This window comes from Triticum aestivum, chromosome 5D (genome assembly GCF_018294505.1).
Source record: "Triticum aestivum cultivar Chinese Spring chromosome 5D, IWGSC CS RefSeq v2.1, whole genome shotgun sequence".
Classification (NCBI taxonomy): domain Eukaryota; kingdom Viridiplantae; phylum Streptophyta; class Magnoliopsida; order Poales; family Poaceae; genus Triticum; species Triticum aestivum.
This window is the reverse complement of record NC_057808.1, coordinates 46251593-46323681: the sequence shown is the minus strand read 5'-3', so window position 1 is coordinate 46323681 and position 72089 is coordinate 46251593. Positions and strand designations below refer to the sequence as shown.

Sequence of the window (72089 nt, the reverse complement as noted above, 5' to 3'; positions counted from 1 at the left end):
TTCAGGTAGCTACCTTGCATTTCTCTGGGAACGCTGCTAGATGGTTGCAGTTGCATGAGTCGAGGGGAACGACCATGACTTGGGGAGAGTTGTGTACAACACTGTGTGGGAAATTCGCTCGGGAACAGTATCAGGTTCATCTTCGTCAGTTTCGCACTCTGAAACAGATGACCACAGTGCATGCATACATGCTGCAGTTCGAGGAACATATGCATCAACTTCTAGCACACAATCCTGCATTTGATCATGTCTTCTTTACCACGCAATTCCTTGAAGGGCTCAAGCAAGAGATTAGAGTAGGTGTTCTGTTACATCAACCCAAGGACTTGGACTCCGCATTTTCCTTGGCATCTTTGCAGGAAGAATTGGTGGAAGCTCTCCCTCACCGTGAGGTCAGACGGCAAGAGGTACAGCAGCCACGTCCCGTCCGGCCCTTGCTGGCGCTCGGGGCCCCGCTGGTGCGACCCCCTCTTCCTGGGCCACCTGCGGCTGCAGAAGATCGCCGCGGCATCGACGCGGCACACGCACAGGAACACGGCGTTCATGGAGACGACCGGGTAGCAGCACTACGAAACTACAGGCGTGCTCGCGGTTTGTGCTTCAAGTGCGGTGAGCGTTGGGGGCAAGGCCATCAATGTGCCCCAACAGTTCAGCTACACATCGTCGAAGAGCTGCTTGACTTATTGCAAGCAGACTATCCGGATCCTGCTGATCCAGAAGCTGTAGAGGAGGAAGAGGTTCTCATGTCTATTTCCAAAGTCGCAACTATGGGGCAGACAACACCACACACTGTCAGGCTATTGGGCAGGATTGCTGGCAAGGAAATACTTATTCTGGTTGATTCTGGTAATTCACACAGTTTCATCAGCGAGGAAGTGGCGAGTCGTCTGTCTGATAAGGTGCAACCGATGACCCAGATCTCTGTAAAAATTGCCAATGGAGGTCTACTCTCTTGTTCAGCCATGATACCAGCCTGTACTTGGCAGACACAAGGGTTTGAGTTCAAGACTGACATGAGGGTTCTGCAACTGGGATGTTACGATATGGTGGTCGGCATGGATTGGCTCCAGCAATGTGGGCCGATGTGGGTGGACTGGAAGCAGAAAATCTTGCAGTTCTGGCACAACAACGAATTGATAGAGCTGCGGGGGGTAGTCCCTACAACAACCAAGGTAGCTCAAGTGTCAGCCGAGCAACTGAGTGCTATGGAAGAAGGAGAGGAAATTGCACACATCATCCTCCTGCGCACAGTCGAGCAAGCTACAACGGGGGACAGTCAGGAGCAGGCACCGGCTCCAATAATGGAGTTAATAGAAGAGTTCTCTCAAGTATTTGCAGAACCAACTGGATTGCCACAACACAAGCCGTGGGATCACGGCATTCCCCTGATTCCGGGAGCCAAGCCAGTGAACATCCGAGCGTACCGCTACACTCCAGAACAGAAAACGGAGATTGAAGCGCAAGTCCAAGAGATGCTGAAGGCAGGACTGATTGTGCCAAGTGTCAGCCCCTTCTCGTCGCCAGTGCTGTTAGTCAAGAAGAAAGATCAGACTTGGAGGTTCTGCGTGGACTTTCGACACTTGAACGCAATCACCCTCAAGCGTGCCTACCCCCTGCCCATTATCGAGGAGCTTCTAGATGAACTTGCCGGCTCGGCTTGGTTCTCCAAATTGGACCTTCGAGCAGGATACCACCAGATCAGGTTGCTGGAGGAAGATGAGATGAAGACAGCATTTACAACACACCAGGGACATTTCCAGTTTCGGGTCTTGCCATACGGGGTAACAGGAGGCCCGCCGACATTCCAGGGAGCGATGAACATTTTGATGCATCCACTCCTAAGGCACGGGGTGCTCGTATTCATGGATGATATCCTAGTGCATACCAAAACCATGTCGGAACATTTGGTATTGCTGAGACAAGTGCTCCAGCGCCTGCAAGAGCACGACTTAAGAGTCAAGCTTTCCAAATGCGCGTTTGCGCAACAAGAAATCAGCTACTTAGGGCACAAGATCAATAAGGATGGTGTGGCAACATTGGATGAGCACATCCAGGCTGTTCGGACATGGGAGCAACCAACCACAGTCAAGCAATTGCGTGGGTTCTTGGGCTTAGCCGGGTACTACAGAAAATTTGTCCGCAACTTTGGTATTCTCGCAAGGCCTCTCAACGACCTCCTCCGGAAGAATACCCTATTTGTCTGGACACCTACAACTGAAGCAACATTTCAAGCCCTCAAATGTGCGCTGATCGAGGCCCCCGTACTGGCTCTTCCGGATTTCAGCAAGCAATTCGTGATCGAGACAGATGCCAGTGCTACACGGATCGGCGCGGTGTTAATGCAAAACTGGCACCCGGTCGCCTACCTCAGCAGGGCTCTAGCTCCCCGGAACTTGGGTTTGTCGGCGTATGAGAAGGAGTGCCTCGCGCTACTAATGGCAGTGAATCACTGGCGACCGTACTTGCAACATTCCGAGTTTCTGATTGAGACAGATCAGCGCAGTCTCCTGAACCTGACGGATCAGAGATTGAACATGCCTATTCAGCAGCGAGCGTTCACCAAGCTTGTCGGGCACCAATTTCGAATCCAGTATAAGGCAGGCACATCGAACAGAGCGGCTGATGCGCTGTCTCGACGTGTGGCAGACCCATAGGCAGAACTTGCGGCCATCTCGGTGTGCCGACCAGTGTGGCTGGACACGATCCTTCAGAGCTACAAGGATGACCGAACAGTGCAGCAGCGACTCGCCCGGTTGGCTCTAGATCCGCTGGCTGATGAAGGGTTTTCTCTACAGGAAGGAGTTCTCCGGTTCCAGGGAAGAATTTGGATCGGGCAAGCCCCTGAAATTCAAGAGGCCTTGGTAAGAGCTCTCCATGACAGTGCCACAGGAGGTCATTCGGGGTTCCACGTCACGTACCACCATGTGCGTCGCTTGTTTGCTTGGAAAGGACTGAAAGACACAGTCAAGAGTTTTGTTCGTTCCTGTTTGACATGCCAGCAAGCCAAGACAGAACGGGTGTCTCCGGCAGGACTCCTACAACCACTTCCAATTCCCAAGAGGCCATGGGCAGTCATTTCTCTGGACTTCATCGAAGGGCTGCCCCGTTCAGGAGGGTATAACGTCATCCTGGTTGTCGTCGATAAATACTCCAAGTATGCTCACTTTGTTCCGCTAAAGCACCTGTATACTGCCTTCTCGGTTGCCACAACATTCATGCAACACATCTTTTGCCTCCACGGCCTACCACTGGCGATCATAGCCGACCGAGACCGGATCTTCACCAGTGCGCTATCGCAAGAATTGTTCAAACTGTCCAAAGCAGAGTTGAGGCTGAGCTCTTCTTATCACCCTCAGACGGATGGCCAAACGGAGAGAGTGAACCAATGTTTGGAAACATATCTCCGATGCTCAGTTCACTCCTGCCCGAAAAACTGGTACAAGTGGCTCTTTCTCGCTGAATACTAGTACAACACGACATTCCATTCAGCCTTGGGACGCACACCATTTGAGGTCATCTATGGGACGCATCCGAGGGAATCAGGTGTAACTCAAGTGGACAAATGCACGGTGCCAGACCTTGCTGCATGGCTCCGCGAGCGGGAGGTGATGCAAGACCTGTTACAGCAACACCTCAAGCACGCCCAAGACCGCATGAAGCGTCAGGCGGACAAGCACCGCACGGATCGGGAATTCCAAGTGGGCGACTGGGTATTTCTCAAGTTGCAACCATTTATCCAGACCTCGGTGGCGCAGTGACCTTACCAGAAATTGGCATTCAGATACTACGGGCCTTACAAGATTGAAGCACGAGTGGGAAAGGTGGCGTACAGGCTTCTTCTTCCAGAAACCAGCAGAATACACCCCGTGGTCCACGTATCGCAGCTCAAGAAGGCAGTTGGAGTGGATGTGCCAGTATCAAGTGAGTTACCTCCTCCTGATGATGTTTTGCAGGCAGCGCAAGAACCTCTCCGCGTCCTCGACAGTAGGGAGGTGAGCAGCAACGGCGTCCGCACTCAGCACGTCCGTGTCCAGTGGAGGGACTGGCCGCCCTCACTCGCGACCTGGGAGAACCTGGAGGCGCTGCAGCGGCGTTTTCCAACGTCACTGGCTTGGGGACAAGCCGGATTCCAAGGGGGGAGAATGTCACGACTGACGGTGGCCCCAAGAGCATGAGATCCAAGGAGGCCCACCTGGCAGAGGCAGGGCCTGATGAAGACCCAAGTGCAGTCGAGTAGGTGTGCGTGTGGTGGTTGGGTTGGCGTGTTTAGGTACAGCCGCGTGTGGCTGGTGTGGGTATCGTGTATTACTTGGCTGAAATGAATCGGAGCAGAGCTGCCCTCTCTCCAAGTTATCTCCTCCTTCCACTTTCCCCTTTCTTCCTCCTACCAACTCCGATCCCCTCCTTCTCGATCTCCTCTGCCGATCAGGCACGTTACAGTGGCGACTGCCAACCTGCGGTCGCTCGTTGAACCAGTTCAATTCAGACACCTTGGACCAAGCAAACAATTACGAAGATGTCCAGAGTTATATGAGAGGTCATCAAACTTTAAGCGATTGCATTAAGGTATTGCAGAGCTAAACACTGCACATAATGGTGCGCCAAGAAACAACGCGCATCCCAGTATATTCAGATTACAGAACTTAGACCGTTCAAACACATGATAAATCAATGATAAACATTGCAGAGTTGAACATCACGGCGAAGGCTGCGTGCAAGGCTCCACCACATCTAGCTGAACTGTAGAGGGAACTTTCCCCCTGATGTATCTTTCGATTAGCAAGGCTGCTTTATGGGCTTCCATGGGTCTGATCAAGCAGGAGCATTTAGCAGATCGATCATCAGAACACCTGAAACTGTCATTGGTGGTGCTCAATGTAAGGCACTCGAGTGATGCTGAATTTTCCAGAATATGGGACGTCAACTCAACCACGCTCTTTGAACAGGGGAACCTACAGATGCTCACTCTCCGGAGCTTGTCATGGCGGTATCCTGGGATCTGCCTTAGATGAGAGGGGTCTTCAGAAAGCAATTCTTCTATGGATTGTTGTAGCTGTATCGGTACCTGGAGATAAAAATAATGTTTTAAATACTTGAATTAATGATTTGGCCACCAAAACTTGTTATATTTGTAGAATGGGTGCATCCAAAAATAGATTTGCATGGTGAACAGTGACTTACGCGCAGTTTGAATGTCTCCAAGGACGGAGCAGCACCAAGAAAATAAACCAGAGAAAGACAATCGCAAGACCCATTAATATAAATGCTCAAGTATTTCAGATAGAGGAACTTGGAAGGCGAGAGCGTCAGTGTTGTATTGACCACCTGCATAAAGATACCACATGTTAATAACACTCCAAATTATCACTACTGCTCTATGCATAATAATCAGTCACAAAAGGTTTTGGAATATACCTCACCCATGAATATATGCTAAGAGTTTCAAGATTCGGCGCAATGGACGGAAGCTCATCAAGTGCATATCTGAGGAAGGGGTAACATAGCACGTCTAATTTCTTCAATCGCAATGACTCGCCAAGTAAGAACTCAACACGGTCACCTATAAAGTGAAAACTGTTAATATTTGGAGCTTTGTTCTCTATCGTCTGCAGTCTGTGGCATTCTAACACCTGCAGGTAGCTGAGTCGCTGCAGCCGGGAAGGTATCTTTAGGTAGGTTATCTGGTAGCATCTCCTGAGTTTCAACTGCTCCAACACAACACAGCTGGGAAGAAGGCACCCTAAATGGAGCCCTGTAATTCGCACACAGTCAAGATGCAACACTGTCAGATTTCCCAAACAACCAAGGCTAACTGTAGGATGGAAGACACAGTTAACAAGGTGAAGATACCAGATCGAGCTTCCATTCCCATTGGATAGAACTGGGCATGGGAAGTTGACTGGCTCATTCTCAGGCATCACAAGGGTGAGTTTTTCAATGCCCGGTGTAACCACTTTTTGAAGCCACCTATGGAGATATTCATAGCCCTTGAGCTTGTCGCAACAGGAGCAATCAATCTCGAATGTCTTCACGCCAATGCCTGAGTGTTTTTCCAAAACCTGATCAACTTTGCGGGTGAAATACATGCCATCCCGTGATAGGCCTATTGTTTTACTATTAAATATGAGGTTGGGATAGTAGCATCTCCAGGAACGTCGAAAGGCACGAGACACACAGGCAGCACGGGCAGCATCTCGCGGTGTCATTAGTGAATGTATATGACACCAAATGTCCTGCACGCACAAGAATGGGAGAAGAGTTAACACATTAGAATTGTAAAATCAAATGTTTAGCCTCATCGGTGCGAAGGGCGGTGTGTAGCAGCATTCTACAAAACTTTCTCCCTAGGAGTGTTATAATTCACTAGGACATATGCCCGTGCGTTGCAACGGGAATGATAAATTGGCGTGCATCTGCAAGCACAACACCTCGTGCTTCGGTCTGAAGAAACAGCTAATTGCCCCATACTTAAAAACTCCCACCGACGCAGTACAACATCCGGACGGTGCCACCGCCAGCAGGCAGGCGCACGAATCGAGGTTTATAAAAATTGTGGGGGTCATGTTACTCTCTTTGCAAGGTATTATTAGACTGGTGGACCACTTGGTCTCAGCCGCACAATGATCACAAAATGAGTCTTAGTGCCAATGGTAAGGACATCTCCAATGCGAGGTAAAGATAACACATATTTTGCCCTTATATAGTTTTGGACCATAACGCAATCGTTCGGACCGAAATGCCTCAGACATTTTTAGGACTCCCATACTATCCCTTGTTTGTCCGCTCGGCCGACCATGTTTTATCGTCTCGGTATTCCACTATCTTTTCATCAACATGGTCTCTTGACGTGGTGGTAAGGCATGTGCTATCTCCTGGTCTCATCTCGTCTCGGTATTCTAGTCTTTTCATCAACATGGTCTCTTGGCGTTCATCAACATGGTCTCTTGGTGTGGTGGTAAGGCATGTGCTATCTCCTGTGCTGGCCGTGTGGATTCGATTGCCTGATCTTTTCTTTTTCTGCCGGACACTTTTTGACGTACCAAAAAACGATCAGAGGATGACCGTTTGACGTACGAAAAACGATTTGATGGTGGACGAAAATCACAGACGAAAATTAAAGGAGGAAGAAGCAATAGCCCTTTATTATTAATTAGGTAAAGAATAATATCAGTTGATATGCATTTGTGTAAATCAAGATGCAGGGAGGATATTTTATCGCAGAACAACATGCTATCATGCATCAATGTAACAGAGAAACGCATCAAAACACAGAAATTATGCATAGGTCCCCTTCTTCCTATGGAGATATTTGGAAAATTGGAATGCTTGTTGATTTGAAAAGTATCGAGGAAGAACCTTAATAAAATACAAATGCGACTTGCGACTGCTGGTAAGGTAACAAGATAGAATAACAAGGGGGTAGACTAGTGAGCAGTGACAGACAGATTTAGTTTACTGGAACAGTTTTAGTTGGGATAGAACAGAACTAGTAATGCAGCAGGGCTGCAGGAGATTGCAGCAGAAAAATTAGTTAAATATCAGTTAGCTACCAATAGGTTGTAACCCAATTTGTGCAGCATATGTCTATTATCCAAAGGAATCCATGATGTACCTCTGGAAGTACGGTCCCTGAATACTCCCTTATCTTGCCATCGTGATAATTATCATCATCTTCTTGGCAAGGTGGCCCGTTTCTTATGGCCAATGAAGAAGTCGACCCACCTGCAACAGAAAATTGTTATGGTAATAAGTATATAAAGGCAATAATGGTGTTGTTCCTCATCTGTAGCGCATTCGCCCTAAATTCCAAACCAAATCACACACACATATATGTTTTTAATAACAAATGTGATCTTTGGGGGCTAAAAAAGATGCGACATGTGAGTAAAAGTGAGCCTTTTATTCCAGCTTATACATACATACATACATACATACATCGATCTAAAAGGGCACCAATTTACCATCTTCACAACTATATATAGGATGAGAGTCGGTTTACCACGGATCTGGATTTGGCGTTCCGGCTGCATGAGATGCAGCTGCCCCATGGCACCACTGATATGAGCAATCAAGGGCACCAAAAGGAGTCGAGCTCCGCTGTTTTTCCTCTTATTATTATTCTTCTTTCTCCCCGTCGATCTCTCTATCTACCTCTGGTCCTCTGCTGACGCGGATATCGCGCTGACCTTCGCCCTCTGGAGACCCGGGATCGGACGAATCGTTCCCATGGGCAGCGGGGACGAAGAACGATTTTCGGTCGCTAGCCTATATAAGAAAAAGTAATTGGGCCAAAAAAAGCCCAGATTGGAGCACACACGTAGCAGGCTTTTCTTGTTGTTGCTGCAAATATCATGTAGAGGATGTTTTTTCTTTGACATGATGACCACTAGGCGCCGGCGCGCCGGCCGAACCGTTTCGGCCGGTTGCACGCTAGCCATCGGATCGGCCCATCCTGAGGCATTGGATCCTTATCCACCCAAGTCATCTTCTTCTCTCACGGCCGCACACGCTCTCCGGTGGCCGTCCGCGTCGCCTGTCCCCATCCTCGCCGGCCGTCCTCTTTGTTGGTCCGCGCCCTCGCCGGCCATCCTCGTCCCCGGTTCCCACCCTTGTCGACCGTCCTCCTCGCCGCCACTCGCCTTTCCCACTGGTTGGTTCCAGCAGGGCGCCGTCGCAGCATCCAGTCGTCATCCTCGTAGAAACGTCCGCCATTTGTAGAACGCTTGATGCCTCCATCCTTGCAGCAACTCGTCATTGCCGTCCGTCGCAGCACCACCATGCCGTCTGCCGTAGCTCCCGGCGTCGCTGCTCATACATCGTTAGCAGACGGCGCCGGTTTTTGAAGATTCACGGTGGAAGCTTTTTCTACACCGGTTGAAGCTTTTTGTTGTATGGTTGAAGCTTTTTCCGATTCCGAGTGAATCTTTTCTTCACAAGCGTTGAAGCTTTTCTTCACATGGGTTGAAGCTTAATTTTCTCGACGCTGATTGAAGCTTTTCTGCATATTTGAAGCTTTTCCTCTATGCTGGATGTAGCTTTTTTCTATGCCGGTTGAACCTTTTTCTGTGTTGGTTGTAGCAATCGTGGCGCCATCCCCCGTCGTCGCCCCAGCACACCACTCCGCTGATGTAGCAAAAAATTCCATAGTTCCAGCTTCTAGTTTGCTGGTTGCAGCAAAGGAGATTGCCGGTTGTAGCTCCTCCTGCTACAGGTTCCAGCAACGACGCCGGCAGCTTGTAGCACCCACGGTGGCCGGTTCCAACATTTTGTGACGGCAGGTTGTAGCAGCCATAGGGGCCGGTTCCAGCACCGGTGTTTGACGATTCCAGCATCGACGGGGCGGGAAGGTAGCACTAATGGTGGGCGTTCCGGCACCTCCATGGCCAAATGTACCTTCTGCAGGAGGCGCTCCCAGCAAAACCTCCCCAATGACGCCGTCGCAGCTCGTCCATGGCACAAAAAATCCCCTTCCTAGATGGCTCGAATCCGGCCATGGCCTGCGCCCATCAGATGAATCCGTCCATGGAGCTTGCAGCAGCAAGGCAGCGCCGCATGGTGATCTATTTTGGGCGGTCCTCGTCGTGGTTTGCTGCGGGGAGGAGGAAGAAGCATGGCGCGATCGCATAAAAGAGAACGGAGATGGGATGCAGATAGTGGAGAAAGAAGTGGGGCCCTGGTGCGTGGCGGGCGTGCGTGCGACCGGCGGAACGTTTTAGCCGACGCACCGACCACAAACGTTTCCCTTCCAGAAATTACTAAAAAAAAGACTATTCATATCTCTTTTTTTTTGCGGTGAAAAAAAGACTATTAATTTCAGAAAGTAGAAAACGTGAGGGGACAAATCGAGCACAAAATTGACATGATACATAACAAGAAAATGCCACATGGCTACATGAAAAACTTCATCATGGCTAAAAAGCAAAGAAAAGTCGTGTTTTTTTCTTCTAACACGCATGGAATATCTTTGAAAACGGGCCTAATATTTGTGGGACTGTATTTTTCTGTGTGCATGATTTTGCTGGCAAAACCAGGTAGTGGACCAAGGCAAATCCATATTTTTCTGTTATGCTTTTTATGCATTGGCAAATTCACTTTTTAAAAAAGGGTTATGTTCATTCAAAAAAAGGATTGCAAAATTACAAAAAGGCCATTGTTCTTTGATAAATAGGTGGAAAATTTGTATTTTTCCACGGGAGCATGACAAAAATGGGAAAGTTGTTTTCTCAAAAAATATGGTACCATTTAAATAAATTAATATTTTTTCATGTGCACATGACAGATTTATAAACTACATGGTCTAAATAATAAAAGTACCATGGTCTAATTAATAGATTTGTCGTGGTCTACGAGAGTTTCCTGTGGGTCCGGGTAAAACTAAATCTTCCATGCTATGAAAATAAAGTTGGCATGTCTTTGAAAATAAAAATTGCCATGGTCTAGGAAATAAATTTAACATGGTCCGGTAAGAAATTAAGATGCCATGCTATGAAAATAAAGTTGCCATGTATTTGAAAAATAAAATTTCCATGGTCTAGGAAATAACTTTAACATGGTCCAGTAAGAAACTAAGATGCCATGGCTGCCATGTATTTGAAAGTAAAATTGTCATGCTCTAGCAATGAGAAATTGGCACGGTATATGAAAAGAAAAAAAATCTCTAATTCAAGGGAAAATGTAGAAAAAATTATGTCATGGCAAATCTAGAATTTTTGTTTCCCTCATGGAAAATTTCAGATTCTTTTTAATTTTTTATTTCTAAAAAAAGCATGTCAAATAAATATTCTAACAACATTTCTGATAATGCTCACATGGTGATTTTCAAGAATTGTCTTGGCAAAACTCATGTTCGGAAATTTCCATGGAATAAATAAGATGAAAATTAATACAAAATTATGAACTAAATTGCCATGATATATGCATATTAAAATTGTCATGTTTGTTATAAAATTTGCCATCTATGCAAAATGACACAAGTTATGAAAAAAAATTGCCATGTCAGATGCACATTAAAATTTGGCATGGTATTTTAATTTGAATTGCCATCTTTTGTGTAAGAAATTTGCCATGAATGTAAAATAACACAAAAAATGGCCAAAGTTGCCACGGCAGGTGCAAATTAAAATTATCCATGGGATTTTTATTAAAAAATTGTCATGCTATGTATAAGAAATTTGCCATGTATGTAAAATAATTTTGTTCATCTCAAAATGGAAAAATTAAATGTTCCGCTGGTGATGTCGATGGCAGAAATTGCCATGGCAAACACATATTAAATTTGATATGTTATTTAAATAAAATTCCTAGTTTGTAGAAAATAAATTTGCAGTGTGAGTAAGAAAAATTAGTCATGTTCCATGTCAAATCGTAAAGGTGATATGTCATGGTTGTATACTTTGTTTCATGTACATTTGCCATGTGCGTATAAATCATTTCTTCAATTTAGGACCTCCCTTGAAGTTGTACTTGATGTGTACTAGTGGTTGGGACGTCACTGTGTGGTATCGTTTGAGGTGTCTCTGTGTGCACTTAACATGTCTCCTTACATTCAGCTGCCTTGTTTGGTCCTTAGTCTCACTCATGTACATCAATATGCACTTACCGAAAAAGGCCCCCCTGCTTTGTATACAAAGCAACCAACCGAGACAGCCAACGATAGGTGCTGGAACGGAAGCAGCACAGTCACGCTCAAAAGAAAAGAAAGAGAAAATACAAGAGAAACAAATGCCGACAACGGCGGATTGAAAAAAAACGAAGAAGCCTCGTGGCCGCTGCATCCACCGGAGATCGCCCACCAAGCTCCGAGCCTCCGAAGCACCGGTACCAATCAACACCTCCAAGAAGGGACGCGACGATGACGACGCTGCTGCCAAGGGTTTCCCCCGGTACGCGGTGAGGAGAGAGAAAGGGTAGCCCCGACGCCCTCCAGGAAGGTTCGGCGGCACCCTCATGCGCCACCGCGTCGGTGTCGGCCAAGCCAACAGAGATTTCTCCCGATCCCAACCTTCACCTCAGGCACTCCGGAGCTCACCACCAAACTGACCACCACCCTGCGCCAACCCGCCCAGGAAGCTTCCCACGCTGGCTCACCACGACACCGTGAAGCATGGCCTGCACAATGAAGAAGAGGAGTCGGGACAAGGGCAACAGCACCGTCGGCACGCGGGAGGGCCCCACCTCCACCGTCGAAGACGGTAGCTGACCGGACGCAATAGCAGGAACAAACCAGGCCCGTGGCCGCACAGGCCCGGCTGGGATTGTGACGCCCGGATAATTAAGCTACAGTAATTCCCTGCTAATGATGCCACGTCATCATGATTACTGTTGTTAAACTCGCGTTGGTTCGAATCCGGTCCAAATTCAAATTTAAATTAGAGTCAAAATTTAAAGTTTTCAAAATGTAAAACTAAAGTGTTCAGACTTTGACAAATAATTCATAGTAAACACTAGTGGAGAAATCATCTTTTTACAAATTGTTTAAGTGCCTTAAAATAAAAGAAAACAGAAATGTTTTTTAAAAAGAAAACAAAAATAAGAAAAAGGCCAACCCCCTGGCCAACCGGGCCAACTGGCCACCCACGCGGCCCACCCCCGCTACCCCCTGGCCTATTAGGCCACACCCAGAACCCTAGCGTCACCCACTCCCCACGCACTCCCCCCACTCCCCCGATCCCCTTCTGGATCAGGGCTCGACCGCGGTCAACCGCGCCCGTCTCTCCTTCTCCTCCCGTCCATGCGCCGCCCCGGCCCCTCCGCCCCCGATCTGGAACGAGGGCTCAACCCCGCGGCGCCCCGACGACCGCCCCCGCCGCCCGTGGACTTCGCTGGCGCTGCCTTCCCACCGGACTGCCCCGTCACCACCTCACCCTCGCCGGCCGACGCTTCCTGACGCCGCGCCCGTCGCTCGTCACCGCGCCGTCGTCGTCCCGTCGTCGACCATTGCCACCCCGAGCCCCCCTCGAGCTCGCTGTCACCTCCCTACGACTCCGATGTGAGCCACGTCCGCCCCCCTTTTTCCCCATCGTTTCCATCGTCGATTTGCGCCGTCCAGCTCGCGCCCGAAGCTCGCGACGACCTCGTGCTCACCGTGCCCGCGTCCTGACCGCGCGCCCGCATCGGCTGCCGCTCGCCGAGTCCGCCTCCGCCCCAGTCCTCGCGGCTCCGGCTGGCCGCGCCATGGCCGCCGGCGCACGCCCTCCTGGGCGTCCGAGTGCTCCCCGCCCTGGTGGCCTCGAGCACGCACGCCCGCACCCGAGCGGCCCGCTCCTGCAGCCCCGATAGCCCGCTCCAGTGGCCAGATGGGCCACTGCCAGCGGGGCCCCACGCCCCTGTTTAGTTAAAAAAAATGAAATGATTAAAAATAATAATAATAATAATAATAATAATAATAAATTAATTAATAAAAATTAATAAATAAATAAATAAAGAAAACAATAATAAAACAAATAATAAAAATAAATTTAATTAATTAATTAACTAAGTTAATTAATCATGTTTAAATTAACCTAATTAGTTAATTAATTTAACTAAACAGTAGTTAATTAGCTAACAGCCCCTGACAGGTGGGACCCACCTGTCAGGTTGACCAGGTCAACGGTCAACGTTGACTGCTGACGTCAGCATGACATCATGCTGATGTCATAAATCCAAATTTCGAATTAAATTAAATAATTAATTAAATTCCAGAAATTATTAAAATCTTTAGAAAATCATATCTTTTAATTCGTAACCCGGATGGAAATACTTTGCACATGAAAGTTGCTCAGAACGACGAGACGAATCCGGATACGCAGTCCGTTCGTCCACCACACCTCCCTAACCTATCGAACTCGCAATTTTCCCCCTCCGGTCCGTCTGTCCGAAACGCGAAACAGCGGGAATACTTTCCCGGATGTTCCCCCCTTCGCCGGTACCACCTACTGTCGCGTTAGGACACACCTAGCACCGCTCATTGTCATGTCACGCATCGTCATGCTTATGTTTGCATTGTATTTACTGTTTCTTCCCCCCTCTTCTCTCCGGTAGACTACGAGACCGACACTGCTGCTGCCCAGTTCGACTACGGAGTTGACGACCCCTCCTACTTGCCAGAGCAACTAGGCAAGCCCCCCCCCTTGATCACCAGATATCGCCTATTCTTCTCTATACTGCTTGCATTAGAGTAGTGTAGCATGTTACTGCTTTCCGATATCCTATCCTGATGCATAGCCTATCCTTGCTACTACTGTTGTTACCTTTACCTGCAATTCTACATGCTTAGTATAGGATGCTAGTTTTCCATCAGTGGCCCTACATTCTTGTCCGTCTGCTGTGCTATACTATCGGGCCGTGATCACTTCGGGAGGTGATCACGGGTATATACTATATACTTTATATACATGACACATGTGGTGACTAAAGTCGGGTCGGCTCGTTGAGTACCCGCAAGTGATTCTGATGAGGGGGCTGAAAGGACAAGTGGCTCCACCCCGGTAGAGGTGGGCCTGGGTTCCTGACGGCCCCCGACTGTTACTTTGTGGCGGAGCGACAGGGCAGGTTGAGACCGCCTAGGTGAGAGGTGAGCCTGGCCCTGGACGGCGTCCGCGGTTACTTCAAAATAACACGCTTAACGAGTTCTTGGTATTTGATCTGAGTCTGGCCATTTGGTCTATACGCACTAACCATCTACGCGGGAGTAGTTATGGGTATCCCGGCGTCGTGGTATCAGCCGAAGCCTTCGTGACGTCAGCGACTGAGTGGCACGCGTCGGATTGGACTGGAACGCCACTAGGCTAGGTCTGCTTCCGGCCGCGTACGCAACGTGCAGGTGTGCATAGGGCGATGGGCCCAGACCCCTGCGCGCATAGGGTTAGACCGGCGTGCTGACCTCTCTGTTGTGCCTAGGTGGGGCTGCGACGCGTTGATCTTCCGAGGCCGGGCATGACCCAGAAAAGTGTGTCCGGCCAAATGGGATCGAGCGTGTTGGGTTATGTGGTGCACCCCTGCAGGGAAGTTTATCTATTCGAATAGCCGTGTCCCTCGGTAAAAGGACGACCCGGAGTTGTACCTTGACCTTATGACAACTAGAACTGGATACTGAATAAAATACACCCTTCCAAGTGCCAAATACAACCCGGTGATCGCCCTCTAACAGGGCGACGAGGAGGGGATCGCCGGGTAGGATTATGCTATGCGATGCTACTTGGAGGACTTCAATCTACTCTCTTCTACATGCTGCAAGATGGAGATGACCAGAAGCGTAGTCTTCGACAGTACTAGCTATCCCCCTTTTATTCTGGCATTCTGCAGTTCAGTCCACTGATATGCCCCTTTACACATATACCCATGCATATGTAGTGTAGCTTCTTGCTTGCGAGTACTTTGGATGAGTACTCACGGTTGCTTCTCTCCCTCTTTTCCCATTTTCCTTTCTATCTGGTTGTCGCAACCAGATGCTGGAGTCCAGGAGCCAGACGCCACCGTCGACGACGACTCCTACGACACTGGAGGTGCTTACTACTACGTGCAGGCCGCTGACGACGACCAGAAGTAGTTAGGAGGATCCCAGGCAGGAGGCCTGTGCCTCGTTCGATCTGTATCCCAGTTTGTGCTAGCCTTCTTAAGGCAAACTTGTTTAACTTATGTCTGTACTCAGATATGGTTGCTTCCGCTGACTCGTCTGTGATCGAGCACTTGTATTCGAGCCCTCGAGGCCCCTGGCTTGTATTATGATGCTTGTATGACTTATTTATGTTTTAGAGTTGTGTTGTGATATCTTCCCGTGAGCCCCTGACCTTGATCGTACACATTTGCGTGCATGATTAGTGTACGGTCAAATCGGGGGCGTAACAGGGATCTCCGAGGCCCGTAAAGTTCCCGCCTTCGCGCTGCAGCCGGCACGCCGTCGGCGCCGCCGCCCCTGTCCAAGCCGCTCCCTGCCTCCCCGCACAGAGAACCGCCAAGTGGAAGCACCACCTCCACGCGCAACGCCGGCAACCACCCCCAGGTCGCCGGACCGCCACCGGCCGAGCCGCACCACCACCGCACGCCCGCAACGGAGAGGAACCAACGCAGCCGCCGGGGGCCCGAAGCCGGACCCCAGCCGCCGCCCACGCCGCCCGCCGCCCGCGCCGCCCGCCGCCCGCGCCGCCCGCCGCCCGCGCCGCCTGCCGGACAGATCCGGCCGCCGCGGCGAGGCGCGCTCCACCGCGCAGTCGGCCACGCAGCACCACGCCCGCCAGGAGGCCGCGCGCCGCCACGCCGCGGTGCCTCGTGCCTGCACCGCGCCCACACCCGAAGAAGCGGCCCGCGCCGCCCCGTCGCGCCTTATGCTATAACATTAGGATGTATTATGCATTACAGTTGATTCAAAAGCGAATACAAGCTAACGTGAGGTGCTTCAGTTTGTGTTAATAAACATGAGTCCATGGCTTGGGTCTATCAGAAGTCCGTTGTAGAGATGGCCGACAATAGTGTAATCTGGATACTCACGTCTAGAATGATTTTGTAGCATTTCCACTAGACTTATATTCACATAAATCCGAATGAAGTTGCATCAAAAAACAAATCCTATATACCTAAAAGATTTATCCCCATCATCTTATCTGTCTTTACATGCAACATAGCCACATCATCAAGTAGGTCCATCAAATAATTGATTCACACTAACTCACTTATCTTAGCATGCAACCATGCCAACTCACCATGCCATGATGCATGCCCCACTAATTTAATTAGCTCAACATGCAACTAATGTTGTTGCTCAGGCCAGGTAGCCCAGTTCGGGCTGGGAAGGTTCCCCATCAAACGTTTTCATTTGTGGGGAGGGATCCCTCCCAGCGAAAGAAGCGTTCGTTCCAGATGCCCCAGAATCTGACGTTCGGACGTTATCGAGCTCCAATAGTTAAGTTACTCCCACTATGACTAGCCAGGCTTGTGTGTTCTCTTCTCGGGCCCCATGTCAGTGGCTGCGCTTGGGTGGACGAGGTATATATGGGAGGACGCGGCCAACACTGACCTAAACATTAGCTCATCACGAAGTGCGGCACATATTCTAGCTAGATGTTGTGAGTCCTCTAGTGACTATTTTTCATGTAACCCCGGATTGTATCCGGGAGACACTCTTTCTTGATTATACTTGATCAATAAAGCGCGATATTCCTCAAAAAAAAAACTTCACCTTATTTTGAAAGTTAAAAAAATTGGATTATCTCTTCAGCGGTGGTTGCATAATGTGTGTTTGTGTGGATTGCATATAGTTGAATTTTTTTAGTGACACCAATTATAACGTTTATCTGGAGGATGTTTGTAGTCGTCTTGTGTTGAGTGCTTGATTGCTTCTTACGGTTGTACAGGTAAATCTTTATCTAGCAGTGCAGCAAGGAGCAAGCTTTGGTTTCCTAGAAAAAAAGACAAAGGAGATGACAAATTGAAATCAACAAACCAAAAAATATCATCTATTGTCTTGTTGTGTCTTATCAGAATTTAAAGTAAAAGTAGCGGCCGAGGCGAAGCTGTCTTGGAAGCCTAAACATACTATCGACCTCCCAATAGAAAATTTAGGAAATTAGACTATACATCATACAACTTTATCTGACTATAGCTCAGCTATCACATTTCAAAATAAGGAGGGCAAAGGTGGACCTACGATGAACTGCAAAACAAAGCATAAATCGTTTCCAAATTGCAAGATATAGCTGCCCTAGAATTGTCAATCATCTTCGGGGGCACTTGCAGCGCTTAGATCCACACTGAGATCAACCGTCTGATAAAAATGGCATATTAATTAGAATAAGCAAGTATAGATATAATATCAAGAACGAGATAAACAAATGTAAGGTTACCCTACCTAGCACTAATGGGATCGGTTGCAATATATTTTGATGATATTTTGTTTTATTAAATATATGTATTTTGATTAATAACATATGAACTAATTGTATCTGATTATTGTATAACTGAAAAATACTTATTAAATATAAGAAGCATAATATAATGAAGAACTTGTTCCATGCATGTTACGGTGTCCCGGTGATGATGTAGCATGTGAGGTGATGTGGGATGCTTGCATGTATAGATAAATATAAGCAGTCTAGGGGCCAATTATTTTGGTGGCTTAAAAAATAAGCCGTCTCTTCCCCAGCTTTTCCCATAAGCCGCCTCACTCATTTATTTGGGCTTCTAAACTAGTTATGAGATTACTAATTTAGAAGCCTCAACAAATTATGAAAGCAACTTATTTTTTAAGCTGGGAAGAGGCAGCTTATTTTTTTAAGCCGCTTAAAAAAAGTGGCCCTAGATCAACTAATAACGGACAAAAATTCCATGCATGTTGAGGTGAGTCTTTGATGATGTGGCATGTTTGGCGAGGTGGCATACTTGCATGTTAAGATAAATAGAAGTAGTGGGGATCAACTACTAAGGTATATATAAGATAAGATTCCTCATTGTTGTGATTCTGATATGTCTGATTTTTGCACCACTTAGGCTCATTTGGTTGTGAGGGAAATAACACGCAGGACAAACAAACCAAGGGTGAAAATTGTTTTGGTCACTCAAGAACCATTTTTCTTTTCTTTTTTCAGATGGTCATTGAAGAACCCGGGGGAGAAAACCACGCCAAAGACCGAATCCATGTCATCATTTCGCACAAAAGAGAGAAGACGGTCACCAGCTGGCACAGCTTGTCCTCAACAATTGGCGAAGCGTGGGCATCTCCAACCTGATGGTGCAGTTCACCGTCGCCATGACCAAGCTCGCCGGAGTCTCTTGCGCTGGAGCTGATCCAATGAAACTTCCCTCACATCCTCCGGAATCTTACTAATCACCCCGATCTGGACATTACATCACGGAAAAACAGCCGGGGAAGACACCAGAGGAGGAACCCTCCCCTGGAACGTAGGCTGATGCCGCTGGTAGCCGCCGACGTATAATCTGCCCCATGAGAGTGAATTGCAGAAAATATTGAAATTGAAGGCTAGGGTTGCAAGAACCACAGTTCTAGAGTTTTGTGCCAAAAAGCACAAATTCCGAGCTTAATTTTTTTTGCAAAAAATACTAGTTATCGGTTTTGGGCTATTTGATGACAATTATGACAGATGGAGCCCACAAAAGGTGATGTGGCATAACTGGTTCATGGGGACGGCGTTAAGCATCTGGATTTTCTAGATTTACAAAAGGGGCCCTGTAGTTTTATAGGGACACCCTTCAATCAAAGAGCAAAAAAGCAATCCACTCCAGCAGTCGAGAAGAGCAGCAGCACGCCGGCAATTGGTCTCGTCGCCGGTCGCCGTAGCCCAAGGGCATCCTCAAGGCACTGTCGCGGACACCGAGCAAGGGCGGCAGGGACGACCCCTCACAGCGAGGCCCACAACCCGACCTCGGCGCTCGGCCTGGAGGTGGCGCCCTCTGCGAGGCCGACCGCATGTCAAGGCGGTGCTGCAGGTCGCCATGGCCGTCAAGGTCCTGCACGCATCACTCCGCCGCCTCTCGCTCACTGGTGGACCGGCAGTGCCCTCCTCGGCGGTTGCTCTAGGCGTGAAGGGGGCTAGGTTGGCGGCGCCAGCTCCTAGATCCAGTCGAGGACGGTGGAGGCGCATCACAGTGGTAGGTTCTCGGGGATGTCCATGGCAGCGGCACTTGCGGAAGAAGGAGCGGAGGAGTCGGGTGGCACATTGGCGCGGGTTGCCATGTCGCCCCGCCAACCGGAACAGCAGCTCGTTCGCCGGCGTCGAAGCAACAGCTGCCACGGGAGCTAGCCGACGCGTTCTCAGAGGATCCAGTTCCGGCCGGAGCGTTGGAGGCCCGATGTGGCTGGATCCGGCTCTGGACACGACGGCAGCAGCTCGGGGAGGGAGGGCCGGCGACGTGAGTGCGTGGGCGCCTGCCGGCGGCGGGGCCAGTGTTGGGGCTGGCCTGCAAGCGTGTAGGGGGGTGAGGGGTGCTGTTTTGTAGAGTTTGTTTTAGGCAGGAGTTTTTGGCAAAAAGAACATGTAACGACGTCTAGCCCATGAATAGTTATGCCACGTCAGCTTTTGTGGGCTCCATCTGTCATAATCATCGTCAAATGGGCCAAAACCGATAACTAATTTTTTTTTGCAAAAAAAATAGGCTCGGAATTAGTGATTTTTGGCATAAAACTATAGAACTGTGGTTCCTGCAACCCTAGTCTTTAATGTCGAAGTTTTCTGCAATTCACTCGCTCCAGGAAGACATTGCACGTGTAGACATCAACGGTGCCAGCAAAAAAGAGGGAGGCAAAGCAGACTCGACTGGAATGTAAAATTGATGGGGCACGGCTCGAGAGCCAAAGATGAGGAATTTTCGACCGAGTTACCGACACATGAAAATCTTCCCCGGTAAATGATGTGGATTGGACCAATCAAAACCCCATATAGTCTGCCTCCAATTGGACCAAATGTTGCAGGTTGGGTCTTCCAAATCAAATGAGCCCTTAGTAGTAGTAGTGGAAATCAATTAGCGCTGTTTAGGCCTACTTGAGCCCCCAAAGGTAGCAATTACAAGTTCCTATCAAGTCTTATTCCATAAGCTCAAGAAGGTGGCTCTCCGGCTCTCCGAATGGAGTAGGGGCCTTTTCTCGAAGGCAAAAGTTCACCTTCATGCCGCTCTTTTGGTGATTCTCCGCCTCGACATTGCTCAAGAGAATCGGCAACTCTCCCCCGATGAGAGTGACCTTAGGGCCCGGCTGAAGAGGAGAGTTATTAGCTTGGCCGCAATCGAGGAGCTCGGAAAAAGCAATGTTCAAGAATTGCTAACCTCAAGGAGGGCGACGCCAACACCAAGTTCTTTCATCGCCGGATTAATGCTAGAAGGAGGAAGAATCATATCCATAGGCTAAAGCATGACCAAGGTTGGGTCACCGAGCACGACGCTAAAGAGAAGCTCATTCTGGAACACTTCGCTGAAGTGATGAAAAAAGGGAGCACAAGCGACAAAGACTTCAATTGGGACAAGCTCAACTTAGAGGTGCACGACTTGCACGGCCTCGACTCACCCATCACCGAGGAGGAGATGCGGGAGGCAATCAATGGCATGCCAAGTGATAAGGCGCCGGGCCCGGACGGCTTCACAGGTGCGTTCTTTAAGAAGTGTTGGGGCATCATGAAGCAGGACATGATGAGGGTGGTACACCATTTTGATGCCCTCCACATGGCAAATCTTCATTGGCTCAACTCCGCAAATGTGGTCCTTCAGCCCAAAAAAGAATGCGCCGAGGGGATTGCAGACTATAGGCCCATCAGCCTCATTCATGCCATTGCTAAGATTATCACGAAAATTCTCTCAATCCGTCTTGCTCCGCACATGGACAAGCTGGTCTCCAACGCCAAAGCGCATTCATCAAGCGCAGAAGCATACACGACAATTTTGTGTGTGTTCGCAACTTGGCCCGTAGACTGCACAAATGCAAGACCCCGTCTCTGTTGTTCAAGCTTGACATCCGCAAGGCCTTCGACTCGGTCAGATGGGAATACATCCTTGATCTCCTACAGCGAAGGGGTCCCTCCCCCCCCCCCCAAGTTTCGGGATTGGATTGCGGCTCTTCTATGCACATCATCCTCGAGGATCCTACTGAATGGTGTGGCCGGCCACCCCATCAAACATGGTCGGGGCCTCCGGCAAGGGGATCCCCTATCCCCGCTCCTTTTTGTCATTGCAATTGATGCACTCCAACAACTGCTTGAGTTGGCAACCCGAAAAGGGCTACTTCACAAGGTGCGGGGGAGAGGGGTCATGGTGAGAACTTCACTCTATGAAGATGATGCAGCCATTTTCATGGCCCCAATTAAAAATGATATTGACAACCTCTCAGCCATCTTGCGCGGATTCGGGGAGATCACCAGGCTATGCACCAATTTCCATAAGGGCTCTGTTGTGGCCATTCGATGCAATCACCTCAATCTAGAGCACATCCTTCAAAGCTTGCCGGCGAAAAGGGCGTCCTTCCCCTTAAGATATTTGGGCCTTCCTCTATCCGTCTGGAAGCTTAAGATGGTGGATTGGCAATTCCTTGTGGACAAGGTTGCGAGCAAGTTGGTTACCTATGATGGCCAAAATATCACCACCATTGGACGCACAGCCCTTGTCAAGTCCGTCATCACCTCACAAGCGATCTACTCCATCACGTCGTTGGTCGTACCGCCGAGCATTCTTCAAAGCATCAACAAACTCGAGCGAGCCTTCCTTTGGTCCGGATCGGACAAGACGACGGGTGCCAAGTGCAAGGTGAATTGGGTGCAAGCCCAAGGACGTCGCTCCGCTCGTTTTTTAGGCCTCCTCGAGGAAGAATTGGAAGGTGCGCGAGGCCCTAAAATATAATGCGTGGATCCTCAAGATCAACACCTCCACGGTCGTATCCGTCGAACACATTCGACAATTCTTCACTCTATGGCGTTGTTTGGATAGGCAGTATATGCAAAACCGGATCTCCACAAACCAGGGAAACGGTGTAACAAACTAAAATCTTGTTTGGCAACTCTAACCAATCCGTGAATATAGAAAACTTGGCTTTTCAAAAACCCAGATTTCAGGTATATAGAAAAACGACTAATAGTCGTTTTTTCATAAACGAGATTTACATAAACTGGATCCCAACTGAGAGCAGAGCAAGTGTTTGCCGGCAGCTGCACGCCGGGTCGTGCAAGACGGAGGGGACGCGACGAGGCGGTTGGTCCGACGACCTCGGGGAGCAGAGCAATCGCTCGCCGACGGCTGTGCGTGGAGTCGTGCAGGCCGGAGGGGACGCGAGAAGCAGCTGACGGCAGAGTCAGTGCATGGGGACGACCGGAACCAGCAGATGCCCTCGCCTGCGGCCGCGTGTGGAATCAACGGAGGTCGAGGGGAAGCGAGAAGCAACCCGAGGAAGAGTCAGTGCAGGGGGGCGACGACCCAGGGGCCAACGGATGCCCTCGCCGTCAGCCGCGCGCGGAGTCAGTGGAGGTCGGAGGGGATGCGAGAATTAGCCTGGGGCGACGACCTCGGAGACCATGGGAAGTGCCAGCAGGAAGCCGCATGCAGAGTCATGGAGGCCGGAACGAAGTACGGCAGCAGCATGGGATTCGTACGGCATGTTGTCGAGCTTGTATGTCTCGTCAATGGGAAAGCAAGGATGAAGGTCATGGACGAGGTAGGATAAAGCTAATGTTTGTTATCCAAACAAAAAACTCTAAGGACCTTAGATTATTAATTCTCTACCCAAACAAAGATTCCTGTAAACACGTTTTTCATAAAATGAATAGTAAAACCGGTTTCCCTAAAAATGAGCTAAAAACTTGTTTTCTACAACCCCACCACTAATCCTCGCTATCCAAACAACCCCTATGGGCGCTTATAAATGAGGTCCACCTTGATGAACATGCCGAAGACATCATTGTGTGGAAGCACACGACAAGCGGGCACTACTCTGCGGCCTCCGCCTACAAGGCCCAATTTCTAGGCTTGGTCCTCTCCCCCATGGATCAAATGATTTGGAAGGCTTGGGCGCCGCCAAAGGCTAAATTCTTTGCTTGGTTGGCTATCCAAGATAGAATTTGGACCATGGATAGGCTTGCAAAGCGGGGTTGGCCAAACTACGGGCTTTGCACTCTTTGCAAGAGAGATCAAGAAAGTGGACCACATCTCTTCTTCAAATGCCGCTACACCATTCGGCTATGGAACTCGGTCATCGCAAAATTCGGCCTTCACCACTTGGACTACTACTTGGCAGCTACAGGATTCAGTAGAGGGGTGGTGGACAAATAGAACCGGTGCCGGAGTCCCCAATAGAAAGGCTATGGCCTCTCTTACCATGCTCGTGTCATGGACCATTTGGAACGAGAGGAATGCCCGCGTGTTTTCCGACAGAAGAGCGCTCCGCCACCAATCTTGCTCAACTTCATCGTTTGCAAGGCAAACCTTTGGGTCACTGCCGGAGCAAAGAAATTAGGAGCTATTATTTTACGCGAGTAATCATTTATGCCGTGTAAGAGTGACTTCTGTAACAAACTCTCTTCTTGTCTTAATTAATAGATGAGGTAAATCTTTTGCCTCCGTTTCAAAAAAAAAACAAGTTCCTATGACCTGCCCTAAAAAAAACTAGTTCCTACGACCGCTAAAACAAAGAACTCGCTCCTAAGAAATGTAGTACAAAAGAAACCTTAGATTTGTATAGCACAGCAAGGAATCATGATAGAAGTTTAGACAAAACACATTTTTTAATATAATACAGTGATACTATTTTTATGTAATGCGATAAAAACATTTTTTAGTACTCCCTTCAATCCAAATTAATTGACGCACACTTAGTACAACTTTGCACTAAAGTTGTATTAAGTGCGCATCAATTAATTTGGATCGGAGTAATACAATTTCATACGCTGCTCTAATGCAGAAATTGCATTAAGGTTTCCATTTAAAAATGTACCTTTCCGGTGATCTTTGTATACAGCGAAAGAACATCCATCACGGTAGACTCAAAGTGTGTTGTGGCATCATAACTCTGAACAAAATTAAATTGAGATAGATTGAAATATTCTTGAAGATGCTTTTTCGTTTGCTAAATATTGAAAACCAGAACATTGTTGCTTCACCTATAACTTACCGTTGATATAAAACAATTGTCCGAAGAAGGGTCATTAGTAGGTTCATATCTGTCGTATGTGTCGAAAAACAACTCGTCAAATGGCCCAAGAAGATCGATTCCTGGCTTCAGTTCTGCCTCTGGATTGTCACTCTCTGCTTGTGCTGACACAAACGCTATGAATTTTCCCTTCGAGGCAACATTGTGAGAATAGGAACAACAGAAAACATACCTGGTGATGATTCAAAAAAATAAAAGTTAGGTGACATGACGAATTAATAATAGATAAAAAGGGCAATAATGCATGGAATACTTGCATGTCTGATCTGCGGCCAAGTTGCTTTTGTGGTATTATGATCTGTACTGAGTGAGATTCAGCAGTATTTGGGATCGGGTGGCTCATGATAGCAATTGCACGAAAAACCTTTCCAACCTTTTTAACCTGTTATTAGAGCAGATAATTCTCATCAGTTGCAGAATTTCTTCATACGCCCCATGTTTCCTTTGTTTAACTTTACTGTAAGATGTTTATGCAAAGTTATTTTGATTGGTATAAATGTTTTGTCATAAATAATTTGTACCGCTGTTGAAACAGTTTGACGGAAAGTATATATAGCATAATGTTAGTGACATCGGATCTCTTCGGGACAATACTCCATATCTGTTTGTTCAAATAATGAAGATGAGTGGCTTTTACCTTCTCAGGTACGTAAGACGGATCACAAACAACTTTCTTGCCTTTTGCTGTCTCCCCTTCAGATGTAACTCCACGAACTTTCCCTTCATCATCAAATTCGACCTGAAAATACATATTGTTTGACCAGTTACATATTTACGATTGAAATGACATAAGTGAACATACGACATAAATATTCATTGTGGTGCTTCAATGCTTTGCTTGAAGTTTACACAAATTCACGTAGAAAAAAAATCTACTTTTCCATGTAATGGTTGATTGTTACAGAAATTCATCTTAATCGGTGTTGGGCTGTATGAGTGCGTGGCCCAAAAGCCCATTCTAGTGTACATATGTATTCATATCTGTAACTAGCAATTGAAGAAAATAGAATCAAGAGAATTCCATGCGCTCTTCGTGGTACGAGAGCACTGGTAATAATGATGGGCGGACCCTAGCTGGTGGTGGTGTGGAGCCGCACCCGGAGGCGACGACAGCAAGGCAGTTGGCCGCTGCTGTAGCAAAGGAACGGAAGCTCAGGCAGGTGCTGCGAGCTGTGAGTGCCCTAGTCATGTGCGGAGCGGGTTAAGGACATGGGTATACAGATGTACACCCATTATTTGGTGAAGAAGAGCTCATGACTCTAAATTAATCCTATACTTAATTAGTTAAAACACTAAGCTTTAAAAAATGTACACCCAAATCAAATTTTTTGCCTACGCGAATGGCGCTAGTGGCATCAATAGAAGGAGGATGTCTGGCTGCTTGTTGATGTGCTGCCTGTTTGGGTGGATAGGTGTGGAGCTGCTTGCTGTATACTAGAAGAAAAAGGGTGCTTGCTACTTGTTGTGCATGGAAGCAGAGGAAAGGTGTCCAGGAAAGAAACACAGCATGTGATTGCACCAAGAAGCAGAGAAGAAAAGTACCGCTCTAGTGAACAATGGGGGACATGACATGGTCCTGCTTGGCCTCCTCTGGAATCTCACGGGTGCAGATTCACACTTGGAAGAGGGAGGAGGTCGCCTCGGGATCAAGAGTGGAGGAGCTTACAGTGACCTTGATCTTGTTGAGGGCCGGGGAAGGCCGTCGTGAACACCCATGGGGAGGTCTTGCAAACCTTCCTTGCAAAGGTGTCTGTAATGTAGTCGCAGAGCTCGGCCCTGATGACGTCGGCAGTGACCTCCACCGACGGGGGTGGGTCCTACTAGTCCGGCACCACCGAGATAGCAGCCAGGTGCATACGGGGGGTATCACCTCCGACACAATGTCGAAGTAATAAAATCCGCCATCCACCCCATAGCCCAGAAACTCCTGGACCGTGGAGCACCGCGGGAGCGCCGTGCACTCACAACAGAAGTGGCGCGCAATGTCGCGATTCAAGCACAACTACGCCTCCCAAGCAAGAGGGGCGGACGGAGCCACCTGCTCCATGCCACTTGTCGCAAGGGAGCTCACCGGTGGCGGAGGTGTAGGCAGGACAACTTGTGGGCTTCCCCCAAAACACCGCCAGACTTCTTGGATGGCGCAGAGCTCGGCCCTGATGACGTCGGCAGTGACCTCCATCGATGGGGGTGGGTCCTACTAGTCCGGCACCACCGAGATATCAGCCAGGTGCATACGAGGGGTATCACCTCCGACACAATGTCGAAGTAATAAAACCCGCCATCCACCCCATAGCCCAGAAACTCATGGACCGTGTGGAGCACCGCGGGAGCGCCGTGCACTCATAACAGAAGTGGCCCGCAATGTCGCGATTCAAGCACAACTGCGCCTCCCAAGCAAGAGGGGCGGACGGAGCCACCTGCTCCGTGCCACTTGCCGTAAGGGAGCTCACCGGTGGCGGAGGTGTAGGCAGGACAACTTGTGGGCTTCCCCCAAATCACCGCCAGACTTCTTGGATGGCGCAGACGGGCCGGCATGCGGCAGAGTACCAGGAGACCGCGGGTTACCCCAGTTTCCAGTCAAGGGCATCGCTACAAGAAGCATGTTGGTCAATGGAACCCCGATGAAGCTCCCGAGGAAAACGCGCCACACGGCCCGAGTGGAACTCATCCCGGCTGGTCCAGTCTTCGGGACCAAAAGGGGCCTCACGGCGCCGGTCATAGGGAGCACCTCTTTGTCTGAGCGCTCGGAATTGCTTCCCTCCCGAGCAAGGGAGCCCTGCTCATGACCGGAGACACACCCTCACGTTGGGTGAGCTCGGATTCCCAATGAAGCACGCCTGGGGATCCGGGGAGAGGGGAGCAAGGTCCGGCCACGCAGGCTGGTTATAGGTAGGACGGGGAGGAGTGAGGTCGTTGGAGCATGGCGCAATGGCAAGCTCCGGGGAGACGGGGGCAAGGTCCGGCCATGCAAGCTGGTTATAGGTAGGACGGGGAGGAGCGAGGTCGATGGAGCATGGCGCAATGGCAAGTGGTAGGCGGCCAGCGGTCGTCTCCACCCAGCGGGGCAAGGTGCCTGTCATATTCACCCCTATGGCCACCCTCCAAACCAAGGGGAGGTCCACTTGAAGGGGCGGGCGAGCGAGAAGGGTCCGCGCCATCAAGCGAGCGCTTTGGCCGAAATCTTGTGTCGTCGGCCTCCCAAACCATCATGGCGGCGACATACGAACGGAGAAGGGTCTGGGGAGGGCTGGATCAACGAACTACACGTGTCGACATCCGGAAGGAGGAAACGTCCTGGCTGCGCTAGTCCGATATGGGCTAACCTGCTATGCATGCCACAGTTGACCCACGATGGCCAAGGGTAGCCCCGATGTGCACCGCGTCCCTCACAGACCTCTGCAATGGCAGCGGCGGCACCACACACGAGTGTACCAGCCTGGCGCGGCGTGCACTGTCCGGCGGGCAGAGGAGCCCCGAGCGACGCAGGAAGCAGACAAGGCCCGTCGGCACCACCGTAGACGTCGGTGACCCTCTCGCATCCCACAGGAGGGGTGGAAGCGGAGATGTGACAGTTTGGCTAGAGAGGATCCCAAGCATGACGACTCGAGGTTAGGACCGGGGTACGGCGATTGGTTGGAGTGTCGGCATGACTTGTGCCTAGGAACCTTCTTGACCATTGCAAGGAAGTTGTCGAGCATCATCGGAGTGAGGGACGCAGGGATCTACATGTCTGACCCAGCTGTGTCCTCGTCCTTAGCAACGTCAACCCACCAGAAAAGGGGTGTGTCCTGGGTACCAGGACGACGGCGTGGACGCATGGGTGAATGGGGAAAATAGCCTGACTATTGAGGTGACGCCTGAGGTGGCCATGGAGCCGGAGCCCCTATCGCCTCCACACCGCCCTCTCCCGAAGTTCAAAATTATCCCCTCATCAAGGTGTATATTGCCCTCTTCCCCCAGTCCAAGAGGGGCGGACGGAGCTGCCTACTCAGTGCCACCCGCTACAAGGGAGCTGGGTGATGGCAGGGTGTAGGCAGGAGACCTTGCTGGCTGCCAATCTCGGAATGGGTAAGATGGTGGCTATCAGCAAGTGGTCTATGCCGAGGGAGGGTCCAGTGCGTATTCAGGGACTATGCCCGGACCCCTCCAAGCTCGACGGCCTCGTTTTGTATGTTCTACTTTGGCACTGCGGGGAGGTACATCTCCCTCGACCTAGATGCTGGAACCATCAAGATCGATGATGTGAGTATAGGGCATCAGGTTCCTAATTGTCTGTCAAAGGGTTTAGCTACCTAAGGATTGCAACCAAGCTTGTGTCAAGATTGGAATGATAGATATCTATCATCCAACTTGAGGAGGGGGAGGGGGGGGGGGGGGGGGGGTTGGACAATAACTGAGCTTCAGCCTTCCTACATCTCCTGGCGCCCACTCTCGCTAGTGGGTGGATGTACATAACATGGGGGGCAGGGGCGTTACCGCACACAAAACACACTCTTGAATCAACTACTACCATTTACTCCCTCCATTCTAATTTAATTTAACTTCTACTCCCTCCTTCCCACAATATAAGAGCGTTTTCGACACTAGTGTAGTGTCGAACACGCTCTTATATTGTGGGACGGAGGGGGTAGATTTTTCCTAGTCAAACTTGTTTAAATTTGACCAAGTCTATAGATAAAAGTGTTGAGATCTACAACATCAAATATATAGAGTACATAAACATATATTTTATAAAGATTCTAATGAAACTAATTTGGTGTTCCATATGTTAGCATATTTTTATATATACTTAGCCAAAGATACATAGGTTTGACTTAGGACAAAGCTAGATTTTTAATTAATTTGAGGCAGAGGGAGTACTGTACAAGTGCTTGAACGGACTAGAACTTTGTTTGGTTCTGCCAACAAGATGTTATCTTACACCCTTGACAGTGCAATGTGGTCGGTTACAACATTTCCATTCTGAAGCTATAAACATCATTATTCATGTGTTGTGCACCTTAAAACCCTAAAATTTAGTTTTATGTTGTACCATATTCATGCAACATTTGGTGTAACCATCACCATGCCCAAATCACCAGAGAAATAATATGTGAAATGCTACTTTTCGTAACATATTTGTGTACCTTGCACTCTGGCTTATTCAACATGTATGTCCCGCCATATACAGCACTAAGCCGTGCGAAACCCTGTACCAAACAAAAGAAATTACAAAATCAAATACATCGGACATATATAATTGCTGGAATCAGACAAGAAAAGAGAGTAAATAAAGCATTGACCTGTGGCAGCTCCCCTAAACCATAAAGAGGATAAATATATGGCGAGCCTCCTTGAAAACGAACCACTGATTCTGCATAAAGCTGCAAAGATAAAGTAAGTTTAGGTAACAATCAATATACTGTGAGAAACAAAGAGATGACCTAACACCATAAACTAATATATACAATGAAACATTAACATGGAGTATATTGAACTAACATCAAATCTAGAGTTCTCAAAATTATTGTTAGGCTAGACGTGACTTAGGTGACTGACATATGTTCCATAGTGGTGATACCCTACGACTACTTACGTGACTAGCATGGTGATTCCTTGCATGTAGGCATTCCAGTTTGGCGTTCTTTCAAGTTTGTACTATCTATATGTCCCATAATTCTTGTTGTGGTTCTAGTTCAACTAAAACCACGACAAGAATTATGGAGCGGAGGGAGTACACACTAAAGTGTACACCTATCTGGGCAGGAATTTGGAAGCTCGTTATACTGTCAGGGCCAATTTCCAGCTAAGCTGGTTTAAAAGTTCTCATCAGCAGTTAAAATACACGAAAATTATGAGCTTTGTATCTGATATTGATATTATTTTTAGAAGGTATCTAAGATATCAATGAATGCTTTTGCTGTCAGAAAAACTTGCCTTCATCCGCTTCACAATTTCAATTGCAGGTTCTGAAAGATAACTATCGTCCTTATGAAGAGCGACCGCGTGACCAATGAAGTCTATTGTATTATCATCCAAACCGTATTTTCTGAAACACGAAATTGATACAGATGAATCACGTTAAATTGAATCATAATCAACGGCTAGCACTTGAGATTCCAAAAAATATAAAATGCTTCTGAATAGAAGATCAGAACAGTACCTTTAAACATGGGCAACGGAAATTAGATTATGATATGCGAACAATAATGTGTCAATTTATAAGTTCTAAACAAAGTTGTCCTAATTTTATCCCTCTCTACATAGAGATCTGCAGAAAAAACAGTGACCTAATAATAAAATATAGAAGATATCAGAACTTCAAACAAAATTTATTTTCAAAACATGATGTTTTCAGGGATGTTTTTTCCTATGACATTGATAACCGAGGCAAAATTCGAGTCATATCATCTACTATACTTTTCTTCAATTAAAAAGAAAATATAAATGGCAGCGGTAAAGATAGGTACACACGAGATAAGTTGTTTACTGGTCATCTTTGTAAGGTCCAGCCCCTTGTGAGTACTTGGGTCATTTTCCTTGTAATCTTGAACATAAAGGAAGAATTTCCCTGCTCTTCGCTTCTCAAACAATCCCATCAATGGAGACTTGAGAGCTTCCATATCAGTTGAGGGAACTTTGTGGATCTGGGAACAAGATAGTGGGTATAGAAGAAATGTTTTAGATGGTATGTCTTGATTATATATATGATGGAGTGTGCGTGCATAAGAAAGAGCACTGAACCTTTCCCTTGTTGAAAACGTAGCTTCCATCCACAGCTTTAAAGGATAAATACTTGGTAACACCAGTATGAATGAGTACACGGACCAAAGCACCATTCGCCATCATAAACTAGCCAAAATGACACTGTTATGTTAGTAAGGAGGTGAGGTCACATTCATCATTTATTGGTTCAAAAGAGAAATATTAATATTGTTATTCAAGTTGTCTACTGTTACTGATATAAGTGAACTGTACTGTATTATCTTTCGTTTCAACAAGCAATTGCCAGCCAAATGATGTCCAGTACATACTGGATATCTCTACCTGACATGCTGAAACACACTGTTCGCCATTCCATAATTATTTTCTTGGTTTTAGTTCAAATTTCATTGAACTAAACGACGACAATAATTTTGGAGCGGAGGGAGAGTGTTGGCTTATCAATTTTGCAGGCCTTCGCGTTGCATCCCTACTGTTCCTGGAGTTTCGGAAAGGAGCTACGTAGAGTGGAATAGGAACAGACCTTTGGAACCATGTCTACATTGTAGTCTCTGCTAGCTCCTATACTTGCAGGGGGTGTCTCGTCGCCCTTGAACCTCTTCCACAGCTGTGAACGAGAGCATAATGGAAAATTGTTTCAGAGAATCCCATTGGATCACAAGACACAGGTACGTAATTCCTGGTTTACCATCTCTGTGCTAAAATATACCGCCAACTCTAACAAAATTTCTGTGGTCAAAAAGCGTGACAAACTATACTGAACAAAGAGAGTGAAGACCTGTCACCTGGTTGAGATTGAGCGATGTGGAGTCTCCACCATAATAGTCATTCCTGTCCATGTGAAGCACCTGATGACACACAAAATTAAGGTATTTTTTACACATTTTCCAGAAAAACTCTATAAATTAACGCGAATTCGAGATCTATCTCCGCAAATGAAAAACACTTCTCTGATACAGCTATGCCTGCTACAACAGCTGCATGATCATTCTATCGGATAGCTATACGATTAACAATTCCCAAAGAGAGAAAATGGGCAAGAACCCAAGGCACGGCGCTGCCCAATTGTTTCATGGCACCGCGCACCCCATGGCTTGAGGGGATGCCGCCGCATGTCTGCTGTGAGGGCAGGGCAGGGCACGGCGGCCGCCATTCTCGGATCGGCGGCATGGGTGGATCTAGGCCTGAGGTGGATCCAGTTCAAATAAACGAAGTTGGATCCAAGCCTCATGCAAGAACTGAAAATCTATACGCGAGATCTCCAATCAACAGAGATGAGAAGAGAGCAGGAGGAGAGGATGATACTGCCTCACCTTGAGGCGGTCGACGGAGAGGAGGCCGCTGAGGATGCACTCCTTGAGCCCCGTGCCCAGCACGATCACGTCGTACTCCTCATCCATCGCGCGCGGCGGCGATCTTTCTCCGTCCCGATCGAGAGGTGAGCGGGCAAGAGACAGGTGTGATGTGATGGATCTCCAACGCCTCGAGTCCTTCAGGGAGAAGGAACGACAAGTCCGCGCGCGTGCCTACGCGAGGAAGAAAGATCGGTCTAGGGGCCTTTCCGAGCCGCAGGTTTGGTGATGTTTGCTCTTCTGTTGCCTTGCGTTTCGCTCGTCCAACCAGAGTGAGTTAAGTGCAACAACCCACCATACTAAAGGCAAGGTTATCTAAAAACACGGATCTACACATTTTTGACTAGTATAATAACACGTAATCTTTTGGCAGAAAGGACCGCATGACGGATTAAAATGCCACATGGATTTGTTTGACCGGTCTACTCTTTATTCTCCCATCTCTCATTCTCCCCCCTCTCTCTTCCCGTCCTTCACAAAATCCTGCATGAAGTTAGGCGTAAACGCCTTCGGGCAGTCTTCTTTAAGATTGACTTTCACAAGGCCTATGATTCAGTCCACTGGTCCTTCCTTCGGGAAGTAATGTTGAAGCGCAGCTTCGACCCTCATTGGGTCACGCGGGTGATGCAATTAGTGACCAGTGGACGCATGGCGATCAATATTAATGAAGAGGTGGGGCCATACTTTCCCACTGATCAAGGGGTACGTCAGGGAGACCCTCTCTCTCCCTTCCTCTTTAATTTGGTGGTCGACGCCTTGGCTACAATCCTGGACTTGGCCAGGCGGGCTGGCCACATTAGAGGTATATGTCCCCATCTCACTGCGGATGGGGGCTCACACACCTGCATTATGCAGACGATACGATCTTGATGGTGGAGGGATCGGATGAGGACATCCAACACCTCAAGTTCTTGCTCCTGTGCTTCCAGGAGATGTCCGGGCTAAGAATAAACTTCACAAAGAGCGAGGTAATGGTGCTTGGCTACTCCATGGAGGAGGCGATCAGTATAGCTAACCGCCTTAACTGTCGCTTGGGATCCTTCTCGACAACTTACCTCGGCATGCCTATTAGTGACGTTCGCCTTCAGGAAAAAGACCTCCGCCCTACGGTCTTCAAGCTCCAATTCCGGGTAGAGCCGTGGCAAGGGTGGTGGCTCTCCAAGGCAGCTTGGGTGGTTCTCATGAACTCATACCTTATTAGCCTTCTCATTATATTATGAGATTATATAGTCTTCATGAATCCCTTCACCAGGAGATTGCCAAATACCTCTTCCGGTTTTTCTGGGCGGGAGAAAACAATAAGCAGAAATACCACATGGTCAAATGGTCTGAGATCTGCAAAACCAAGGATCAGGGTGGCCTTGGTGTGATCTCCTCGAAGCGTATGGATATCGCTCTTCTCGCCAAGTGGCTGTGGTGCATTGAGACCGATGCCGGTGGGTTGTGGTTGGATATTATCCACGCAAAGTATCTGCGTGGACAACCACTCGCCTTTGCCCCCAGGGTTGGGGGGTCCCAGTTCTGGCAGTCAATTATTCAATTGCTGCCGGTTCTCTGGATTGGCACGTTAACTGTTGTGGGCTCGGGCTCTAATACGTTATTCTGGCTGGATAGATGGTCGGGAACCAGACTGTTCGCGGACAGGTTCTATGCCTTATTCTCGATTTGCTCCCATCCACAGATTTCGCTGGGAGCTGCCCTTCATGACATTGGCACCATCACCTTTCGTCGCACCTTTGGGGTTCTTGAGCGAGCGCAGTGGGACGAGCTTTTGGAATGCGTGGATCTACACACTCCCTCTCTCGAACCAGACTCTGTGGCCTGGCACCTTGAGTCGAGTGGCACATTCTCGACTAAGTCCCTATACCGGGCAATCTTGCTGGCTCCGGGTCCCAATGAACTTACGGTTCTTTGGGAAATCAAGTTGCCACTTAAGATACGTATATTCATGTGGCAATGGGTTCGTGGCCGCCTGCCCTTGGGCACGGAGGTCCAGAAGCGGAATGGCCCAGATGATGGCCTATACCCCCTTTGTGGCATCCCGGAAGACTCCAACCACATCTTCTTTCGATGCCCGGCGGCGCGATTCTTATGGAGTTGCTTCCAGGACGTTGTGGGCGGGTCATGGTGCCATGATTGAAGGAAATATGCCCTAGAGGCAATAATAAAGTTATTATTTATTTCCTTATATCATGATAATGTTTATTATTCATGCTAGAATTGTATTAACCGGAAACATAATACATGTCTGAATACATAGACAAACAGAGTGTCACTAGTATGCCTCTACTTGACTAGCTCGTTAATCAAAGATGGTTATGTTTCCTAGCCATGGACATAAGTTGTCATTTGATTAACGAGATCACCTCATTAGGAGAATGACGTGATTGACTTGACCCATTCCGTTAGCTTAAAACCCGATCGTTTAGTATGTTGCTATTGCTTTCTTCATGACTTATACATGTTCCTCTGACTATGAGATTATGCAACTCCCGTTTACCGGAGGAACACTTTGTGTGCTACCAAACGTCACAACGTGAATGGGTGATTATAAAGGTGCTCTACAGGTGTCTCCAAAGGTACTTGTTGGGTTGGCGTATTTCGAGATTAGGATTTGTCACTCCGATTGTCGGAGAGGTATCTCTGGGCCCACTCGGTAATGCACATCACTATAAGCCTTGCAAGCATTGTGACTAATAAGTTAGTTGCGGGATGATGTGTTACGGAACAAGTAAAGAGACTTGCCGGTAACGAGATTGAACTAGGTATCGAGATACCGACGATCGAATCTCGGGCAAGTAACATACTGATGACAAAGGGAACAACGTATGTTGTTATGCGGTCTGACCGATAAAGATCTTCGTAGAATATGTGGGAGCCAATATGGGCATCCAGGTCCCGCTATTGGTTATTGACCGGAGACGTGTCTCGGTCATGTCTACATAGTTCTCGAACCCGTAGGGTCCGCACGCTTAAAGTTACGATGACAGTTTTATTATGAGTTTATGTATGTTGATGTACCAAAGGAGTTCGGAGTCCCGGATGAGATCGGGGACATGACGAGGAGTCTCGAAATGGTCGAGACGTAAAGATCGATATATTGTACGACTATATTCGGACTTCGGAAAGGTTCCGAGTGATTCGGGTATTTTTCGGAGTACCGGAGAGTTACGGGAATACGTATTGGGCCTTATTGGGCCATACGGGAAAGAAGAAAAAGGGCCTCAAGGGTGGCCGCACCCCTCCCCTTGGTCTGGTCCGAATTGGACTAGGGAAGGGGGGCGCCCCCTTCCTTCCTTCTCTTTTTCCCTTCCTCTTTTCCTATTCCATATGGGAGGTGGAATCCTACTAGGACTAGGGAGTCCTAGTAGGACTCCACACTTGGTGCGCCCCCTCCTAGGGCCGGCCTCCTCCTCCCTTGCTCCTTTATATACAGGGGCAGGGGGGCACCCCAGAGACACAACAATTGATCCTTGAGATCTTTTAGCCGTGTGCGGTGCCCCCCTCCACCAAATTACACCTCGATAATATCATTGCGGAGCTTAGGCGAAGCCCTGCGTCGGTAGAACATCATCATCGTCACCACGCCGTCGTGCTGACGAAACTCTCCCTCAACACTCGGCTGGATCGGAGTTCGAGGGACGTCATCGAGTTGAACGTGTGTAGAACTCGGAGGTGCCGTGCGTTCGGTACTTGATCGGTCGGATCGTGAAGACGTACGACTACATCAACCGCGTTGTGATAACGCTTCTGCTGTCGGTCTACGAGGGTACGTGGACAACACTCTCCCCTCTCATTGCTATGCATCACCATGATCTTGCGTGTGCGTAGGAATTTTTTTGAAATTACTACGTTCCCCAACAATGATAACCTCCCTGACCTATTCAGGGAGGTCCTAGATTCCCCGCCTATTAGTAGGCCGTCTCTTTGGGTCGCAATGGGCACCCTGGCGTGGACCCTCTGGAACTGTCGTAATAAATTAGTGATCGAGCACGTCATTCCTTGTCGTGTCACTAACACCATCTTTAAAATGTGTGGATTTCTACAGCTCTGGAGACAGCTTAGCAAGCGGCGTGATCGTGGCTCCATTGACTCCATCGTCGCCGGTCTTCGTTCTTCGGCTGCCGCGATGTCCCCGCCATCACCACCCCCACCACCAGAGCCTGACTGGAGTTCTTTTCCATGTAGTTGGGGCTTGTTTGGCTGTGCCCCCAGCCGGACCTCGTTTATTTGCTTTCTGTACTCTGTCCTGTAATACTCTTATGTTGTTGGATGCTTGGCGGTTGTGCTTTATAATATAAAGCGGGGGAAAACCCTTTTTCGTATAGAAGATGCAAATTTGAAGATGTAAAAATTTACGTCTCCAAAAAGTGTTTTTTACATCTCCAAAAAAGAGGTAACTCCAACAGAAGATGTATATTGGAGATGTAAAACAACAACTTCAATACAAGATGTATATTGGCGGTGGCAATTGGGATTAGGCGGTGGCAGTGGGTCGAGACGGCGTCGGGAGGCAGGGCAAGGCCAAAGGAGAGTCGGGGCGGCGGCGGCGGTGACGGAAGAAGGCCAGAGGAGAGTCGGGGCGGCGGCGGAGGAGGCGGAGGCGGAGCGGGGACGGTGGCGAGTCAGGGCGGCGTGGGAGGCGGGGCTGGGCGACGACAGTGGGGATGATTGAGGCGGCGGGAGGAGGCGGAGTGAGGCCGGAGGAGACTTGGGGCGGCGGTGGCAGAGGCAGAGCAAGGCTGGAGGAGAGTCGAGGCTGCGGTGGCAGAAGCAGAGCGGGGCCAGAGGCGAGCCAGGGCGGCGTGGGAGGCGGGACTGGGCGAAGGCAGTGGGGATGATCGAGGCGGCGGGAGAAGGTGGAGTGAGGCTGGAGGAGACTTGGGGCGGCGGTGGCAGAGGCAGAGCAAGGCCGGAGGAGAGTCGAGGCGGCAGCGGCAGAAGCGGAGCGGGGCCGGAGGCGAGTCAAGGCGGCATGGGAGGCAGGGCTGGGTGACGGAAGTGGGGATGATCGAGGCGGCGAGAGGAGGCGGAGTGAGGCTGGAGGAGACTTGGGGCGGCGGTGGCAGAGGCGGAGCAAGGCCGTGATACGTCTCCAACGTATCTCTAATTTTTGATTGTTCCATGTTGTTTTATTATCAATCTAGGATGTTTTATAATCATTTTATAGTCATTTTATATCATTTTTTGGTACTAACCTATTAACATAGTGCCAAGTGCCAGTTTTTGTTTTCTGCACATTTTTTACATTGCAGGAAATCAATATCAGACGGAGTCCAAATGTCACGAAACTTCACGGAGAATTTTTATGGACCAGAAGGAAGATATTGGGCCCTGGTTGCACCTGGGGGAGTCTCGAGGAGGGGACAACCCACCAGGGCGCGCCAGGAGGCCCAGGCGCGCCCTGGTGGGTTGTGCCCACCTCGGGTGCCCCCGGACTGCCTCTTTGCTCTATAAATACCCCAAAAATCCCAGAACCCTAGGGGAGTCGACGAAATATTCATCCAGCCTCCGTAGAGTCCAGAATCACCAGATCCAATCTAGACACCATCTCGGATGGGGTTCACCACCTCCATTGGTGCCTCTCCGATGATGCGTGAGTAGTTCTTTGTAGACCTTCGGGTCCGTAGTAGTAGCTAGATGGCTTCCTATCTCTTGCTGAATTCTCAATACAATGGTCTCTTGGAGATCCATATGATGTAACTCTTTTTGTGGTGTGTTTGTTGGGATCTGATGAACTTTGAGTTTATGATCAGTCATATCTTTTTATATCCGTGAAAGTTATTTGAGTTCCTTTGATCTCTTATATGCATGATCTCTTATAGCCTCGTATTTCTTCTCTGATATTTGGGTTTTGTTTGGCCAACTTGATCTATTTATCTTGCAATGGGAAGAGATGCCCGGTAGTGGGTTCGATCTTACGGTGCTTGATCCCAGTGACAGAAAAGGAAAATGACACGTATGTATCGTTGCTACTAAGGATTAAACGATGGGGGTCTATCTCTACATAGATAGATGTTGTCTACATCATGTCATCGTTCTTATTGCATTTCCATGAACTTAATACACTAGATGCATGCTGGATATGTGTGGACTAATAGTAGTAGATGCAGGCAGGAGTCGGTCTACTAATCTTGGACATGATGCCTATGTAATGATCATTCTCTGGATATCATCATAATTATTTGAGGTTCTATCAATTGCGCAACAGTAATTTGTTTACCACCGTTTGCTATCTTTCTCGAGAGAAGCCACTAGTGAAATCTACGGCCCCCGGGTCTTCTTTCTCATAAATTTGCTTTGCGATATATTTTATTTGCACTTTTTATTTAGATCTATTAAACCAACAATACAAAAATACTTTGCTGCACTTTATTTTATTTGCGATCTATTTATTCAATATATTACAACTTTCTCCCGTCAACACGCAATTTCTGGCGCCGTACCCCTAAAGGGATTGACAACCCCTTTAACATGTCGGGTTGCGAGGTGTTGTTATTTGTGTGTAGGGGTTGTTTACGTTGTGTTTCTTGGTTCTCCTACTGGTTCGATAACCTTGGTTTCATATCTGAGGGAAATACCTACCGCCGCTGTGCTGCATCATCCCTTCCTCTTTGGGGAAATACCGACGTAGCTTCAAGTGACATCAAAAGGAATTTCTGGCGTCGTTGCCGGGGAGGATCTCCTCGTAATTTACATTATTTGCCATTTGCCTCTCGTTTTCCTCTCCCCCACTTCACAAAAATTTGCCGTTTTATTCGCCTCTCCTTTTTCGCCGATCTCTTGTCTCTTGTCCCAATGGCTAGCGTCCCTACTCCTCCTTTGTCACCAGATTTTGAAGTTCTTTACTTCAAGCAAAGACAAGGAGAAAATCTGAAAGATGCCTGGTATAGGCTTATGGAATCGTATCGTGTTTCCAATTTAAAGGGGGATGCTAAGGTTTTGCTTCATAATTTTTACATAGGATTGGCTTTGCATCATAGACAACTTCTGGATTTTGCCGCTAAAGGTAATTTTATTGAGCTTGATGCTCATGCTGCCTATGAAATTTTAGAGGGAATTTTGGGAATTCCTCATCAAAAGAAGGGGTTTTCTTTTACCCCTGAGGGAGTTCACATGTTGGACAAACTTGGAGATTTGCATAAACATATGGTTGAAATACAGAAATATAATGAACCCCTCAAACACCTCAATGGTAGTATCAATCACATGAATACTCTTATTACTCTCTGCAATAAGCGATTGGATATTTTGGATCTTAAGATGGTTTCTTTTCCGGAGAATTTAGGGAAGCGTAAAGAGCCTCCCGGGTTTGAGAAAACCCTTACAAAAGTTGCCAAAACTTCGGAACACAAAACTTAGATCCTTGCTTTATGCCTAGCTAAGGGCGTAAAACTATAGCGCTTGTTGGGAGGCAACCCAATGAATAAAATTTATTTTTGCTTTCTGTTCTTGAGTGTTTGCACAATTATGCTACTGGTATGATTGTGTTTTTTTGTGTTTTAATTAGTGTGTGTGCCAAGTAAAGCCTATATGATCTTCTTGGGTGATAGTTGTTTGATCTTGCTAAAAAATAGAAACTTATGCAGTCACGAAAACAATTGTTAAAAATCACCAGAAAGTGATAAAATACCAATTCTTTTTGCAGAAGATCAATATACAAATTACCCTGGTCGTCCTTTTTTTAGAATTTGTGGAGTTACAGAAGTATTCGAAATAGTCAGATTGCTACAGACTGTTCTGTATTGACAGATTCTGTTTTCTTTGTGTTGTGTGCTTATTTTGATGGCTCTATGGTTTTCTTTGATGAGTTTTTGCCATAGAAAAGTTGGAATACAGTAGATATAATAAAAAACAAAATATGAATTGGTTTGATACAGTACTTATAGTAGTGGTTTGCTTTCTTATACTAACGGATCTCACGAAGGTTTTGTTGAGTTTTGTGTGATTGAAGTTTTCAAGTTTTGGGTTATCTTACAATGGATGAAGGAAGGATGGAAGAGCCTAAGCTTGGGGATGCCCCAGCATCCGAAGCTATTATCCAGCAACCAACTAATCTTGGGGATGCCCCCGAGTGGCATCCTCGCTTTCTTCCAACAACTATTGGTATTTTACTCGAAGCTATATTTTTATTCGTCACATGATATGTGTTTCGCTTGGAGCGTCTTGTATGATACGAGTCTTTGCTTGTTTTATTTTGTGTTTTAAGTTATCAATCCTTGCTGGACACACCTTTTTGAGAGAGCCAAAATTATTTCATGACTTGTTAGGATTGCTCTTTGTGCTTCACTTAAATCTTTTATGAGCTAGGACTTGCTCCAGTACTTCACTTATATATTTTTGAGCACGGTGTGCTTAGTATTTTTGAAGAAATGCTCTCTTGCTTCACTTAGATTTATCTGAGAGTTAGTAAAATTTTATAGAAATTCTCTCTTGCTTCACTTAAATTATTTTGAGAGAAAGAAAATTTTTATGCTCTTGATCTTCACTTACATTTGTTTGAGCTTATGAAAAGCAACACATGAAAATTAGTCCCAAAGTGATAGATATCCAAGAAGGATAAGTAAAATAAAAAAATTCATGAAGATCATTGGACAAAATAAACTTGATTCTTAGTAATAGTTTTGAGATATGATGATGTGATATTTGAGTTATGTTGATGAGTAATTATGCTTTAGTAAGAATATTGGTGTTAAGGTTTGTGATTCCCTATGCATGCACGAAAGTCAATAGTCATGCAATGAAATTATATCCTAATTGTGGTGCATTATTCGGTGTTAATTATGCTTAATGCTTGCTTATGAAATTATTCGTTTCTTGGTTGGTCGCTTCTCAATCTTTTTGTTAGCCTTCATTTTGCACCAAGTATGATCTCTACTTGTGCATGCAAAATCCTTTAAACCAGTTTTGCCACATGAGTCCACTATATCTACCTATATGCGGTATTCTTTTGTCGTTCTAAGAAAATTTGCATGTGCCATCTCTAATTTTCAAAATAAACTTCTGTTTTGTGTATTTTTTTCGCTCGTGGAACGGTAACGGGTGGCTAATATTTTCCATGCTGGATGTGTTATTCTGACGATGAGTGTTTATTCACTTGTCATTGCACGAGAGTAGGGCAAATGTTTTAGGGATTCCCAATCCCGAAATGCAAAAATGAATTTACTTTATGTTGTCAAATAATAAATTCCTTGGAAAGTGTTGGTATGGAGGGCAACCGTGGAGACGGCTAGCCATGGAAAGTAAAAGTATGGTGAAAAAGGGAATAAACTTTATTTTCTGTTTGGGAACCGCCTATGGCATATCTAGCATGGAAAGTGTTCGGAACTCTAAGTCGTTTTCGTTGGTGGGATGGATACACCTCCCAAAATATTTTTATCTCTAATTTTTCGCTTTGAGCTCTGGCACCTCTACAAATCCCTACTTCCCTCTACGAAGGGCCTTTCTTTTACTTTATGCAATTTTTATTTTTGAATTTGAGTCTCCATCTTCTCTTACAAAAGCACCAACTAAGAGGCAATATGATCGTACTTAAGTATTGGGTGTAGCTAATATTCGAGTGTGTTTCATGAATGGATCAATGTTTAACCATGATGGGCTAGGGATAAATTATTTTAGCGTTGATATTTTGAAAGACATGGTTGCTTGTTGATATGCTTGAGTATCTAAATTATTATGTCAAAACTAGACTATTGCTCTGAATCACATAAAAGTCCAAATGTCCATGCTATAAAGAAAACAATATGATATGACATGATAAACAACACTCCACATCAAAAATTCTGTTTTAATCACTTACCTACTCGAGGACGAGTAGGAGTTAAGCTTGGGGATGCTGATACGTCTCCAACGTATCTATAATGTTTGATTGCTCCATGCTGTTTTATTATCAATCTTGGATGTTTTATAATCATTTTATATCATTTTTTGGCACTAACCTATTAACATAGTGCCAAGTGTCAGTTGTTGTTTTCTGCATGTTTTTTACATCGCAGGAAATCAATATCAGACGGAGTCCAAATTTCACGAAACTTCACAGAGATTTTTGATGGACTAGAAGGAAGATATTGGGCCCTGGTTGCACCAGGGGGGGGGGAGTCGCAAGGAGGGGACAACCCACCAGGGCGCTCCAGGGGGCCCAGGTGCACCATGGTGGGTTGTGCCCACCTCGGGTGCCCCCCGACCGCCTCTTTGCTCTATAAATACCCAAATATTCCGGAAACCCTAGGGGAATCGACGAAATATTCATCCAGCCGCCGCAGAGTTCAGAACCACCAGATCCAATCTAGACACCATCTCGGATGGGGTTCACCACCTCCATTGGTGCCTCTCCGATGATGCGTGAGTAGTTCTTTGTAGACCTTCGGGTCCGTAGTTAGTAGCTAGATGGCTTCCTCTCTCTCGCTGAATTCTCAATGCAATGGTCTCTTGGAGATCCATATGATGTACTCCCTCCGTAAACTAATATAAGAGTGTTTAGAATACTAAAGTAGTGATCTAAACACTCTTATATTAGTTTACAGAGGGAGTAACTCTTTTTGCGGTGTGTTTGTTGGGATCTGATGATCTTTGAGTTTATGATCAGTCATATCTTTTTATATCCATGAAATTTATTTGAGTTTCTTTGATCTCTTATATGCATGATCTCTTATAGCCTCGTATTTCTTCTCCAATATTTGGGTTTTGTTTGGCCAACTTGATCTATTTATCTTGCAATGGGAAGAGGTGCCCGGTAGTGGGTTTGATCTTACGGTGCTTGATCCAAGTGACAGGAAGGGAAACGAAACGTATGTATCGTTGCTACTAAGGATAAAACGATGGGGTCTATCTCTACATAGATAGATCTTGTCTACATCATGTCATCGTTCTTATTGCATTACTCTGTTTCTCCATGAACTTAATACACTAGATGCATGCTGGATAGCGGTCGATGTGTGGAGTAATAGTAGTAGATGCAGGCAGGAGTCAGTCTACTAATCTTGGACGTGATGCCTATGTAATGATCATTGCCTGGATATCTTCATAATTATTTGAGGTTCTATCAATTGCCCAACAATAATTTGTTTACCCACCGTTTGCTACCTTTTTCGAGAGAAGCCACTAGTGAAATCTACGCCCCCCGGGTCTTCTTTCTCATATATTTGCTTCGCGTTCTATTTTATTTGCACTTTTTATTCAGATCTATTAAACCAAAAATACAAATATACTTTGCTGCACTTTATTTTATTTGCGATCTATTTATTCAATCTATTATAATTTTCTCCAGTTTTCGTGCCAATTTCTGGCGCCGTTACCCGAAAGGGATTGACAACCCCTTTAACACGTCGGGTTGCGAGTGGTTGTTATTTGTGTGCAGGGGCTGTTTACGTTGTGTTGCTTGGTCCTCCTACTGGTTCAATAACCTTGGTTTCATTTCTGAGGGAAATACCTACCGCCGCTGTGCTGCATCATCCCTTCCTCTTTGGGGAAATACCGACGTAGCTTCAAGCGACATCAAGGTGCCAGAGCTCAAGAGATAAAAAACATTTTGAGAGGCATACTTTTTGCACCAACAAAAACGACTTAGAGTTCCCAACACTTCCATGCTAGATATATCATAGGCGGTTCCCAAACAAAAAATAAAGTTTATTCCTTTTTCCACCATACTTTCACTTTCCATGGCTAACCGTATCCACGGGTGCCCTCCATGCCAACACTTTCCAAGGAATTTATTGTTAGTAAATTCATTTTTCATTTCGGGACTGGGCATCCCTAATACATTTGCCTTACTCTCGTGCAATGACAAGTGAATAAACACTCATCGTGAGAATAACACATCTAGCATGGAAAATATTGGCCACCCCTCACCGCCTCGCGAGCGGTACGAGCACACAAAAGAGAAATTTATTTTGAAAATTAGAGATGGCACATACAAATTTGCTTAGAACGGGAAAAGAATACCGCATATAGGTAGGTATGGTGGACTCATGTGGCAAAACTGGTTTAAAGGATTTTGGATGCACAAGTAGTGATCATACTTAGTGCAAAATGAAGGATAACAAAAGATTGAGAAGTGACCAACCAAGAAACGAATAATCTCATAAGCGAGCATTGACCATAATTAACACCGAATAATGCACCACAAGTAGGATGTAATTTCATTGCATAACTATTGACTTTCGTGATTGCATAGCGAATCACAAACCTTAACACCGATATTCTTACTAAAGCATAATTACTCATCAACATGACTCACATATCACATCACAATATCTCAAAACTATTACGAGGAATCAAGTTTATTTTGTCCAATGATCTTCATGAAAGTTTTTATTATATCCTTCTTGGATATCTATCACTTTGGGACTAATTTTCATGTGTTGCTTTTGATAAGCTCAAACAAATATAAGTGAAGATCATGAGCATAATAGTTCTTTCTCTCAAATTAATTTAAGTGAAGCATGAGAGAATTTCTTCCAAAATGCTAAAGCACACCGTGCTAAAAAAGATATAAGTGAAGCACTAGAGCAATTCCATAGAAAAGAGCTTCGTTGACGGGATGTGAGTGCCGCTTACTTAGCCTCCCTGGCAACTATTTGAGGACTCTTTTTTTTCAAAAACTTTCAGATCTAAGTTTTTTATTAAAACATCAAGCAAAACAAAACAAAATGACAATCCAAGAATGGCACACATCATGTGAAGAAGCAAAAACTTAGGCTCAACCGATACTAACCGATAATTGTAGAAGAAGAAAGGTGGGATGCCTACCGGGGCATCCCCAAGCTTAGATTCTTGAGACTTCTTGGAATATTAACTTAGGATGCCTTGGGCATCCCCAAGCTTGAGATTTTGTGTCTCCTTAATTCCTCTCATATCATGGTTTACCTAATACTCGAAAGCTTCATCCACACAAAACTCAACAAGAACTCGTGAGATAAGTCAGTATAAACCAATGCAAAAACCTTATCATTCTCTACTGTATCAAATCACTAAAATTATTATTAAACATTGCATACTAAATGCCTCTGCATATTTAATACTCCTATCCTCAAATAGAATCATTAAACAAGCAAACATATGCAAACAATGCAAACATAACAGCAATCTACCAAAACAGTACAGTCCGTAAAGAATGCAATATTCATCCTACTTCCCTAACTCCAAAAATTCTGAAAAAAATACCACACTTTATAAAATTTATTAGAGCTTATTTTGCAAAAAGTTTCAGAATTTTATCACATTCTTAATTTTCTAGGGAATTTTTGCAACATCGATAAACTTTCTGTTTTCAAACAGCAACATGTAGACTTGTAAAATAAGCATAGTAAAGGCTATCAATGCCACTTTTATTGAAATAAAAGATGCAAAACATTATTCTAAATAAAAGCAAGCAAATATTAACAAAATCAAATGATGCTCCAAGCAAAACACATATCATGTGACGAATGAAAACATAGCTCCAAGGGAGGTTACCGATGATGTTGGAGACGAAAGAGGGGATGCCTTCCGGGGCATCCCCAAGCTTAGTTGCTTGGATCTTCCTTGGATATTAACTTGGGGTGCCTTGGGAATCCCCAAGCTCAGGGTCTTTTCACTCCTTATTCTCCTCATATCGACATCTCAACCAAAACTTGAAAACTTCAATCACACAAAACTTAATGGAATTTTGTGAGATAGGTTAGTATGATAAAGAGCAAACCATTTCACTTTGGTAATGTCAAAAGACAAGATTCATAATCGTTTCCACACAATTCATACTGTAGCATATCATTTCCACAATTTATATTGAGCAATATAAGCCATGGAAACTAGAAAACAAGCAAACTATGGTTGAAAACAAAATGTGTCAAAAACAGAACAGTCTGTATTAATCTGTACTCAAACCATACTTCTGCTACTCCAAAAATTATGAAAAAATTAGGACCACGTGAGAAATTATTATATAATCTTCTTCGAAAAGAATCAACTCAAAAGCACTCTTCTGTTAAAAATAATAATGATTTTCGTGAGCGCAAAAGTTTCTGTTTTTCAGCAAGATCAAACCAACTATCACCCAACATGATCCCAAAGGCTTTACTTGGCACTTTATTGAAACAAAAGCAATAAAACATGATTACTACAGTAGCTTAATCATGTTAACACATAAAAATAGTAGGTAAAAGTGTTGGGTTGTCTCCCAACAAGCGCTTTTATTTAATGCCTTTTAGCTAGGCATGAAGATTTCAATGATATGCTCGCATAAAAGATAAGAATTGAAACACAAGAAGAGCATCATGAATCACATGGCAAGCACATTTAAGTCTAACCCACTTCCAATGCATAGGGATTTTTTGATCAAACAATTTATGGGAACAAGAATCAACTAGCATAGGAAGGCAAAACAAGCACAACTTCAAGATTTTCAACACAAAGAGAGGAAACTTGATATCCTTGCAATACCTGCAAGCAAAAGTTCCTCCCTCATAATAATTTTCAGTAGAATCATGAAGAAATTCAACAATATAACCATCATATAAAGCATTCTTTTCATGACACAAAAGCATAGAAAACTTATTACTCATGAATAGTAGTGGGAGCAAACTCATCAAAGTAACTATCATAGGATTGAAAATTAAAATCATGATGACAAATTTCATGGTTATCATTATTCTTTATAGCATACATGCCATCACCATAATCATCATAGGTAGCAACTTTGTGATCATAGTCAAATGTAACCTCTTCCAAAATAGTGGATTCATCACTAAATAAAGTCATGAACTCTCCAAATCCACTTTCATCAATATAATCATCATAAATAGGAGGCATGCAATCATTATAATAAATTTGCACATCAAATCTGGGGGGAATAAAAATATCACCTTCATCGAACGTAGCATCCCCAAGCTTGTAGGTTTGCATATCATTAGCGTCATGGATATTCAAAGAATTCAAACTAACAACATTGCAATCATGCTCATCATTTATACCAAACATTCTATTGAATTCTTTTTCTATCAATTGAGCACAATTTTCCTTTCCATCGTTTTCACGAAATACATTATAAAGATGAATAATGTGATGCAACCTCAGTTCCATTTTTTAGTTTTCTTTTATAAACCAAACTAGTGATAAAACAAGAAACTAAAAGATTCAATTGCAAGATCTAAAGATATACCTTCAAGCACTCACCTCCCCGGCAATGGCGCCAGAAAAGTGCTTGATGTCTACTATGCAACTTTATTCTTGTAGACACGTGTTGGGCCTCCAAGCACAGAGTTTTGTAGGACAGTAGCAATTTTCCCTCAAGTGGATGACCTAAGTTTTATCAATCCATGAGAGGTGTAGGACGAAGATGGTCTCTCTCAAACGACCCTGCAACCAAATACAAGAATTCTCTTGTGTCCCCAACACACCCAATACAATGGCAAATTGTATAGGTGCACTAGTTCGGCGAAGAGATGGTGATAAAAGTGTAATATGGATGGTAGAAATATATTTTTATAATCTGAATAAATAAAAACAGCAAGGTAGCAAATAGTAAACGGGCACAAAAACGGTATTGCAATGCTTGAAAATGAGGCCTAGGGTCCGTACTTTCGCTAGTGCAATCTCTCAACAATGCTAATATAATTGGATCATGTAACCATCCCTCAAAGTGCGATGAAGAATCACTCCAAAGTTCCTATCTAGTGGAGAACATAAGAATAAATTAAATTTTTTGTAGGGTACGAAACCACCTCAAAGCTATTCTTTCTGTTCGATCTATTCAAGAGTCCGTACTAAAATAACACAAAGCTATTCTTTCCGCTCGATCTATCCTAGAGTTCGTACTAAAATAACACCAAAGGAAATTCATATTCATAATACTCAATCCAACATAAAAAACTTCAAAGAGTGCCCCAAGATTTCTACCGAAGAAACAAAGACAAGAACGTGCATCAACCCCTATGCATAGATTACCCCAATGTCACCTTGGGAATCCGCGAGTTGAGTGCCAAAATATATATCAAGTGAATCAATACGATACTCCATTGTGACCACGCATATTCAATTGCAAGACATATATTAAGTGTTCTCAAATCCATAAAAGTATTCAATCCGATAACAACAAAATCTCAAAGGGAAAAAAACTCAATTCATCACAACAAGATTGAGAGGGGAAAACACCATATGATCCGACTATATTAACAAAGCCCGCGATACATCAAGATCATGACATCTCAAGAACACGAGAGAGAGAGAGAGAGAGAGAGAGAGAGTAAACACATAGCTACTGGTACAAACCCTCAGCCCCGAGGGTGGATGATACGTCTCCAACGTATCTATAATTTCTGATTGTTCCATGCTATTATATTATCTGTTTTGGATGTTTAATGGGCTTTAATATACTCTTTTATATTATTTTTGGGACTATCCTATTAACCAAAGGCCCAGTGCAAAATTGCTATTTTTGCCTATTTTAGTGTTTCGCAGAAAAGGAATATCAAACGGAGTCCAAACGGAACGAAACCTTCGCGAGGATCTTTCTTGGAACAAACGCAATCCAGGAGACTTGGAATGGAAGTTAGAGATGCAACGAGGCGACCACGAGGCAGGAGGGCGCGCCCCCACCCTCGTGGGCCCCTCGTAGCTTCACTGACCTACTTCTTTCGCCTATATATACTCTTATACCCTGAAAACATCCAGGGGAGCCACGAAACCACTTTTCCACCGCCGGAACCTTCTGTACCCGTGAGATCCCATCTTGGGGCCTTTTCCGGCGATCTGCCGGAGGGGGATTCGATCACGGGGGGCTTCTACATCAACACCATAGCCTCTCCGATGATGTGTGAGTAGTTTACCACAGACCTTCGGGTCCATAGTTATTAGCTAGATGGCTTCTTCTCTCTCTTTGGTTCTCAATACAAAGTTCTCCTCGATGTTCTTGGAGATCTATTCGATGTAATACTTTTTGCGGTGTGTTTGCCGAGACCCAATGAATTGTGGGTTTATGATCAAGATTATCTATGAAAAATATTTGATTCTTCTCTGAATTCTTATATGCAGGATTTGATATCTTTGCAAGTCTCTTCGAATTATCGGTTTAGTTTGGCCTACTAGATTGATCTTTCTTGCAATGGGAAAAGTGCTTAGCTTTGGGTTCAATCTTGCGGTGCTCGATCCCAGTGACAGAAAGGGAACCGACACGTATTGTATTGTTTCCATCGAGGATAAAAAGATGGGGTTTATATTATATTGCTTGAGTTTATCCCTCTACATCATGTCATCTTGCTTAATGCGTTACTCTGTTCTTATGAACTTAATACTCTAGATGCATGCTGGATAGTGGTCGATGTGTGGATTAATAGTAGTAGATGCAGAATCGTTTCGGTCTACTTGACACGGACGTGATGCCTATGTTCATGATCATGCCTGGATATTCTCATAACTATGCGCCTTTCTATCAATTGCTCGGTAGTAATTTGTTCACCCACCGTAATATATGCTATCATGAGAGAAGCCACTAGTGAAACCTATGGCCCCTGGGTCTATTTTACATCATATTAGTTTCCCGTCAACTTGCCAATTTCTGTCGCCGTTTATTTTGCAATCTTTATTTTCCAATCTATACAAAAAAATACCAAAATATTTATCTTATTATCTTTATCAGATCTCACTTTTGCAAGTGGCCGTGAAGGGATTGAGAACCCCTTTATCGCGTTGGTTGCAAGGTTCTTGATTGTTTGTGGAGGTACTAGGCGATTTGTGTGTAGTCTCCTACTGGATTGATACCTTGGTTCTCAAAAACCGAGGGAAATACTTACGCTAGTTTGCTGCATCACCATTTCCTCTTCAAGGGAAAATCAATGCATGCTCAAGAGGTAGCAAGAAGGATTTCTGGCACCGTTGCCGGGGAGATCTACGCTCAAGTCAAGACATACCAAGTACCCATCACAAACTCTTATCCCTCGCATTACATCATCTGACATTCGCCTCTCGTTTCCCTCTCCTCCACTTCACCCTTGCCGTTTTATTCGCCCTTTTTCCGTTCATCTCTTTTTGCTTGCTTCTTCTATGCTTGTGTGTTGGATTGATTGTTTGTCACGATGGCTCAAGACAATACTAAATTATGTGACTTTTCCAATAACAACAACAATGATTTTATTAGCACTCCGATTGCTCCAATTACTGATGCTGAATCTTGTGAAATTAATGCTGCTTTGTTGAATCTTGTCATGAAAGATCAATTTACTGGCCTTCCTAATGAAGATGCCGCTACCCATCTAAACAACTTTGTTGATTTGTGTGATATGCAAAAGAAGAAAGATGTGGATAATGATATTGTTAAATTGAAGCTATTTCCGTTTTCGCTTAGAGATCGTGCTAAAACTTGGTTCTCTTCTTTGCCTAAAAATAGTATTGATTTATGGAATAAGTGCAAAGATGCTTTTATCTCTAAGTATTTTCCTCCCGCTAAGATTATCTCTCTTAGAAATGATATTATGAATTTTAAGCAACTTGAGCATGAGCATGTTGCACAAGCTTGGGAGAGGATGAAATTAATGATACATAATTGCCCTACACATGGTTTGAATTTATGGATGATTATACAAAAAATTTATGCCGGATTGAATGTTGCTTCTAGAAATCTTTTATATTCGGCCGCGGGAAGCACTTTTATGGAAATCACTTTAGGAGAAGCTACTAAACTCCTAGATAATATTATGGTTAATTATTCTCAATGGCACACCGAAAGATCTACTAGTAAAAAGGTTCATGCGATTAAAGAGATTAATGTTTTGAGTGGAAAGATGGATGAACTCATGAAATTGTTTGCTAATAAGAGTGTTTATTCTGATCCTAATGATATGCCTTTGTCGACTTTGATTGAGAATAATAATGAATCTATGGATGTGAATTTTGTTGGTAGGAACAATTTTGGTAACAACGCGTATAGAGGAAACTTTAATTCTAGGCTGTTCCCTAGTAATTCCTCTAATAATTATGGTAACTCCTACAACAACTCTTATGGAAATTTTAATAAGATGCCCTCTGATTTTGAGACTAGTGTTAAAGAATTTATGACTTCGCAAAAGAATTTCAATGCTTTGCTTGAAGAAAAATTGCCTAAGATTGATGAGTTGGCTAGGAACGTGGATAGAATTTCTCTTGATGTTGATTCTTTGAAACTTAGATCTATTCCACCTAAGCATGATATCAATGAGTCCCTCAAAGCCATGAGAATTTCCATTGATGAGTGCAAAGAAAGAACCGCTAGGATGCTGTGACGCCCCCGATTTGACCGTACACTAATCATGCACGCAAATGTGTACGATCAAGATCAGGGACTCACGGGAAGATATCACAACACAACTCTACAACATAAATAAGTCATACAAGCATCATAATACAAGCCAGGGGCCTCGAGGGCTTGAATACAAGTGCTCGATCATAGACGAGTCAGCGGAAGCAACAATATCTGAGTACAGACATAAGTTAAACAAGTTTGCCTTAAGAAGGCTAGCACAAACTGGGATACAGGTCGAACGAGGCGCAGGCCTCCTACCTGGGATCCTTCTAACTACTCCTGGTCGTCGTCAGCGGCCTGCACGTAGTATTAGGCACCTCCAGTGTCGTAGGTGTCGTCGTCGACGGTGGCGTCTGGCTCCTGGACTCCAGCATCTGGTTGCGACAACCAGATAGAAAGGAAAGGGGGAAAAGAGGGAGAAAGGCAACCGTGAGTACTCATCCAAAGTACTCGCAAGCAAGGAGCTGCACTACATATGCATGGGTATATGTGTAAAGGGGCATATCAGTGGACTGAACTGCAGAATGCCAGAATAAAAGGGGGATAGCTAGTCCTGTCGAAGACTACGCTTCTGGCCATCTCCATCTTGCAGCATGTAGAAGAGAGTAGATTGAAGTCCTCCAAGTAGCATCGCATAGCATAATCCTACCCGGCGATCCCCTCCTCGTCGCCCTGTTAGAGAGCGATCACCGGGTTGTATCTGGCACTTGGAAGGGTGTATTTTATTCAGTATCCAGTTCTAGTTGTCATAAGGTCAAGGTACAACTCCGGGTCGTCCTTTTACCGAGGGACATGGCTATTCGAATAGATAAACTTCCCTGCAGGGGTGCACCACATAACCCAACACGCTCGATCCCATTTGGCCGGACACACTTTTCTGGGTCATGCCCGGCCTCGGAAGATCAACACGTCGCAGCCCTACCTAAGCACAACAGAGCGGTCAGCACGTCGGTCTAATCCTAAGCGCGCAGGGGTCTGGGCCCATCGCCCTATGCACACCTGCACGTTGCGAACGCGGCCGCGAGCAGACCTAGCAACCCACACGATCACGGCGGTTACGTCAAAGCGGTCCAACACGGCGCGCGCCACTCAGTCGCTGACGTCACGAAGGCTTCGGCTGATACCACGACGCCGGGATACCCATAACTACTCCCGCGTAGATGGCTAGTGCGTATAGACCAAATGGCGAGACTCAGATCAAATACCAAGATCTCGTTAAGCGTGTTAAATAACCGCGAACGTCGACCAGGGCCAGGCCCACCTCTCACCTAGGCGGTCTCAACCTGCCCTGTCGCTCCGCCACAAAGATCCACTTGCGGGTACTCCTACGAGCCGACCCGACTTTAGTCATCACATGTGTCATGTATATAGTATATAAGTATATACCCGTGATCACCGCCCAGGTGATCACGGCCCGATAGTATAGCACAGCAGACGGACAAGATTGTAGGGCCACTGATGGAAAACTAGCATCCTATACTAAGCATGTAGGATTGCAGGTAAAGGTAACATCAGTAGAAGCAAGGGCAGGCTATGCATCAGTATAGGATTAACGGAAAGCAGTAACATGCTACACTACTCTAATGCAAGCAGTATAGAGAAGAATAGGCGATATCTGGTGATCAAGGGGGGGGCTTGCCTGGTTGCTCTGGCAAGTAGGAGGGGTCGTCAACTCCGTAGTCGAACTGGGCAGCAGCAGTGTCGGTCTCGTAGTCTACCGGAGAGAAGAGGGGGAAGAAACAGTAAATACAATGCAGACATAAACATGACGATGCGTGACATGACAATGAGCGGTGCTAGGTGTGTCCTAACGCGACAGTAGGTGGTACCGGCGAAGGGGGGGAACATCCGGGAAGTATTCCCGATGTTTCGCGTTTTCGCACAAACGGACCGGAGGGGGAAAGTTGCGAGTTCGATAGGTTAGGGATGTGTGGTGGACGAACGGGCTGCGCATCCGGATTCGTCTCGTTGTTCTGAGCAACTTTCATGTTGAAAATATTTTAATCCGAGTAACGGATTAAAAGATATGATTTTCTAAAGATTTTACTAATTTCTGGAATTTAATTAATTATTTAATTTAATTCGGAAATGGATTTATGACATCAGCATGATGTCATGCTGACGTCAGCAGTCAAAGTTGACCGTTGACCTGGTCAACCTGACAGGTGGGTCCCACCTGTCAGGGCTGTTAGCTAATTAACTACTGTTTAATTAAATTAACTAACTAATTAGATTAATTTAAACAGGATTAATTAACTTAATTAATTTAGTTAATTAATTAAATTTATTTTTATTATTTGTTTTATTTATATATCTATTAATTAATTTGTTATTTTATTATTATTATATTTTATTTTTATTTATATATTTTTAAATCATTTTTTGTTTACATTATCTAACAGGGGCGGGCCCCATGTGTCAATGGCCCAGGGCCTTAGCGGGCGCTGGGCAGTGGTTACGGGTGCGGGCACCGGGACACCTGGACACAGCCGCAACGGGTGCCGCCCAGCGCCGCGGGGCGCCGGCGGCCACGGCAGCGGCAGGCGGCCGGAGCGGCGCGGAGGCGGAGGGGGGCGCGCGGCCCAAAGCGGCAGCGATGAGAGCGCGCGCGGGGCGCGGCCCGGCGCAGCGAGGCGAGGGGCAGTGGGGAGTGGCGCGATGGCATGGCCGCGAGGGGCGGGCAGCACAGAGGCGAGCGAGGGCGCAAGCGTCGGGGAGAAGCAGCACGGCGGGTGTGGCAGCGAGGTGCGTCACGGGGTCAGGCATGGCGCGACGGTGCGTGAACGGGAGGAGCAGCGAGCGGGGCTTGGCCCGTGCACCGGCGCGGTCGGGCGCGGCGGATGGCGTCCGACAGGGGGAGAGGGGAGGCGCGGCGTCTCACCGACGGTTGCGGGGAAATGGCAGTGGGCGCGGGGAGGACGACGGGGACGAGGCGACGAGCTCGGGGGCGGTTCGGTGACGGAGAGGACGGCGGCGGTGGTGGTGCACGGCGACGACGAGCGGGTGGGGCCCGGTGACGAGGGGACGATGGAGAGGAGAAGAGGATGAGGCGGTCCGGCGGGTGGCGCCGGCGAACGGCGAGGCGGCGGGGACGAGCCGGGGCGTCGAGGACGATCCCGATCCAGGAGGGGATCGGGGGAGTGGGGGGGGAGTGGGGAGGAGGTGTCGGTGGTGAGTGGGGGGGGAGTGGATAAGGTGTCGGTGGTGGTGGGTGGCCGGCCGGCTAGGCCTGGGGTCGGCCCAGTTGGGCCAGGGTCCAGTGGGGGGAGGGGGGTTCCTTTTTTTTTTCTTTTTTTTCTTTTTGTTCTGTTTTCTTTTTTTTGTAATTTCTTTTCTTTTATTTATTTGCTTTTTCTGTTTTATTTTAATTTAAACTATTTAGGCATTTTATAAAAATGTGTTTACCACACATATTTACTTATGCAAAATATGGCATCTCCCGAACATTTTTATTTTAATATTTGAAAACTTTTGTTGTTTGACTTATTTAGGATTTAAATTTGAAACGGTTTTGAATTAACCCGAGATTAATTATAGTGACAGAGGTGACGTGCCATCATTAACGTGAGATTACTGTAGCATGATTATCCGGGCGTTACAAATCTCCTCCACTACAAGAAATCTCGTCCCGAGATTTAGGAGGTAGAAGGAAACAGTGCGGGGTATTCTTCGCGCAGACGATCCTCTCGTTCCCAAGTGGCTTCATCTTCAGAATGGTGCGACCCCTGGACTTTGAGAAACTTGATCGCCTTCTGACGTGTGCGGCGTTCAGCTTGGTCGAGAATGCGGACCGGATGCGCCTTATAGGAGAGGTCTTGCTGCAATTCGAGCACTTCATGATCCACTGCTCGGATTGGGTCCTTGAAGCAACGGCGGAGCTGTGACACATGGAACACATCGTGAACCTGAGAAAGGTTCGGCGGAAGCTCCAGTTGGTATGCCACTTTTCCACGCCTTTCGAGAATAGTGAATGGGCCAATATAGCGAGGAGCTAGTTTGCCCTTGATCCCGAAACGGTGAGCACCCTTCATAGGTGTGACTCGAAGATAAGCCTTTTCGCCAGGTTGATAGACCATGTCTTTATGATGACGGTCATACTGACTCTTCTGACGTGACTGAGCAGTCTTGAGATTCTCACGAATAATGCGGACTTGTTCTTCGGCATCTTGGATAATATCCGGACCGAAGAGTGGACGTTCCCCAATTTCTGACCAGTTCAGAGGGGTTCGGCACTTTCGTCCATATAACACTTCGAAGGGGGCCATCTTCAGACTAGCTTGATAGCTATTATTATAAGAGAACTCAGCATACGGGAGAGATTCCTCCCATTTCTTGCCGAAGGAAATAACACAAGCTCGAAGCATGTCTTCGAGAACTTGGTTGACGCGTTCAACTTGGCCTTGCGACTGAGGATGAAACGCAGTACTGAATGACAGATGAGTTCCCATAGCTTCTTGGAAACTTGCCCAGAATCTTGAAGTGAATAAGCTGCCACGGTCTGAGCTGATAACCAATGGAATACCGTGGAGTGAAACAATCCTCGACATATAGAGCGTTGCCAGCTGACTAGCAGTGATCGTTTCTTTGACCGCCAGAAAATGTGCAACTTTGGAAAGCCGGTCAATGACGACAAGAATAGCATCATTACCTTTCTGTGATTTGGGAAATCCAGTGACGAAGTCCATCTCAACATGGTCCCATTTCCATTCAGGAATAGAGATAGGTTGCAGAGTTCCAGCAGGCCTTTGATGTTCTGCTTTGATACGACGGCAAACGTCACACTCAGCAACATAACGAGCAATGTCTTGCTTCATATTAGACCACCAGAATCTCTGACGGATGTCTTGGTACATCTTTGTACTACCAGGGTGGATACATAGAGGCGTATCATGAGCTTCTTTCATAACTTCCTGTGTCATATCCAGGTTCTTCTCTGCACATGGCACCACTAGGCGGCCCTTGAAGTATAAGGTGCCATCTTCAGCAATAGTGAAGAATGAGGGCTTTCCTTCTGCGAGGTAGCGCTTAATCTTGTGGGCTTCAGAGTCATACTTCTGTAGCCTTTTGATGCTATCCACGAGATCTGGTTTAGCAACTAGGGTGTTGAGGGAACCCTGGTTAACAACGTGGAGGTTCACCTTGCCAAACTCCTTAGGAGGGGGAGCGAGTGCACCCGGAGGAACAATATGGAGGTTCAGCTTCCTGAATTCTTCAACAAGCGAGGGCTGAACTTTGTGAACCTGGAGGTGGTTGCAGTAAGACTTGCAGCTCAAAGCATCAGCCATTACATTAGCCTTGCCTGGCGTATAGGAAATACCCAAGTCAAAGTCTGCAACAAGCTCCATCCATCTCTGCTGACGGAGGTTCAGATCTGGCTGAGTAAACAAATACTTCAGACTTTGGTGGTCAGTGAAGATCTCGCAACGATTACCAAGAAGGTAATGTCGCCACTGCTTCAGCGCATGAATGACAGCAGCAAGTTCGAGGTCGTGAACTGGGTAGTTCTCTTCGTGAGGGCGCAATTGCCGAGAGGCATAAGCAATCACTTTGCGGTCTTGCATTAGGACACAGCCTAATCCTTGACGGGAAGCGTCGCAGTAAATGACGAAGTCCTTCTTAGTATCAGGTGGAGCTAGAACTGGGGCAGAAGTCAACTTGTCTTTGAGTGCCTGGAAACTTTCCTGACATTTGTCTGTCCATTGGAACTTGACGCCCTTATGCAACAGGTTAGTCAGAGGCCTGGCGATCTTGGAGAAGTTCTCGACGAATCGGCGGCAATAGCTGGCGAGACCGAGAAAACTTCTGACTTTCTTAACGTTCTTGGGAGGAGTCCAATCAAGGATAGCCTGGACTCGTTCAGGGTTGACGGCAATACCATCCTTAGAGATGACATGCCCAAGATAGGTTACTTCCGGTAGCCAGAATTCACATTTGGAGAACTTGGCATATAGTTGATGCTCTCGTAGCTTTTCCAGCACAAGTCGAAGATGTTCAGCATGTTCTTCTTCGTTCTTGGAAAATACCAGGATATCATCCAGATAAACCACGACGAACTTGTCGAGGTAATCCATGAATATATAGTTCATCAGACGAGAGAAGGTGGCTGGAGCATTGGTTAAACCGAAAGACATGACGGTGTACTCGTATGAACCATATCGAGTCACGAAGGCGGTCTTTGGGATATCCTCTTCGCGAACACGGATCTGGTGGTAACCCAACCTCAAGTCGAGCTTAGAGAACACTGACGAACCCGCCAGTTGGTCATACAGATCATTGATCCGAGGAAGAGGGTATTTATTCTGAATGGTAGCTTGGTTTATTGGACGGTAGTCTTGAACTAATCGGTTTGTCCCATCCTTCTTCTTGACAAAGAGAGAAGGTGCTCCCCAAGGAGAGCAACTTGGGCGAATGAATCCTTTGCGAAGAGATTTGTCGATTTCCTCCTTAAGCTCAAGGAGTTCATGCGGCGGCATTTTGTAGGGTCGCTTGGCTATAGGAGTGGTGCCTGGTTTCAAGTCGATGATGAATTCGACAGCTCTAGCAGGGGGAATCCCTGGAAGTTCTTCAGGGAAGACGTCGAGGAATTCACGCACGACGGGAATGTTTTCAATGCCCTCGAGTGGTGCAGCGTTCAATGCATTCAATGCATAGAGCCTTGCCTCGGCATTTTGCACCAGATGGGCTTGGTAAGTAACTATCTCATCTGAAGGGTGTAGCAGATGGACGGTCTTAGTGGTGCAAACGATTGAAGCAGTATGCGCTTTTAACCAATTCATTCCCAGAATGAGATCGATGCTACAAGACTTCAGTACGATGGGAGAGACAAGAAATTCCAGTCCTTCGATTTCAACAGGGACGTCGTTGCAAATCATGGAGGTTCGACATTGGCCCGCAGGGGTGTGTACTAATAGTGAAGCATTCATGTCTTCGCTTCTAATGCCATGCAGGAATGCAAATTCTGCTGATATGAATGAATGGGATGCTCCTGTATCAAATAAAACGGATGCTGGTACTGAATTTACGAGGATAGTACCCATCACAGTAGCAGGCTGGTCTTGAGCTTCGTTGAGATCAACGTGGTTGGCATGAGCACGACCATAAGACTTAGCATTGTTGTTGCGGGGCTGGTTGTTACCACGGCCAGCTGCTGAAAGGGCCAGTTGATTCTGGTTCTGATTCTGATAGCAGTTCCTGGCAAAGTGACCCGGTTGACCACACTTGTAGCACAGACCATTATCGGGAGTGGGAACAGGAGCCCCAGGTGGGGGAGCTGGTAGCCTTGACTGCCTAGATGGTGGAGGAGGCAGACGAGGCGCAGCATAGGTTTGCCTTGGGGCAGATGCATTTGGATGGTACATGCTGTTCGGGATCCATATCTTACGCTTCTGTGAGGGCGAGCCCGAAGATGAGCCCGTGTCACGGTCGCGCCTGTGAGAGCTCTGGTATTCCTGCAGACCAGTTTCGACATTGATGGCCTTGTTCACCAAGGTGGCGAAATCAGCAAAGTCATGCACTAGAAGTGCGAGCTTGATGTCAGCTTGAAGGCCATCACGGAACTTCTCCTGTCTGCGTGCATCAGTTGCAATCACTACTGGAATCAGCTAATTTTCCACCTGCCGACTCTTTGCCGTCTGCTAGCTGACGGCAAAGAAGCTCTTTGCCATCAGCTACCCAAAAGCAGACGGCAAAGAAACGGCAGACGACAAAGAACCTCTTTGCCATCTGCGAGCTCTTTGCCGTCAGCCAGCAGACGGCAAAGAATCTTTGCCGTCCGCTGGCAGACGGCAAAGAGTGAGGTGGCCCCCACCCCCCGCCCGTTTGGAAAAAACTTAACGGCCCACCTCTTTGCCGTCCGCCAGCAGACGGCAAAGAGGCAAAAAGGGCGGACGGCAAAGATAGGCGGACGGCAAAGAGGGCACTACCTAACGGCCCGTACCCCCCGCCCGTTACTCACTTCTTCTCTCCTCGCCGTTCTCTCCTCCCACCCCGCCGCCGCCGCCCGCCCGCCCCGCCCCCCGCCGCCCCGGCCCGACCTCCACCGCACCCTCGCCGCCTCGACCTCCACCGCACCCTCGCCGCCTCTTCCACATCGCCCCGCCCACACCAGCCCGTGCCGCCGCCGCCGACCCCGTCCGGCGTAGCCGGCCTCCCCGCCGCCCCGCACCCCTCCCCAACCTCCATCGCGGCCCCGCCGCTCCTTCCACGTCGGCCAGCCGCGCCGCGGCCGTCCAAGCCCCGTACCGCCGCGCCCGTCCCCGCCCCCGACGCCCGACCAACCGCCGCTGCCGCTGCAGCCGCGGGTCGACCGCCCCCCGAGGAGCGCCGCCCATCGCTGCCCCTCCCCTCCCCATCGCTGCGCCGCCTTGCTGCCGCCCCGTCGCCGCCCCCTCCCCGACCCGTCGCCGCCCCCCACGGTGAGCCCCTGCCGCCCCCCTGTGTCCTATTTTTTTTCTGTTTTTTTGTTTTTCTTTTCTGTTTAGATAAGGTTTTTTAGTTTAAGTTTTTTCAGTTTAGAATTAATTAGTTTAGGTTATTTAGTTTAATTAGTTTAGGTTTAATAAGTTTAAATAGTTTAGTTTTAATTAGTTTAGGTTTTTAGTTTAGGTTTAGGTTATATAGTTAGCTAGATTAGATTAATTAGATTGGATTATATTAGACTAGTGTTAGGTTTTAGTTAAATAGTCATAATTAAAGGAAGTGAAAAAAGATGAAAAAAGAAGACGAAAAGTAGAATAAGTAGAAGGGGGAAGAAGAAGAAGAAGAAGAGGAGGAGGAGGAGGAGGAGGAGGAAGAAGAAGAAGAAGAAGAAGAAGAAGAAGAAGAAGAAAAGAAGTAGAAGACGGGGGATGAGAAGAAGTAGAAGAATGAGAAGAAGTAGAAGTAGTAGAAGAATGAGAAGACCCCCTGACCCCCTGACCCCCCAACCCCGACACCACACCCCGACACCCGACCCCGACTCCACCCCGACACCCGACCCCCTAACCCCCTGACCCCGATACGACACCCCGACCCCGAAACAGCACCCCGACCCCGACACGGCACCCCGACACCGACACGACACCCCGACCCCCGACACCCAGACCCCGAGACCCCGACCCCGATCCCGACCCCGACCCCGACCCCGACCCCGACCCCGACACCCCGACCCCGAGCCTGACCCGACACCCCGACCCCGACACCGACACGGCACCCCGACCCCGACCCGGCACCCCGACCCGACACCCCGACCCCGAGACCCCGACCCCGACACGGCACCCCGACACCGACACGACACCCCGACCCCCGACACCTCCCGAAAAGGTGTTCTTTGGCCTTCCAGAGGCCGACGGGGTCATATATTTGTGAATTATTAGTTAGGTCATATATTTTTCGATTTTGTTATGAAAAACATCATATATAATTGTGTTGATCGGGTAGTTTTAAATGTGCAGTTGTTTCATCGCTGCGAGGTTTGGTGTTCGACGACCTCGCCGTGCGTTTGACGAGCTCTGCCCCTTCGTTCGTGGGTGAGCACAAATGACATGTCCTCCTCCCCCATTAATTATTTGATCTATTCCGATGAAACTTGATAGCTAGCTATATATGTGTCTTGAATCATCAGTATGCGTAACCAATATGTGTCTCCCGTTCGAAAGCGTCATAGTTATAAATATGCATGCATTTGCATATTTATAACCTTGATTCTTTCGAATTGTCCAACGCTATCCATGGACAGCCCGAGTATGTTTAGATTGGGTTCGTTTTCCCATATGCTTTGCTCCGGATCCGACGCATAAATTTCGTCAGTGCCTCCCCTGTTGTTCTCCGGGTACACATCCTCTCTGTTTATTGCAGAGACGTGTATCAGGAGAACAGCGGGGAGGTGCTGCCGAAATTTTGCGTAGGATCCGGAGCATAGCATGGGAAAATGAACCCAATCTAAACATACTCGGGTGGGATTAGGACCTATCATTACCTATTAGAGTGTAGGTTGCATGGACGTAATAAAATTGACAAAGTAGATCAACTGATGAATATATACATGCTGAATTATATATATATATATATTTGTTGTGTGTCTAGTAGCTCTGAAAGTCAAGATGAGTGATCGTGCGTGGATGTACACCGGTCACACTGGTCAGAACAAATGGAGCACTGAATGGTTCACAAAAACCAAGGGGTTTGTGCGAGCCGCATTTGCAAATGGCCAGAGGAAAACCTGGTGCCCCTGTTTACGGTGCGGCAATTGGGAAAAGAGGACAGAGGCTGAAATGGGCAAACACCTGCAGAAGAGTGGTTTTACGCCCGATTATACGGTGTGGACATTTCATGGTGAGTCTGCCCAACGTGACCGAGCTGAGGTGGATCGTCGTCGCACCGACGAGCATGGTACCGGGATGGAAAACATGGTGCAAGACTTTGATGATGCTCGGGATTCGGACGAGGAGATGGAGGAATCTGCAAAGGCCTTCAATGAAATGTTGGAGTCTTCAAAACGTCCGCTCCATGAGCACACTGAGCTTTGTCAGTTGGATGCCATCTCACAAGTAATGGCTCTGAAGGCTCAGTTCAACTTGGGCAGAGAATGCTACGATGCAATGATGACAGTATTTGGACGCTTTCTACCCAAAGGCCATGTAATGCCTGCAAACCTGTACCAGTCGGACAAAATCCTCCGTGCACTGAAGATGCCCTATGATAAGATACATGCCTGTGAGAAAGGATGTGTCTTGTTTAGGCTTGACTATGCGGACTTGAACTATTGTCCCATTTGCAAGTCTTCCAGGTATGTTGTGGTAGACAACGGTATGGGTGAGAAGACACAGACCAAAATCCCCGTTAGTGTTCTTCGGTATATGCCAATCGTACCAAGACTTCAACGTCTTTTCATGGTCGAAGAGACGGCCAGACAGATGACATGGCACAAAACGGGCAAAAGAACCGAACTAGATGCAGATGGGAATCTGATGATTGTACACACATCGGATGGTGTTGCGTGGAAAAAGTTTGATGAATTACATGGTGACAAAGCGGCAGATCCGAGGCATCCTCGAGTCGGCATCAGCACGGATGGGTTCAGTGTGTTTGGTATGACGGCAGCCCAATACAGTTGTTGGCCCGTATTTGTCTTTCCACTCAATCTCCCCCCCGGACAGATTATGCAAAGAAAGAACATTTTCCTGACGTTGATAATTCCAGGGCCCAACTATCCGGGGAAAAATATGAATGTGTACATGCAACCGCTTAAGGACGAATTGCAAGAAGCCTGGGATAATGGGTTCAAGACATACGATGCCTATAGCAAACGGAACTTCATAATGCGTGTCTGGTACATGTACTCGACGCATGACTTGCCGGCGTATGCGCTATTCGTTGGCTGGTGTGTGCATGGAAGGTTCCCGTGCCCCACATGCAAGGGAGCTCTTGAGTTTCGTTGGCTTCAGGCCGGTCGCAAGTTTTCTTGCTTCGACATGCATAGACAGTTCCTGAATCCTCGCCATAAGTTCAGGAAAGACAAGAAGAACTTCATCAGAGGTAGAGTTGTCAAAAACTCTGCACCACCTGCATTGACAGGCCAACAGACCCTGGATCAGTTAAACGCTCTCGAGCCAGATCCAGAGCGTCCAGGGTACTTCAAGGGGTATAATTCTAAGCACGCCTGGACTCACAAAACATGCTTATGGGATCTGCCTTACTTCAAAGACCTCCTTTGCCCACACAACATCGACGTGATGCACACTGAGAAGAATATCGCCGAGGCACTTTTTGGTACATTGTTCGGCATAGATGGGAAGTCAAAGGATAATACTAAGGCTAGAGTCGATCTGGAGGCGCTATGTGATAGGCCGTTACAAAACATGAAAGAACCGAAAGGAAAGCAGAACTGGACGAAGCCAAAGGCATGGTTCAATCTTGGAAGGCCAGCTATGAGGGAAATTATCTTGTGGGTGAAAATGCAGTTGATGTTCCCCGATGGGTATGCAGCGAATCTACAGAGGGGAGCCAGTCTTGATAAATTGAAGATATTTGGTCTCAAGAGTCATGATTGGCACATATGGATTGAGCGGGTAATGCCGGTGATGTTGCGTGGCTTCATCCCTGAGGATGAATGGCTAGTACTGGCAGAACTCAGCTATTTCTTCCGTGTTCTTTGTGCGAAAGAACTATCGCCTGGCGTGCTAGAAGAAATGGAAGAGTTGGCGCCGGAGTTGATCTGCAAGTTAGAGAAGATCTTTCCACCGGGCTTCTTTAATCCAATGCAACATTTGATTTTGCATCTCCCGACCGAGGCAAGATTGGGGGGGCCCGTGCAAAATCGTTGGTGCTACCCAACTGAGAGGATGCAGAAGACGCTTCGACAAAAATGTAAAAATAAACGTAGAATTGAAGCATCGATGGCTGAGGCATTCATCACTGAGGAGGCGGCAAACTTCGTGACAGCACACTACGAAGCCAAAAATCGTCATTTGCATAATCCGAAGCCTCGGTACAATGCTGACGACCCTAAAAAGGGTGGATCCAACCTCAGCCTATTCAAAGGGAATCTCGCACCAGCCAGTGTTTCAAATCCAGTATCTTTGGATAACGAACAATGGCGGACCATTTCGTTGTATATCTTCAACAACCTGATAGAAGTGCGGCCGTACATCGAGTAAGTTCTCGGTACATAGTTTCGCAACTTCTATTTCCTTTGAACTGCTCTTATTCCTGGATATTTCATACAGTCGATACGTCGCCTTATTCTCGTATGGAGCGGTGATCCAAAAGGATTCTGTCGAAGAGTATGAGCTTCTCGCAAAGCAAGGAGGCGGCTATCCCGGTTTCATCTCTTGGTTCAAACAAACGGTAATTTCTATTAGACTTGTAGGCTAATTTGTAGGCGGCTATCCCGGTTTCATTCGCTAATTTGTGCGTAATGCAACAATCCTTTCATATTAAACTTGTAGGCTAATTCAGAGTCTATGGACGGCGAATTGAGACAAGTCGCTAATGGTTTTGACTATAAGGTCCGTTCATTTGACAAATACGACATCAACGGGTATCGCTTTCGTACCTATGGCAAAGAGCTATCTATGGCCGACCGAAAGTCTACAAATTGTTGTGTATCTGCTATCGGCGAAGGAGGTACCGAGTATTATGGGAGAGTTGAAGCAATTTATGAACTTCTATTCTATGGTGAAAACCCACCGAATGTCGTAGTCTTCAAATGTTATTGGTTTCAGCCGAAGGAGACTAGAAGGACTCATGAACATATAGGGCTAGTTGAAATCAACCAAAGCACCCATTTAGATGTTCCTGATGTCTATATTACGGCTCAACAGGCGACCCAAGTATTCTATCTACCGTGGGCCTGCCAAACTAATCCAAATCTGAAAGGTTGGGATGTCGTTTATGAAGTGCCGCCACGTGCTAGACTATCTCCCCCAAAGGAAGAGGATTATGAACCTCACATTAACCCAGACACATATGAAGGAGAATTCTTCCAAGAGACACGTCTTTCCAAAAAGCGTTTCAAGAACCGCTATACTTCACCCCAAAACATTGAAGTAGACAGCGACAGTGAATCCGACATCACCCCAGAGGAGGAACAAGAAGAGCCGGAACAAGAAGAGGTTACTGCTGCGGATGACCTGTCATTGCTTGACCGATTACGTCAAGGTGGCCTTCCACATGTTGATGCCACTGAACCCTATGAGCCCGTCATTGATTATAGTGATGATGATGATTATGCATTTATTGATGATACTGATCGAGATTATTAGTAGTGTCAGGTATTAAATTTTTTAATGTTGTACTTGATGATGATACACTTAAGTGATACACATATTATTATTCATGTCGGTCTTTTTTTTATGTTGTACTAATTTCGTTTACTGTTTGTCATGGCAGGTGTTGAAAGATGGTGGGCGCTGGTCGGGAGCGCGCCAAGGCCCCTTCTTCGTCGGCGCGTGGTCTGAGGTCTTCGATTCCAGACGCACCTCTCCGCCGAGCGTTGCTGGACAGTATGTCCACACCGCCGGGCCCTTCTTCGTCGACCGCGGTGCCCAGCAGGGGACGAGGTAGGAAGAGAGGAGGTGGGGCACGTGGTCGCGGGAGAGGAGGTAGGGTGACTGCTACGGCGCCTTCCTCGCCGCCACCCCCAGCTGTTTCACCCGAGCACGTGACTGCTAGGGTGGACTCGTCCGAGGAGGAGGCTACACGGACTCCGGTCCACGAGCCTCCGGTCCACGGGTCTTGGGCCCACGAGCCTCGGGTCGACTGGCCTTCGGCCCACGAGAGTTCGGCCCACGAGACCCCGGAGGAGCACACGTCCGGATGGGGTACCTGGCCGGATCAGCCCGAGGAGCCGAGTGGCCATGCTGATGATGGCGGGGAGCCGACTGATCTTGAGGAGGAGGGTGGCACCGTCTACCAGCGTGGTGCTACACGGCTCCCGTCCGTGCCGGCGACCCGCGAGCAGAGGTGGTTGATTTTCCCTGATGGGGAGAGGTACGTAAGTGCATTTAATATTTTTGTACCTTCTGCATTCACGTTTCTTCAAATAACTAATGCGTTGGCCTTGTCATGCTGCAGGGGTTGGGACCACCATCATAGTGTCCGCCGGCCCAACTCCGTCCTTGGAGTTCTTTGCCGGCAAAACTTCCCGGGGTTTGTCACGTTGCCTGGTGAGGGTAGGCTTCCAGAGCTTGGATTGAGCTGGGAGCACTACGTGGCTGCCCCGGCCCCGCCGGATGAGATTATCGACGGTGTCGTGTGCGACACGAGGGCAGACATGGTGATCAGAAAGTTCTGGGTAATTTCTCCTTTACACATTTAAAAATCTTCAACTAGCTAGTTATTAATTGTACTAATCAATATTGTCTCATTTGATTGCAGACATTCTACAGGTGTGAGGAGGGATACGAGGAGGACGCGGCACATGTTATCGAGAACGTCTGCAAGCGCCTACTCCAGAACTTACGGCACGAGGCTCGGGTGCAGGCTGTTCGAGACTACTACGCCTTGCGTGGTATCAAGAAGACCAAGCCGGCGTGCCGCGATAAGTTCCTGAGTAAGGAGCAGTACATGAAGGTAATTCTTAAGGCCTTCTACTTAAGTTCCTTCATTTAGTAATTCTTAGCCGTAGCGCTCAAGTTTCTATTTGCTAACTTAGGCGCCTCCGAGATGGTGTGCGGATCGGATGGATTGTTGGGAGGTGTTGGTCGATGAGTGGTGCTCAAAAGAATGGCTAGCCCTCCACAACGAGGCCAAGGACAAACGTGCCCAAATGGAAGGTGTGCCACACCATCAAGGCAGCTCCAACTTATATCAGTTCGGGCGCAACTGGGTATGTGGTTTGCTTCATGATTCATGCAATTCATTCATCATGCTAGCTTGAGCCCTTTAATTACTAATTTTCATTGTTTCTCTCTTTCAGGCACGCTACAATAAGGCGGATAAGGTGCCAGAGGTGTACGACCTGTATGCCATGGCCCACACTGCCTCTTTCAAGAAAGTCAAGGCTTTCTCTCAGTCTGACCTCGATGACGCAAACAACTTCACCAACATCTCCTCCCACAACAAGCTCGTGAGATATAGAGATGAGGGGAAGGCGAGGAAAGGGGAGGACTTTAACCCGAGCCAGGGTCCCATTGATCCAGAGCTGGTGATGATATCTGGTGGCGGGAGGTCCCATGGCTCCATAGCCATTGGAGATGGACTTATCCGTTGTCCTAGCACTCTCCCGGAGATCAAGGCGCGCCAGTCGAGCTCCGCTCCTGAGATAAGGCCTCGTGAACGGCCAGTGCAACTCGCCATCAAGGTTAGTGATACGTACTCAGTTATCTTTCTCCATTACATTGTGTGCGCTTCCATCAATGATTACAAATGGTCATGTGAGTGGTGTTGCAGGCTGCTATACAGACTGAGAGAGATAGAACGGAGAAACTTCTGGCGGAGGCGGCGGAGAGGCAGCGGGAGATGGAGGAGAGGACGAGAAAGATGATGGAGGAGGAGAGGGCACGGAATGACATGCAGGCAAGGGCCATGTACGAGCTCCTTGTGGTAAGTTTCTTCTGCAGATTACTTGCTAGTCTTAACATTTGAGTCTCATTACTAACTAGTATGACTCTGTTGTGAAAACCAAATGTGCAGTCTGTGTGCGAGAAGTCCGGTCAGCCCGCTCCGCCGATGCCAGTGATTGCTCCTGGGAGCACGGTGAGTTTAATTTGAATGGACATTACTTGCTAGTCTTAACATTTGAGTGTCATAATGCTAACGAGACATTGGAAATGATCTTTGGTGCAGCTTAACTCCAGAAACGCATCGCACAATCCTTCTCCAGGTAGCGGCACTAGCCACCCCGCTCCTACACCTCCCTGATCACGGTAAGTTTCTCTACTGTTTTGCTTAACAAATGCATAAAGACCTAGACTTAGCTTTATTTCCTCCAATATGCTTACCATAATGACCTAGAGTTAGCTTCTTTTCCTCCAAAATGACCCATTTTACCTAGGTTAGCTTATAAATGATGCAGTTCATCCAAGTTAGCTCAAAAATGACCCATTTTACCTAGATTAGCTCCTAAATGATCCATTTTACCTACGTTAGCTTTAAAATGGCCCATTTCACGTAGGTTAACTCCAAAATGACCCATCTTACCTAGGTTATCTCATAAACGATCCATTTCAACTAATTTAGCTCATAAATGATCCATTTGACCTAAGTGAGCTAAAAACGATCCATTTCACCTAAATTAGCTCTTAAATGATCCATTTCACCTAAGTTAGCTCAAAAAGATCCATTTCAACTAAATTAGCTCATAAATGATCCATTTCAACAAAGTTAGCTCAAAAAGATCCATTTCAACTAAATTAGCTCATAAATGATCCATTTCAACAAAGTTAGCTCAAAAACGATCCATTTCAACTAAGTTAGCTCATAAATGATCCATTTGACCTAAGTGAGCTAAAAAACGATCCATTTCACCTTAGTTACCTCAAAAACGATCCATTTGACCTTAGTTAGCTCATAAACGACCCATTTCAACTTAGTTAGCTCATATATGATCCATTTCACGTAAGTTAGCCCATAAATGACATACTCTTCTTGTTCTAGTCTTCTTCTTGTTCTAGTCACCTATTTCTAACTTTCTTATTTTTCATTTTGCAGATTTCATTCACTTGACGAAAGCTTGCATAGATGGAGTGCTCCTTATCCCTTTCTCTGTTTCTTTTGTATCGTTGAACTATGCATGTATCTTGGTAGTTGGATGAACTATGCTATGTATGATGGAACTTGGTAGTTGGATGGAACATATGTGATGGAACTATGTATGATGGAACTCTGCATGTTGGATATCTATGTGATGGAACTATGTCATATATATCATATATATCTTATATGTTTGCTGTGAAATATATCTGTATATGTCATATATATTTGTGATGAAAATTGTTGGATTTAATAAAAAACAGAAAAAGAGCCAATATGCAGGCTCTTTGCCGTCTGCCACCGACGGCAACGGGCTCTTTGCCGTCTGCCGCGGACGGCAAAGAGGCCACGTGGCATCCAGCTGTGCTTCCTGGGAGCTGACCAATTTGGTCAATTTGCCTAAAGTGGCAGACGGCAAAGAGTAAAAGATTTTGCCGTCAGCGGCGGACGGCAAAGGCCTGCCATGTGGTGACGTGTAGATGACATCATACGGCGGATGGCAAAGACACTAGAAAGTTTGCCGTCCGCTAGCGGACGGCAAAGGCACTAGAAAATTTGCCTTCCGCTGGCGGACGGCAAAGGCCTGCCGTTAGCCACTTAACGGACTGAGAGCACAATTTTTGCCGTCCGCTCTCTTTGCCGTCCGCTGCAGACGACAAAGGGGCTTTGCTGTCAGCCGCCAGGAAGCAGACGACAAAGTAGCTGTTTACCGTAGCCTACTTTGCCGGAGCCTTTTGCCGTCCGCGGCTGACGGCAAAGGCCTTTGCCATCCGCCGTTCGTGCCTTTGCCGTCCGCCGTGGCAGACGGCAAAATAGCTGTTTCCTGTAGTGAATGTCCTCCTCAGCATAGCGAGACAAGTCCAGAAACTCCCGTTGATAAGCTTCAACAGTTTTGTTGCCTTGGGTGAGGTTGCGGAACTCACGCTTCTTCCGGTCCATGACTCCTTGAGGAATGAAGCGGGCACGGAAAGCAGCTTGGAAGTCTGGCCAGGTGATGATTGTCCCAGCTGGCAGAGTACGCCTGTGGCTGTCCCACCATTGAGCTGCGGGCCCCTTCAGAAAGAAGGAAGCAAAGTTGACATAGCTGGCAGGGGCTACATCGGCAGACTCCATCTCATAGGTGATGTCACGGAGCCAGTCATCAGCATCCAGAGGCTGAGTTGTGCTGCGGTACACAGTTGGGTTCAGGCGGATGAAATCCTGCAGAGTTACTGGGGTTGGTTGCTGGTCCATATTGGGGCGAGGAAACTGAGCCATCATATTTTCCATGAATTGGCGGTTCAGTTCGAACTGTTGGATCATACCAGCCATGTACTCAGGTGGTGGTGGGGCATTGCCACCACGACCACGACCACCTGGTCTAACCATCCTGCTAATATATAACAGGGGTTCAGCATTGAGAAATTTGCAAAGACAAGGATCATTCATGATGAAACATGCATAATGAAAGGAGCACGATAGCTACTACATAGTAGTCGACATAACTTACAAAAGGGGTAAGGCATAGAGTTCAGTACATAGAGTTCAGTACATAGACTAAAACAACATAGGCGGCACACAGGCTCGCGGCGAATGCATCTAACACTACAAGCAAGCCTACATCAGTCCCAAGAGGTACTGTGGAGGTAATCGTAGCCCGACAGCTGGTAGTGAGGCAACGGATAGCCCTCCACATCAGCAGACTGGGGGCCGCGGATACTCAAGTGTAGAGCCCGACGCTCAGGTGGCAGAAGAGGACCAAGTGCGGGAGAGTAGCCTCCCACCTCTGGCCAACCGACACCGTGGGGCATCACGGTCCTGGCTGGGTAGATCGCAGTACGCGGTAGCTGTCCAGATCGAACAAAGGGGTGCAGCAGCGTCAGAGCACGGTAAAGGTGCTGACGGGTGGTGTACATCTCGTGGCGAAGAGCTCGGTTAGCTCGATCCAGCCCATCAGCATGCAGAACCAGGTTCTGATGGTAGAAGGGCTCTCGGGTGACAGTGGAGGAGGCAGCAGTATAGTATCCCTCCGCACCAATATCAGATGCGATAGCAATGTGCCTGAAAGGGGAGGTGTCCAACTCCCGATACTCTCCACGAAGACGTGTCAGAGCAGCATAGGCAGCATCGTGGACAGCCATATCGATGGTCACACCAACACCATGAGCGGTGTGCAGCACAGTAGTGGAGTCATACTCCCGCGAGTAGAGGTGGACGATGGCACGGTACTGCTCCTGGTTAAAGTCCTGGTACTCCTCGTAGACGGTGTACTCAGGGTGCGAGCGATAACCCAGATAGGTCATCATCTCAGCTAGCACAGCCGGTGATCCCGAGGCACCAATGGCCGTCGTGTGGCGCACGACCTGCCTCGTGGGTTCCATCTGAAAGCAAAGACGTTTCAAAGGAGTCAAATGACAGTGTGTGAACTGTTCAAAATACTATTCTAAGAAACAACTATGGCTTATCCAACTTTGGGGTGAATGCGGTCACGGGATCCTAGTGTTAGAGTTAGTAAATTCGTTTAACCCGAGTAGAAGAGAGTTCAGGGTCCCAGAGTAAAGGTCGAGGAGTAAAAGATCCTAGTACCACCCAATGGCGACGTGGGCCCGTAAGACACACAGCCATGTTAGTAAAAGTTTTGTAATGTCTAGACTCGACTTCGACCAAGGAGTGTGGAAAGGGGGATTCCTACAGGCAGTCGGCTCTGATACCAACTTGTGACGCCCCCGATTTGACCGTACACTAATCATGCACGCAAATGTGTACGATCAAGATCAGGGACTCACGGGAAGATATCACAACACAACTCTACAACATAAATAAGTCATACAAGCATCATAATACAAGCCAGGGGCCTCGAGGGCTCGAATACAAGTGCTCGATCATAGACGAGTCAGCGGAAGCAACAATATCTGAGTACAGACATAAGTTAAACAAGTTTGCCTTAAGAAGGCTAGCACAAACTGGGATACAGGTCGAATGAGGCGCAGGCCTCCAGCCTGGGATCCTTCTAACTACTCCTGGT

General features: G+C 47.0%; 2 protein-coding genes across 3 annotated transcripts; both read right to left on the bottom strand.

Annotated features, from left to right (window-relative positions):
* Positions 1–3723: 3723 nt before the first annotated feature.
* LOC123119356 (uncharacterized) lies at positions 3724–8220 on the bottom strand. 2 transcript variants are annotated; one of them, XM_044539144.1, is made up of 7 exons: positions 8000–8220; positions 7613–7722; positions 5851–6233; positions 5631–5752; positions 5421–5560; positions 5182–5325; positions 3724–5065 (listed from the first exon to the last, which is right to left on the bottom strand). In XM_044539144.1, the coding sequence occupies exons 1-7, from the start codon at positions 8046–8048 to the stop codon at positions 4697–4699; spliced, it is 1317 nt and encodes a 438-aa protein (XP_044395079.1). In that variant the 5' UTR covers positions 8049–8220; the 3' UTR covers positions 3724–4696. The 2 variants fall into 2 exon arrangements, 1 of the variants encoding a protein (XP_044395079.1); XR_006458620.1 differs by having other exon boundaries at positions 5038–5065; positions 5416–5560.
* A 9184-nt stretch (positions 8221–17404) lies between these two features.
* LOC123119355 (guanosine nucleotide diphosphate dissociation inhibitor 2) lies at positions 17405–32928 on the bottom strand. Its single transcript, XM_044539143.1, has 13 exons — positions 32626–32928; positions 32098–32160; positions 31836–31919; positions 31334–31441; positions 31064–31236; positions 30527–30638; positions 29893–29973; positions 29737–29799; positions 25248–25349; positions 24868–24992; positions 24572–24782; positions 24395–24469; positions 17405–17740 (listed from the first exon to the last, which is right to left on the bottom strand). The coding sequence occupies exons 1-13, from the start codon at positions 32710–32712 to the stop codon at positions 17687–17689; spliced, it is 1338 nt and encodes a 445-aa protein (XP_044395078.1). The 5' UTR covers positions 32713–32928; the 3' UTR covers positions 17405–17686.
* Between the last annotated feature and the right edge of the window lie 39161 nt (positions 32929–72089).

Bases quoted from the DNA above. Each gene is read 5' to 3' on its own strand.
- LOC123119355 (XM_044539143.1), bottom strand. From the start codon at position 32,712: ATGGATGAGGAGTACGACGTGATCGTGCTGGGCACGGGGCTCAAGGAG. The intron at 29,974-30,526 runs GCAAGTTTTTCT...TTATCTTTGCAG, and splicing joins AAATTGTGAAGCGGATGAAG to CTTTATGCAGAATCAGTGGT. The intron at 24,470-24,571 runs GTAAGTTATAGG...AATTTTGTTCAG, and splicing joins ACAATTGTTTTATATCAACG to AGTTATGATGCCACAACACA.
- LOC123119356 (XM_044539144.1), bottom strand. From the start codon at position 8,048: ATGGGGCAGCTGCATCTCATGCAGCCGGAACGCCAAATCCAGATCCGT. The intron at 6,234-7,612 runs GTACATCATGGA...TTGTGCGTGCAG, and splicing joins CAGGGACCGTACTTCCAGAG to GACATTTGGTGTCATATACA. The intron at 5,066-5,181 runs GTAAGTCACTGT...TTTTATCTCCAG, and splicing joins TGGAGACATTCAAACTGCGC to GTACCGATACAGCTACAACA.